This window comes from Coregonus lavaretus (assembly GCF_964263955.1).
Source record: "Coregonus lavaretus genome assembly, contig: HAP1_SCAFFOLD_4247, whole genome shotgun sequence".
NCBI lineage: Eukaryota > Metazoa > Chordata > Actinopteri > Salmoniformes > Salmonidae > Coregonus > Coregonus lavaretus.
The window spans coordinates 1-52412 of record NW_028157052.1 but is presented as its reverse complement, the minus strand read 5'-3'; the positions used below and the strand labels follow the sequence as shown (position 1 = coordinate 52412).

Below are 52412 nucleotides of genomic sequence, written 5' to 3'. Positions count from 1 at the left end.
GGTCGCTGGTTCTAATCCCCGAACCGACTAGGTGAAAAATCTGTCGATGTGCCCTTGAGCAAGGCACTTAACCCTATTTGCTCCTGTAAGTCGCTCTGGATAAGAGCGTCTGCTAAATGACCAATTATTTATTATATTCAATCCGTATCGCTGAAGCGTTACAGATTTTGTGATAGAAATGTGAAGGTCATTGCAGATTGAGCCAACATATGCAGCGTTTACCGTGAATGCCGTCTCCACCAATGCGGGAACCTTGCCTTTAAATTTCAATTGGGGCTTTAGCGCTGAATTTCCACGATACAGATTGAATAGAGCCCTTGTTTTGGGAACCGTTATTTAAATATGGAGACAAATTAGAGAGAAGAAAAAGGAACAAGGAAGGACAGCAGGAAGAAAGGACAGCAGGAAGAAGGGACAGCAGGAAGAAAGGACAGCAGGAGGAAGGGACAGCAGGAAGAAAGGACAGCAGGAAGAAGGGACAGCAGGAAGAAGGAACAGCAGGAAGAAAGGACAGCAGGAAGAAGGGACAGCAAGAAGAAGGGACAGCAGGAAGAAGGGACAGCAGGAAGAAAGGACAGCAGGAAGAAAGCAGGAAGAAGGGACAGCAGGAAGAAGGGACAGCAGGAAGAAGGGACAGCAGGAAGAAGGGACAACAGGAAAGAAAGGACTGCAGGGAAGAAAGGACAGCAGGAAGAAGGGACAGCAGGAAGAAGGGACAGCAGGAAGAAGGGACAGCAGGAAGAAAGGACAGAAGGAAGAAAGGACAGCAGGAAGAAAGGACAGCAGGAAGAAAGGACAGCAGGAAGAAGGGACAGCAGGAAGAAAAGGACAGCAGGAAGAAGGGACAGAGTGAAACTAAATCTGTGAAGAAAGGAAGAAAAAAGTGGAGAGGAGAGAGCAGTGGAAAGGAGAGAGCGGTGGAGAAGAGAGCAGTAGAGAGGAGAGAGGAGGAGAGAGGAGGAGAGAGGAGAGGAGAGGAGAGGAGAGAGGAGAGAGCAGTAGAGAGGAGAGAGCAGTAGAGAGGAGAGGAGAGGAGAGGAGAGGAGAGGAGAGGAGAGGAGAGGAGAGGAGAGGAGAGGAGAGGAGAGGAGAGGAGAGGAGAGGAGAGGAGAGGAGAGGAGAGGAGAGGAGAGGAGAGGAGAGGAGAGGAGAGGAGAGGAGAGGAGAGAGCAGTAGAGAGGAGAGAGCAGTAGAGAGGAGAGAGCAGTAGAGAGGAGGAGAGAGGAGAGAGGAGGAGAGGGGAGGAGAGAGCAGAGGAGAGGGGAGGAGAGGAGAGGAGAGGGCAGTGGAGAGGAGAGTGGAGAGGAGAGGAGAGAGCAGTGGAGAGGAGAGAGCAGTAGAGAGGAGAGAGCAGTGGAGAGGAGAGGAGAGGAGAGGAGAGGAGAGGAGAGAGCAGAGGAGAGGAGAGGGCAGAGGAGAGGAGAGGGCAGTGAAGAGGAGAGGGCAGTGGAGAGGAGAGGAGAGGAGAGGAGAGGAGAGGAGAGGAGAGGAGAGGAGAGGAGAGGAGAGGAGAGGAGAGGAGAGGAGAGGAGAGGAGAGGAGAGGAGAGGAGAGGAGAGGAGAGGAGAGGAGAGGAGAGAGGGAGAGAGAGGAAGGAGAGAGCAGTGGAGAGGAGAGGAGAGGAGAGGAGAGAGCAGTAGAGAGGAGAGAGGAGGAGAGAGCAGTGGAGAGGAGAGAGGAGGAGAGAGGAGGGAGAGGAGAGGAGAGGGCAGTGGAGAGGAGAGGGCAGTGGAGAGGAGAGGGCAGTGGAGAGGAGAGAGCAGTAGAGAGGAGAGGAGAGGAGAGGAGAGGAGAGGAGAGGAGAGGAGAGGAGAGGAGAGGAGAGGAGAGGAGAGGAGAGGAGAGGAGAGGAGAGGAGAGGAGAGGAGAGGAGAGAGCAGTAGAGAGGAGAGAGCAGTGGAGAGGAGAGAGGAGAGAGGAGAGAGGAGAGAGCAGTAGAGAGGAGAGAAGAGGAGAGAGGAGAGAGCAGTGGAGAGGAGAGAGCAGTAGAGAGGAGAGGAGAGGAGAGGAGAGGAGAGGAGAGGAGAGGAGAGGAGAGGAGAGGAGAGGAGAGGAGAGGAGAGGAGAGGAGAGGAGAGGAGAGGAGAGGAGAGGAGAGGAGAGAGCAGTGGAGAGGAGAGAGCAGTGGAGAGGAGAGAGCAGTAGAGAGGAGAGAGGAGGAGAGAGCAGTGGAGAGGAGAGGAGAGGAGAGGAGAGAGGAGAGGAGAGAGGAGAGGAGAGGAGAGGAGAGGAGAGGAGAGGAGAGGAGAGGAGAGGAGAGGAGAGGAGAGGAGAGGAGAGGAGAGGAGAGGAGAGGAGAGGAGAGGAGAGGAGAGGGAGAGGAGAGCAGTGGAGAGGAGAGAGCAGTAGAGAGGAGAGGGAGGAGAGAGCAGTGGAGAGGAGAGGAGAGGAGAGGAGAGGAGAGGAGAGGAGAGGAGAGGAGAGGAGAGGAGAGGAGAGGAGAGGAGAGGAGAGGAGAGGAGAGGAGAGGAGAGGAGAGGAGAGGAGAGGAGAGGAGAGGAGAGAGCAGTGGAGAGGAGAGAGTAAGTCACATAGTGATAGGATGAGTCCAGAAACAACCCCTAGCCACTTGTGGAGATCTGAGAGGATTGGAGAGGCTTAAGCCATATGGTGAGAACTCCACCTTGCCCTCTGATAGGCTAGATGAAGCTGTCACCATATTGCCTACACCTATCCTATCCAATCAGATCTCCACAAGTGGCTAGTGGGTAGGGGCTAGCGCTAGGGGTTGAGTGTGGACAAGCCCAAAGTCTCCTAGTGAACCATAATGGAGTTCAGAGAATGGATGGGATGGGGGAGTGTGAGTGCTGGATGAGACAGGATGGACTGCAGGGCAGGGCGGAAATGCAGGAGGACGACACTCCAGAGGTGTCATGGCCGCCCAGGCCGCTCACGCTCATGCCAGACATGCTGTTTAGGGCGCTCCAAGGCTTGTAATAACCTTCAGTTGGAAAACAGAGAGCGTTTTTAGTACAGTACAGCGCATGGCATTTTGAGTACAGTCACTGCAGAGCGTTTTGAGTACAGTACACTGCAGTGTGTTTTGGGTACAGTACACTGCAATGTGTTTTAAGCACACTGCATAGTGTTTTGAGTACAGTACACTGCTGAGTGTTGAGTACACTGCAGTGTTTTGAGTACACTACAGAGTGGTTTGAGTACAGTACACTGCTGAGTGTTGAGTGCACTGTAGTGTTTTGAGTACACTGCAGAGTGTTTTGAGTACAGTACACTGCAGAGTGTTTTGAGTACACTGCAGAGTGTTTTGAGTACAGTACACTGCAGAGTGTTTTGAGTACACTGCAGAGTGTTTTGAGTACAGTACACTGCAGAGTGTTTTGAGTACAGAACAAGACAATACCATGCAGCAGCTGGATGATGGACCCATGTCAGCATTGTCTGTCTCTGTATGTCGTTGTATTTCTTACAGCCTGTTGCTTTCTTGTTTTTGTTTTCTCCAAACACAAATGTCAACAGACTTCAGTGAGGTTAACAACACTGGTATTCTCCATGCATTGAGTGCATCAGATGTAGCAGTAGCTAGTTCAACAGCATGCATGCACAGGGTGGTACTGGAATGGTTTAGAGGAGCAGACATGTTGACATTCAACTAGGCCACCTGAGTGGGGAACACATTGTTGGTAGCTACAGTATATTGGAGAATATGTTGGCAGTGAACTACAGTATATTGGAGAATATGTTGGCAGTGAACTACAGTATATTGGAGAATATGTTGGCAGTGAACTACAGAATATTGGAGAATATGTTGGCAGTGAACCACAGAATATTGGAGAATATGTTGGCAGTGAACTACAGTATATTGGAGAATATGTTGGCAGTGAACTACAGAATATTGGAGAATATGTTGGCCGTGAACTACAGAATATTGGAGAATATGTTGGCAGTGAACTACAGTATATTGGAGAATATGTTGGCAGTGAACTACAGAATATTGGAGAATATGTTGGCAGTGAACTACAGTATATTGGAGAATATGTTGGCAGTGAACTACAGTATATTGGAGAATATGTTGGCCGTGAACTACAGAATATTGGAGAATATGTTGGCAGTGAACTACAGTATATTGGAGAATATGTTGGCAGTGAACTACAGTATATTGGAGAATATGTTGGCAGTGAACTACAGTATATTGGAGAATATGTTGGCAGTGAACTACAGTATATTGGAGAATATGTTGGCAGCGAACTACAGAATATTGGAGAATATGTTGGCAGTGAACTACAGTATATTGGAGAATATGTTGGCAGTGAACTACAGTATATTGGAGAATATGTTGGCAGTGAACTACAGTATATTGGAGAATATGTTGGCCGTGAAATACAGTATATTGGAGAATATGTTGGCAGTGAACTACAGTATATTGGAGAATATCTTGGCAGTGAACTACAGTATATTGGAGAATATCTTGGCAGTGAACTACAGTATATTGGAGAATATGTTGGCAGTGAACTACAGTATATTGGAGAATATGTTGGCAGTGAACTACAGTATATTGGAGAATATGTTGGCAGTGAACTACAGTATATTGGAGAATATGTTGGCCGTGAACTACAGTATATTGGAGAATATGTTGGCAGTGAACTACAGAATATTGGAGAATATGTTGGCAGTGAACTACAGAATATTGGAGAATATGTTGGCAGTGAACTACAGAATATTGGAGAATATGTTGGCCGTGAACTACAGAATATTGGAGAATATGTTGGCAGTGAACTACAGTATATTGGAGAATATGTTGGCAGTGAACTACAGAATATTGGAGAATATGTTGGCAGTGAACTACAGAATATTGGAGAATATGTTGGCAGTGAACTACAGTATATTGGAGAATATGTTGGCAGTGAACTACAGAATAATGAAGAATATGTTGGCCGTGAACTACAGAATATTGGAGAATATGTTGGCAGTGAACTACAGTATATTGGAGAATATGTTGGCAGTGAACTACAGTATATTGGAGAATATGTTGGCAGTGAACTACAGTATATTGGAGAATATGCTGGCCGTGAACTACAGTATATTGGAGAATATGTTGGCAGTGAACTACAGTATATTGGAGAATATGTTGGCAGTGAACTACAGAATATTGGAGAATATGTTGGCAGTGAACTACAGTATATTGGAGAATGTTGGCAGTGAACTACAGTATATTGGAGAATATGTTGGCAGTGAACTACAGTATATTGGAGAATATGTTGGCAGTGAACTACAGTATATTGGAGAATATGTTGGCAGTGAACTACAGTATATTGGAGAATATGTTGGCAGTGAACTACAGAATATTGGAGAATATCTTGGGAGTGAACTACAGGATATTGGAGAATATGTTGGCAGTGAACTACAGTATATTGGAGAATATGTTGGCCGTGAACTACAGTATATTGGAGAATATGTTGGCAGTGAACTACAGTATATTGGAGAATATCTTGGCAGTGAACTACAGTATATTGGAGAATATCTTGGCAGTGAACTACAGTATATTGGAGAATATGTTGGCAGTGAACTACAGTATATTGGAGAATATGTTGGCAGTGAACTACAGTATATTGGAGAATATGTTGGCAGTGAACTACAGTATATTGGAGAATATGTTGGCCGTGAACTACAGTATATTGGAGAATATGTTGGCAGTGAACTACAGAATATTGGAGAATATGTTGGCAGTGAACTACAGAATATTGGAGAATATGTTGGCCGTGAACTACAGAATATTGGAGAATATGTTGGCAGTGAACTACAGAATATTGGAGAATATGTTGGCAGTGAACTACAGTATATTGGAGAATATGTTGGCAGTGAACTACAGTATATTGGAGAATATGTTGGCAGTGAACTACAGTATATTGGAGAATATGTTGGCAGTGAACTACAGAATATTGGAGAATATTTTGGCAGTGAACTACAGTATATTGGAGAATATGTTGGCAGTGAACTACAGAATATTGGAGAATATGTTGGCCGTGAACTACAGAATATTGGAGAATATGTTGGCAGTGAACTACAGTATATTGGAGAATATGTTGGCAGTGAACTACAGAATATTGGAGAATATGTTGGCAGTGAACTACAGTATATTGGAGAATATGTTGGCAGTGAACTACAGTATATTGGAGAATATGTTGGCAGTGAACTACAGTATATTGGAGAATATGTTGGCAGTGAACTACAGTATATTGGAGAATATGTTGGCAGTGAACTACAGTATATTGGAGAATATGTTGGCAGTGAACTACAGTATATTGGAGAATATGTTGGCAGTGAACTACAGAATATTGGAGAATATCTTGGGAGTGAACTACAGGATATTGGAGAATATGTTGGCAGTGAACTACAGTATATTGGAGAATATCTTGGCAGTGAACTACAGTATATTGGAGAATATGTTGGCAGTGAACTACAGTATATTGGAGAATATGTTGGCAGTGAACTACAGTATATTGGAGAATATGTTGGCAGTGAACTACAGTATATTGGAGAATATGTTGGCCGTGAACTACAGTATATTGGAGAATATGTTGGCAGTGAACTACAGAATATTGGAGAATATGTTGGCAGTGAACTACAGAATATTGGAGAATATGTTGGCCGTGAACTACAGAATATTGGAGAATATGTTGGCAGTGAACTACAGTATATTGGAGAATATGTTGGCAGTGAACTACAGAATATTGGAGAATATGTTGGAAGTGAACTACAGTATATTGGAGAATATGTTGGCAGTGAACTACAGAATATTGGAGAATATGTTGGCAGTGAACTACAGTATATTGGAGAATATGTTGGCAGTGAACTACAGTATATTGGAGAATATGTTGGCAGTGAACTACAGAATATTGGAGAATATGTTGGCAGTGAACTACAGTATATTGGAGAATATGTTGGCCGTGAACTACAGTATATTGGAGAATATGTTGGCAGTGAAGTACAGTATATTGGAGAATATGTTGGCAGTGAACTACAGTATATTGGAGAATATGTTGGCCGTGAACTACAGAATATTGGAGAATATGTTGGCAGTGAACTACAGTATATTGGAGAATATGTTGGCAGTGAACTACAGTATATTGGAGAATATGTTGGCAGTGAACTACAATATATTGGAGAATATGTTGGCCGTGAACTACAGAATATTGGAGAATATGTTGGCCGTGAACTACAGAATATTGGAGAATATGTTGGCAGTGAACTACAGTATATTGGAGAATATGTTGGCAGTGAACTACAGAATATTGGAGAATATGTTGGCAGTGAACTACAAAATATTGGAGAATATGTTGGCAGTGAACTACAGTATATTGGAGAATATGTTGGCAGTGAACTACAGAATATTGGAGAATATGTTGGCCGTGAACTACAGAATATTGGAGAATATGTTGGCAGTGAACTACAGTATATTGGAGAATATGTTGGCAGTGAACTACAGAATATTGGAGAATATGTTGGCAGTGAACTACAGTATATTGGAGAATATGTTGGCCGTGAACTACAGTATATTGGAGAATATGTTGGCAGTGAACTACAGTATATTGGAGAATATGTTGGCAGTGAACGACAGAATATTGGAGAATATGTTGGCAGTGAACTACAGTATATTGGAGAATATGTTGGCAGTGAACTACAGTATATTGGAGAATATGTTGGCAGTGAACTACAGTATATTGGAGAATATGTTGGCAGTGAACTACAGTATATTGGAGAATATGTTGGCAGTGAACTACAGTATATTGGAGAATATGTTGGCAGTGAACTACAGTATATTGGAGAATATGTTGGCAGTGAACTACAGAATATTGGAGAATATGTTGGCAGTGAACTACAGAATATTGGAGAATATGTTGGCAGTGAACTACAGAATATTGGAGAATATGTTGGCAGTGAACTACAGAATATTGGAGAATATGTTGGCAGTGAACTACAGAATATTGGAGAATATGTTGGCAGTGAACTACAGTATATTGGAGAATATGTTGGCAGTGAACTACAGTATATTGGAGAATATGTTGGCCGTGAACTACAGTATATTGGAGAATATGTTGGCAGTGAACTACAGTATATTGGAGAATATGTTGGCAGTGAACTACAGAATATTGGAGAATATGTTGGCAGTGAACTACAGAATATTGGAGAATATGTTGGCAGTGAACTACAGTATATTGGAGAATATGTTGGCCGTGAACTACAGTATATTGGAGAATATGTTGGCAGTGAACTGCAGTATATTGGAGAATATGTTGGCCGTCTGCTACACTTTATTACGATTCTCCCTGTAGGCTTTGGGATTATGTCCCGTGTTCCATTTAACTAAGAGCCAAGGGCTGAATCCCCCAACTCTAGAAACTGAATGCCAACTTGAGGTTTTGCATAAATTAGGCATCGATGGCAATTGATTTGTTAGGTCACTGTTGGATCCAGCGCCAATAGAACAATGGCTTTGTGCTTGTAGATACCAGTTAAAATACAGACTGGAATAGAGTTGGTGTAGTCATGAATGATAAAAAAAAAAAGACAGACATTTAGAAGTATAATCATTGTTTATAGTGTTTGTTGTTTTCCAAATTTAGGGTTGGGCTTTTCATTTCACTCTGTCATGAGGCACCTTCACATAGCCCGTCATAAGCCATAGCCCCTCATAAGCCATAGGACTTCATAAGCCATAGGACTTCATAAGCCATAGGACTTCATAAGACATAGGACTTCATAAGCCATAGGACTTCATAAGACATAGGACTTCATATAAGCCATAGGACTTCATAAGCCATATGACTTCATAAGCCATAGGACTTCATAAGCCATAGGACTTCATAAGACATAGTACTTCATATAAGCCATAGGACTTCATAAGCCATATGACTTCATAAGCCATAGGACTTCATAAGCCATAGGACTTCATAAGACATAGGACTTCATAAGCCATAGGACTTCATAAGACATAGGACTTCATATAAGCCATAGGACTTCATAAGCCATATGACTTCATAAGCCATAGGACTTCATAAGACATAGGACTTCAAAAGCCATAGGACTTCATAAGCCTTTGTAAGCTATACTCTATTAGTGTTGTGCTCCATCACCACACTAATTACACCCATCAGCAAGAACGGGCATGCATCATAATGCTCATGACCAGCAGATTCCTAATCATCAGCAGGGTTCATCATGATTAGCATCAGTAGAACAAACATACATGATACAGCCAGTAAAACACAAACAAAACATACATCAACACTTTTTTCACAAGCACATTGTATTTCATATAAAAACATCTCAAATTGGTTGTCTTCCTTGTATAAAATATGGGAGGTATATTATGTATGGTGTGTATATATATTTGTATATACACCTACTCATTCAAGGGTTTTTCTTTATTTTTACAATTTTTTTTACATTGTAGAATAATAGTGAAGACATCAAAACTATGAAATAACACATATGGAATCATGTAGTAACCAAAAAAGTGTTAAACAAATCAAAATATATTTTATATTTGAGATTATTCAAATTGCCACCCTTTGCCTTGATGACAGCTTTGCACACTCTTGGCATTCTCTCAACCAGCTTCACTTGGAATGCTTTTCCAACAGTCTTGAAGGAGTTCCCACATATGCTGAGCACTTGTTGGCTGCTTTTCCTTCACTCTGCCGACCGACTGATCCCAAACCATCTCAATTGGGTTGAGGTCGGGGGATTGTGGAAGCCAGGTCATCTGATGCAGCACTCCATCACTCTCCTTCTTGGTAAAATAGCCTTTACACAACCTGGAGGTGTGTTGGGACATTGTCCTGTTGAAAAACAAATGATTATCCCACTAAGCCCAAACCAGATGGGATGGCATATCGCTGCAGAATGTTGTGGTAGCGATGCTGGTTAAGTGTGCCTTGAATTATAAATAAATCACTGACAGTGTCACCAGCAAAGAACCCCCACACCATCACACCTCCTCCTCCATGCTTCACGGTGGTAACCATACATGCGAAAATCATCCGTTCACCTACTCTGCATCTCACAAAAATCTCAAATTTGGACTCATCAGACCAAAGGACAGATTTCCACCGGTCTAATGTCCATTGCTCGTGTTTCTTGGCCCAAGCAAGTCTCTTCTTATTATTGGTGTCCTTTAGTAGTGGTTTCTTTGCAGTAATTTGACCATGAAGGCCTGATTCACGCAGTCCCCTCTGAATAGTTGATGTTGAGATGTGTCTGTTACTTGAACTCTGTGAAGCATTTATTTGGGCTGCAATTTCTGAGGCTGGTAACTCTAATGAACTTATCCTCTGCAGCAAAGGTAACTCTGGGTCTTCCTTCCCTGTGGCGGTCCTCATGAGAGCCAGTTTCATTATAGTGATTGATGGTTTTTGCGACTGCACTTGAAGAAACGTTCAAAGTTCTTGAAATGTTCTGGATTGACTGATCTTCATGTCTTAAAGTAATGATGGACTGTCGTTTCTCTATGTTTATTTGAGCTGTTCTTGCCATAATATGGACTTGGTCTTTTACCAAATAGGGCTATCTTCTGTATAAAACCCCTACCTTGTCACATCACAACTGATTGGCTCAAACTCGTTAAGAAGGAAAGAAATTCCACAAATGAACTTTTAACAAGGCACACCTGTTAATTAAAATGCATTCCAGGTGACTTCCTCATGAAGCTGGTTGAGAGAATGCCAAGAGTGTGCAAAGCTGTCATCAAGGTAAAGGGTGGCTACTTTGAAGAATCTCAAATATAAAATATATTTTGATCTGTTTAACACTTTTTTTGGTTACTACATGATTTCATATGTGTTATTTCATAGTTTTGATGTCTTCACTATTATTCTACAATGTAGATTTTTTTATTTATTTTTTAAGAAAAACCCTGGAATGAGCAGGTGTGTCCAAATTTCTGACTGTTACTGTATATATATATATATATTATAGATGGGGTTGTTCTTACAGAACAGATTAGGATTATATCCAATACTGTTTCAGTCAGTGTGAACTATAGGATTATATACAATACTGTAGTTTTAGACAAGACTGACTTTATGACCAAAATGATCCTATTTACACTTTGTAGTACATTTTGACACTAGAATAAATGTTTCTGACTCATATCGATGCCACATAGGCCGTTTTAAACCAGAGAAGTTGGTTCTAAGGGGTAGTTGACCTTTAAAAGGGAAAGGATCATTGGATTATGTCTGATTACTTCTTACAGTATTTCTCTCTGCATCCCAAATGGCACCCTATCCCATACGTAGTGCGTTACTTTAGGGCCCTGATCAACAGTAGTGCGCTGTAAAGGGAACAGGGTACCATTTGGGATGCAAGACTTGTCCCTTTACACCGTTTCAATCTGATGATGTCATGGGCTCTCCAGTAATGGCCACTAATGTCCTGACCTTCATTTTTTTTGCAGAAGTATTTTTTAGAACTCAGACTTTCGTAGATTAGTCTTTAAAAAAAAAACTGTTAAGCTCCAAAATTTATTTTCCCAAAAAATGTTATGCTTCATTTTTTTACTTGATTTACTACATTGTTTTTCAATGGGAAAAGTTTCCGAACTGGCTGGATCTGGAGGGCGTCTTTAATGACACATCATGTTCTAAGGAGTTCAGAGCTACAGTAGTTACAAATATCATCTACAAAGACGTTTCAAAACCTTGTTGCTCAAAAGAAAGACAAAACCTTTGTAAAGTGACCGCTGTCTATTGTTAGGAGGAGAGGTCAAACCAGAATGCAGATCTATAACATGTGACAGTTGGGGGGTGGGTGGGGTGGGGGGGGGGGGGGGGGGGGGGGTAGAGCAAAGGCTGGGATAACAACCTTGTGTAGGTTTCCTGGTGCGTGTGTGTGTGTGTGAGTGATGTCACCAGCATAGCCGCGAGAAGCAGGGGTGCTGAGGGTGCTGTAGTGAACCCTGATAAATCAGAATTGTACCAAATATTAAGAAAAAAATGTATGCATTTAAAGCTCAATTTTAAAGCTCAATTGGTAGAGCACGGCGCTTGTAACGCCAGGGTAGTGGGTTCGATCCCCGGGACCACCCATACGAAAAAATGTATGCGCACATGACTGTAAGTCGCTTTGGATAAAAGTGTCTGCTAAATGGCATATTATATTATATATTTTATTATAAAGTAGTGCACTGGGCCTTTACTAGTTATTTCTGTGCCCACCCCTTATAAAAAATGTGCAGCACCCCCACCCCCAAACACCTTCCCGCGGCTGTGTGTGTGTGTGTGTGTGTGTGTGTATGCGTGTGTGTGTGTGTATGTGTGTGCGTGTGTGTGTGCGTCAAATGCATGTGCACATGCACGTGTTGGACCACAGGTTGACATTGTGTACTGTATGTATGATTATGAGAAATCAAGTCGTAGGGAAAGCAACACGTTTGACAGCGGCCTGTGTTTGGCTGTTACAGTACGTAACTCTCCTCCTTCCTCCCCCTGTGTGGTTGGGCTGTGTTTGGCTGTTACTGTAGGTGTACGTACCCCTCCTGTCTCTACCCCCTGTGTGGTTGGGCCGTTCTGCAGCTGTGGTGACGAGACAACAAGGCCGTTCTCTCTCACTGGGGCTGAAGATCTCCTCTGGCGAGATGGCCTGGTCTATATGAGGACAGTCCTCGTTGGCTAGAGCTGCGTTGGCCGCCTCCCCATTCAGCTTGGAATCTTCAGACAGACACACAGGAGATTCCATAGAATTAGAATTAGAACAGGAGATTCCATAGAATTAGAATTAGAAAAGGAGATTCCATAGAAATATAATTAGAACAGGAGATTCCATAGAAATAGAATCAGAACAGGATATTCCATAGAAAAATAATTAGAACAGGAGATTCCATGGAAATATAATTAGAACAGGAGATTCCATAGAAATAGAATCAGAACAGGAGATTCCATAGAAATAGAATCAGAACAGGAGATTCCATAGAAAAAGAATTAGAACAGGAGATTCCATGGAAATATAATTAGAACAGGAGATTCCATAGAAATATAATTAGAACAGGAGATTCCATAGAAATAGAATTAGAACAGGATATTCCATAGAAATAGAATCAGAACAGGAGATTCCATAGAAAAAGAATTAGAACAGGAGATTCCATAGAAAAAGAATTAGAACAGGAGATTCCATGGAAATATAATTAGAACAGGAGATTCCATAGAAATATAATTAGAACAGGAGATTCCATTGAAATAGAATTAGAACAGGAGATTCCATAGAAATATAATTAGAACAGGAGATTCCATAGAAATAGAATCAGAACAGGAGATTCCATAGAAAAAGAATTAGAACAGGAGATTCCATGGAAATATAATTAGAACAGGAGATTCCATAGAAATAGAATCAGAACAGGAGATTCCATAGAAAAAGAATTAGAACAGGAGATTCCATGGAAATATAATTAGAACAGGAGATTCCATAGAAATAGAATCAGAACAGGAGATTCCATAGAAATAGAATCAGAACAGGATATTCCATAGAAAAAGAATTAGAACAGGAGATTCCATGGAAATATAATTAGAACAGGAGATTCCATAGAAATATAATTAGAACAGGAGATTCCATAGAAATAGAATTAGAACAGGAGATTCCATAGAAATAGAATCAGAACAGGAGATTCCATAGAAAAAGAATTAGAACAGGAGATTCCATGGAAATAGAATTAGAACAGGAGATTCCATAGAAATAGAATCAGAACAGGAGATTCCATAGAAATAGAATCAGAACAGGAGATTCCATGGAAATATAATTAGAACAGGAGATTCCATAGAAATAGAATCAGAACAGGAGATTCCATAGAAATAGAATTAGAACAGGAGATTCCATATAAATAGAATCAGAACAGGAGATTCCTTAGCAATATAATTAGAACAGGAGATTCCATGGAAATAGAATCAGAACAGGAGATTCCGTAGAAGTAGAATTAGCACAGGAGATTCCGTAGAAGTAGAATTAGAACAGGAGATTCCATAGAAATAGAATCAGAACAGGAGATTCCATAGAAATAGAATTAGAACAGGAGATTCCATAGAAGTAGAATCAGAACAGGAGATTCCGTAGAAGTAGAATTAGAACAGGAGATTCCGTAGAAGTAGAATCAGAACAGGATATTCCATAGAAATAGAATCAGAACAGGAGATTCCATAGAAAAAGAATTAGAACAGGAGATTCCATGGAAATAGAATTAGAACAGGAGATTCCATAGAAATAGAATCAGAACAGGAGATTCCATAGAAATAGAATTAGAACAGGAGATTCCATAGAAGTAGAATCAGAACAGGAGATTCCGTAGAAGTAGAATCAGAACAGGAGATTCCATAGAAAAAGAATCAGAACAGGAGATTCCATAGAAATAGAATTAGAACAGGAGATTCCATAGAAAAAGAATCAGAACAGGAGATTCCATAGAAATAGAATTAGAACAGGAGATTCCGTAGAAGTAAAATTAGAACAGGAGATTCCATAGAAATAGAATCAGAACAGGAGATTCCATAGAAATAGAATTAGAACAGGAGATTCCATAGAAATAGAATCAGAACAGGAGATTCCGTAGAAGTAGAATTAGAACAGGAGATTCCATAGAAATAGAATCAGAACAGGAGATTCCATGGAAATAGAATCAGAACAGGAGATTCCATAGAAATTGAATTAGAACAGGGGATTCCATAGAAATAGAATTAGAACAGGAGATTCCATAGAAATAGAATTAGAACAGGAGATTCCATAGAAATAGAATCAGAACAGGGGATTCCATAGAAATAGAATTAGAACAGGAGATTCCATAGAAATATAATTAGAACAGGAGATTCCATAGAAATAGAATCAGAACAGGAGATTCCATAGAAATAGAATTAGAAGACTTACAAGAGCATTAGAACATATATCTAGGAGATACAGACAACAGGGTCAAACACTCTGATCAAATAAAGAATTTGAAATGCTGCTTGTCCAATTGCCCAACGAGAGACCAGAGCAGAGTACTGCAACAATTAGATATATGGACATCCAATTCAATTCAATACAACATCATTCATTCCCTCAGAGGCTAACCTCTCTTTAATCAGTGCTGAGGTCTGGCTAAAGTTAATCATATGTGGTTTAGTAACAAACAACAACATTACCAGCTTAAAGGTGCTACACATAGGATTTTTATTTTTTATTATTGCAATTTCAGAAAATGTCCATAATATATCTACATTAATAGTGGAATGATAGTGTTTCAGAGTGTTACTTACCCGCCAGTGTTGTGATTGGCTGTGATTTTCGCCTATTGATTTCTCCCACCGGAGAGGCACCTGTTGTCAAAATGGGAAAGCTGTTTTGACTTTGTGGCTGTGTTATCTAGTGGAAATCGGGTCAAGTGACCAATGTAGAAATCGTAATTTCCTGCTTAAAAAAAATTCTACAATGTTAGCTCAAATTAAGTTTATGTGAGAAAACAACAACTGAATAGTGTAGAATCATTGTACCATCTAAATCGCTGGGAAATATCTTTTGAATAACAAAAAATATTGTTTTGCCAGCTGTTTGAAGCTGTTGGACGAAAACCGAAAGTAAAAAGGGGGGGATTTGTTTTGAATGGAGCTTAGACATGGGGGAAAAACTCTTGGTGTAGCTCCTTTCATTATCCCACTTTGAAAATCTTAGAAGATGGTGTACAAAAGCTTTATGTCATATCCTTGCACGCTTTCTGCTACATTCTGTACTGCACATATCCTTGCACGCTTCGAATCAAATATTACCGACTGTCTAAATCAATTACAATAGCACTGCTTTGGACAGTCAACCGTAGGATTTGAAGCATGCTACAGTGGGATACGTTACAGTGTGTGCAGTAGTGGTGGTGGAGATGGTGTCTGGACTCGGATGGTTGGTGGGTGTGGTGGCGGGTGCATTTTAGTATGGTACGTGGGATGACGTCGACGTGAGAAAAGTATGTTAGCCTTAAAAACATCAAACCCACTCGACTTGACGAGTAGCAGCTTAGCACCTCAGTAAGCACCTGTTAAGTTGCCTGCATTCAAATGATCAGCGCAAGTTAATGTGTGCCATGCGATTGCTAAGTGTCCAGTACTTAACTTGACGCTATATAACTTTAAATGCCTACGATAACACTGAACTCTAAGTCGCTCTTACTCTTTTGTAGTAAAATTGTAATAGTTACCACAGTAACAACATTTCTGTTATTGATGCCAAATTACTCCCAACGACAACAATCACTTAACTTCATACCTGTCCTTGGTTTATAGAATCCCCTTGCATATCTTTACATGACCTTTGGCGGCAGGTAGCTTAGTGGGTAAGAGCGTTGTGCCAGTAACCGAAAGGTCGCTGGTTCTAATCCCCGAGCCGACTAGGTGAAAAATCTGTCGATGTGCCCTTAAGCAAGGCACTTAACCCTAATTGCTCCTGTAAGTCGCTCTGGATAAGAGCGTCTGCTAAATGACTAAAATGTAAATGTAAAAAATGTAAGCCCCCTTACACATCCTATGCATCCTCATTACATCATTATTACTATAGAGGTGTGGGTGACACGGATGCAGACGCCAGACCGGCTGTGAGAGTGCTAGGAAGGCGGCAGCGAGTCATGGGCTACGTCCCGAGGGCTACATCCCAAGCTGCTAGGCATACAGCTTATTGATCCTTAAATGAGAGATTCAGTTGTTTAATCGGAAAGTGGCTGAGTCACCTGATTGAGCCACTGGGAGTAGAGGGAGGGCGTCTACAGACAAACAGTGAGACAGCAGTGAGACAGCAGTGAGACAAACAGTGAGACAGCAGTGAGACAGCAGTGAGACAAACAGTGAGACAGCAGTGAGACAAACAGTGAGACAGTAGTGAGACAGCAGTGAGACAGCAGTGAGACAGCAGTGAGACAAACAGTGAGACAGCAGTGAGACAGCAGTGAGACAAACAGTGAGACAAACAGTGAGACAAACAGTGAGACAGCAGTGAGACAGCAGCGAGACAAACAGTGAGACAGCAGTGAGACAAACAGTGAAACAAACAGAGACAAACAGTGAGACAGCTGAACAGCAGGATGTTGCAGGAGAGTTGACCACATAAATGAGAGGAGAGGAGAGGAGAGGAGAGGAGAGGAGAGGAGAGGAGAGGAGAGGAGAGGAGAGGAGAGGAGAGGAGAGGAGAGGAGAGGAGTGGAGTGGAGAGGAGAGAGCAGTGGAGAGAGCAGTGGAGAGGAGACAGCAGTAGAGAGGAGAGGAGAGGAGAGGAGAGGAGAGGAGAGGAGAGGAGAGGAGAGGAGAGGAGAGGAGAGGAGAGGAGAGGAGAGGAGAGGAGAGGAGAGGAGAGGAGAGAGTCCTTACCTGGAAACTTTACTTCGAAGACGTCGTCGTGTGTCAGAGACATGTTTTGAGCCAGAGCCAAAACGGGGTGGACTAAGTTCGGGCTTTCAGGAAGGAGCAGTGCTTTATGGGGCGTTGGAGAAGAGTTGATGCTGGACTTACAGTAGTTGGGTGATCCTGGTTGGGGTGCTCGGGGGATATGCTTGTTCTTCTTCTTTGGTAGCTTCTGCTTCGCCATAGCCAGAGAGTAATACATTCCAAAGTTGTTGACGATCACGGGGACGGGCATGGCGATGGTCAGTACACCCGACAGGGCGCACAGTGCGCCGACAAGCATGCCCGACCACGTCTGGGGGTACATGTCGCCGTAGCCAAGGGTCGTCATGGTAACAACGGCCCACCAGAATCCGATGGGGATGTTCTTGAAGTGCGTGTGCTCGCTGGCGCGCGGGTCGGTCGGGTCTGCCCCCATCCGTTCGGCGTAGTAGATCATCGTGGCGAAGATGAGAACTCCCAGGGCGAGGAAGATGATGAGGAGGAGGAACTCATTGGTGCTAGCTCGTAACGTGTGACCCAGAACCCTCAGGCCCACGAAGTGACGGGTCAGCTTGAAGATACGCAGGATCCTGACAAACCTCACCACTCTGAGAAAACCCAAAACATCCTTAGCCGCTTTAGACGACAGCCCGCTCAGCCCGACCTCCAGGTAAAACGGTAAGATAGCCACGAAGTCGATAACGTTGAGAGCTTTCTTCATGAACTCCATCTTGTCCGGACAGAATATGACTCGCATCATGAACTCAAAGGTAAACCAGCCCACGCAGACGCCCTCGATGTAGGTGAGGTAGACCACCGTCTCCGTCTCCTGGTAGACATGCTCCACCGTCACATTATCCACCAGCTCCAGCTCGGTGCGGTTCACGATGGGGTTGAAGAACTCGTGGGTCTCCAGGCAGAAGGTGGAGATGGACACCAGGATGAAGAACAGAGAGGCCAGGGCTATCCACTGTGGAGGAGGGGAGCAGAGAAAAACAGATATAAGGAGTTCGGGAGGGGAGAGGGGAGGAGAGAGGAGAGAGGGGAGGAGAGAGAGGGGAGGAGAGAGGAGAGGAGAGAGGGGGGGAGAGGAGAGGGGAAAGGGGAGGGGAGGAGAGAGAGGGGAGGAGAGAGGAGAGGAGAGAGATGGGAGGAGAGAGGAGAGAGGGCAGGGGAGGAGAGAGGGGAGGAGAGAGAGGGGGGGAGGGGAGGGGAGGAGAGAGAGGGGAGGAGAGGAGAGAGGGGAGAGGAGGGGAAGAGAGAGGGGAGAGGGGAGAGAGGAGAGAGGGGAGGAGAGAGGGGAGGAGAGAGGGGAGAGGGGAGGAGAGAGGAGCTGGGGAGAGGGGAGGAGAGAGGAGAGAGAGGGGGAGGAGAGGGGAGGGGAGAGGAGAGAGGGGAGAGGAGAGAGGGGAGAGGGGAGAGGAGAGAGGAGAGAGAGGAGGGGAGAGGAGAGAGGGGAGGAGAGAGGGGAGAGGGGAGGAAAGAGGAGAGAGAGAGGGGAGAGGGGAGGAGAGAGGAGAGAGAGGAGGAGAGAGGGGAGGGAAGGGGAGGAGAGAGGGGAGAGGAGAGGAGAGAGTAGAGAGAGGAGGAGAGAGGGGGAGAGAGAGGAGAGGAGAGAGTAGAGAGAGTAGGAGAGAGGGGAGAGGAGGAGAGAGGAAAGGAGAGAGGGGAGGGGAGGAGAGAGGGGAGGAGAGGGGGGAGAGGGGAGGAGAGAGGAGAGAGAGGAGGAGAGAGGGGAGAGGGGAGGGAAGGGGAGGAGAGAGGGGAGAGGAGGACAGAGGGGAGAGGAAAGGAGAGAGGGGAGGGGAGGGGAGAGGGGAGGAGAGAGGGGAGAGAGGAGGAGAGAGGGGAGAGGGGAGGAGAGAGGGGAGAGGGGAGGAGAGAGGAGAGAGGGGAGGAGAGAGGAGAGAGGGGAGGAGAGAGGAGAGAGAGGAGGAGAGAGGGGAGAGGGGAAGGGAGGAGAGAGGGGAGAGGAGAGGAGAGAGAGTAGGACAGAGGGGAGAGGAGGACAGAGGGGAGAGGGAAGGAGAGAGGGGAGGGGAGGAGAGAGCTACTGACTCAACTCAACACTATACATGTCAGCTACCACAGCAAGTGAAATGACTGCAACACTTAACAAAGAGCGGCAGCCAGTTTCAGAGTGGGTAGCAAGAAATGTTAGTCCTAAATATTTCTAAAACTAAAAGCATTGTGTTTGGGACAAATCATTCACTGAACCCTAAACTTCAAATAAATCTTGTAATGAATCATGTGGAAATTGAGCAAGTTGAGGAGACTAAACTGCTTGGAGTAACCCTGGATTGTAAACTGTCATGGTCAAAACATATTGATGCAACTGTAGCTAAGATGGGGAGAGGTCTGTCCATAATAAATCTCTGCTCTGCTTTCTTAACACCACTATCAACAAGGCAGGTCCTACAGGCCCTAGTTTTGTCGCACCTGGACTACTATCCAGTCGTGTGGTAAGGTGCCACAAATTACAATTGGCCCAGAACAGAACAACACAGCTGGCCCTTAAATGTACGCTGAGAGTGTGTGTGTGTGTGTGTGTGTGTGTGGTGTGTGGTGTGTGGTGTGTGGTGTGTGTGTGTGTGTGTGTGTGTGTGTGTGTGTGTTGCTAAGTGAGAAAAGTCTGGGTATGATTGAAGTGGAGGGGATTCTTTATACTCCAGTGAGTTAATGCAACACACACACACAGCATCAGCTAAAATGAAGCCCCTGGTCTCCTGCCCCCTGAAGAACTGAAGCCCTCTTCCCCTGGTCTCCTACCCCCTGAAGAACTGAAGCCCTCTTCCCCTGGTCTCCTACCCCCTGAAGAACTGAAACCCTCTTCCCCTGGTCTCCTACCCCCTGAAGAACTGAAACCCTCTTCCCCTGGTCTCCTACCCCCTGAAGAACTGAAGCCCTCTTCCCCTGGTCTCCTACCCCCTGAAGAACTGAAGCCCTCTTCCCCTGGTCTCCTACCCCCTGAAGAACTGAAGCCCTCTTCCCCTGGTCTCCTACCCCCTGAAGAACTGAAGCCCTCTTCCCCTCGTCTCCTACCCCCTGAAGAACTGAAGCCCTCTTCCCCTGGTCTCCTACCCCCTGAAGAACTGAAGCCCTCTTCCCCTGGTCTCCTACCCCTGAAGAAATGAAGCCCTCTTCCCCTGGTCTCCTACCCCTGAAGAAATGAAGCCCTCTTCCCCTGGTCTCCTACCCCTGAAGAACTGAAGCCCTCTTCCCCTCGTCTCCTACCCCCTGAAGAACTGAAGCCCTCTTCCCCTGGTCTCCTACCCCCTGAAGAACTGAAGCCCTCTTCCCCTGGTCTCCTACCCCCTGAAGAACTGAAGCCCTCTTCCCCTGGTCTCCTACCCCCTGAAGAACTGAAGCCCTCTTCCCCTGGTCTCCTACCCCCTGAAGAACTGAAACCCTCTTCCCCTGGTCTCCTACCCCCTGAAGAACTGAAGCCCTCTTCCCCTGGTCTCCTACCCCCTGAAGAACTGAAGCCCTCTTCCCCTGGTCTCCTACCCCCTGAAGAACTGAAGCCCTCTTCCCCTGGTCTCCTACCCCCTGAAGAACTGAAGCCCTCCTCCCCTGGTCTCCTACCCCCTGAAGAACTGAAACCCTCTTCCCCTGGTCTCCTACCCCCTGAAGAACTGAAGCCCTCTTCCCCTGGTCTCCTACCCCCTGAAGAACTGAAGCCCTCTTCCCCTGGTCTCCTGCCCCCTGAAGAACTGAAGCCCTCTTCCCCTGGTCTCCTACCCCCTGAAGAACTGAAGCCCTCTTCCCCTGGTCTCCTACCCCCTGAAGAACTGAAGCCCTCTTCCCCTGGTCTCCTACCCCCTGAAGAACTGAAGCCCTCTTCCCCTGGTCTCCTACCCCTGAAGAACTGAAGCCCTCTTCATTACTGTGTGTAGACTAGATTACATTTTCAGTTCTGATTAATGTGTAACTCCATGTCTCTGCTGTTTGTGTTTACAGCGAAGACCCCTCCTGTTCCCTGATTAAGAGGTGATGACCACTCCACTACCACTGTCAACTCTCTCCTGACATGAACTGAAGCCATGTCCCATGTGCCCTCATCCACTGGAGCATTGAATGTTTTCTCTCCAAGCACTGTGAGTAGCCCAGTCAATGTTATTTCATTACTGTGTTCCCAGTCAAATCCTGTCCTGCCCTCAGTGGAAGAGTTGAGCCTTTCTCCAACACCCTCCATCCACGAGCCTGTCCTGTCCTGAAGTCAAGCCTTTGAAGACATCAACCCCTGTCCTGTCCTGTCCTGTCCTGAAGTCAAGCCTCTGAAGACATCAACCCCTGTCCTGTCCTGATGTCAAGCCTCTGAAGACATCAACCCCTGTCCTGTCTTGTCCTGAAGTCAAGCCTTTGAAGACATCAACCCCTGTCCTGTCCTGATGTCAAGCCTCTGAAGACATCAACCCCTGTCCTGTCCTGTCCTGAAGTCAAGCCTTTGAAGACATCAACCCCTGTCCTGTCCTGAAGTCAAGCCTCCGAAGACATCAACCTCTGTCCTGTCCTGTCCTGAAGTCAAGCCTCTGAAGACATCAACCCCTGTCCTGTCCTGTCCTGAAGTCAAGCCTCTGAAGACATCAACCCCTGTCCTGTCCTGAAGTCAAGCCTCTGAAGACATCAACCCCTGTCCTGTCCTGTCCTGAAGTCAAGCCTCTGAAGACATCAACCCCTGTCCTGTCCTGTCCTGATGTCAAGCCTCTGAAGTCATCAACAGAGAGATCCTTGATGAAAACCTGCTCCAGAGCGCTCCGGATCTCAGACTGGGGCGAAGTTTCACCTTCCAACAGGACAACGATCCTAAGCACACAGCCAAGACAACGCAGGAGTGGCTTCGGGACAAGTCTCTGAAAGTCCTTAAGTGGCCCGGACTTGAACCCAATCTAACATCTCTGGAGAGACCTGAAAAGACGCTCCCCATCCAACCTGACAGAGGTTGAGAGGATCTGCAGAGAAGAATGGGAGAAAGACTCGAGGCTGTAATCGCTGCCAAAGGTGCTTCAACAAAGTACTGAGCAAAGGGTCTGAATACTTATGTAAATGTGATATTTCCATTTTTGCTTTGTCATTATGGGGTACTGTGTGTAGATTGATGAGTGAAAAAAAAAACAATTTAATCAATTTTAGAATAAGGCAGTAACGTAACAAAATGAGGAAAAAGACAAGGGGTCTGAATACTTTCCGACTGCACTATTAAAGTAGTGAAAACTGTGGTATCTGGTCCCATGTTACTGCAAGCCATGACTTCATCCAGCTGGTGACTCTACAAACTGGTGGAGGTATTTGCTTTTTGCTTTGATAGTTTCAGCTTATGTTGTGCCCAATATAAATGAATGATAAATTATGTATTATTCTAAATAAGAATATAATATGTTTCTGAATACTTCTAAATTAATGTGGATGCTATCATGATTACAGATATTCATGAATTAATCGCGAATAATGATGAGTGAGAAAGTTACAAGACGCACAAATATCATACCCCCAAGACATGCTAACCTTTCACCGTTACAATAACAGGGGAGGTTAGCATTTTGGGGGTGGTATGATATTTATGCCTCTGTAATTTTCTCACTCATCAATATTCACGATTAATTCATGATTATCCGTTATCATGGTAGCATCCACAATGAAGATTAATTAATTAATTATCCTTTATCATGAAGAAGTATAATTCCAAAAATGCTATATATACATTTTCAAAAATGTTGGTAAATTAGCTTTTATTGTTTAAAATAAATTATGAAAGAGATTGGTGTGTTTTTTCACTATCTAATCATGGCATTGGGGTTGTTCAATGACAGACATGTATTTGTGTATTAAAATCTATCACTTGATGGTTTCATTTCAGAGAGACAAAAATCATGTTTTTTTGGGGGGCAAAATGTTATATACAGTATCAGCTTCACTGTACAAATGAGACATTTGTGACATCAATATATTTTTGTATTACATTTTTTAAAATAATTCAATACAGTAATATGAGATCTGTATGTAAAACATTTACATTTGACATTTTAGTCATTTAACAGATGCTCTTGTCTAGAGTGACATACAGTTATTCATCTTAAGATAGCTAGGTGGGACAACCACATATCACAGTCAAATATATACTGGATAAGAATCATCCATTCCAGCTAAACAGTAACTACAGAAAAGTATTCATACCCCTTGACTTATTCCCACGTTTTGTTGTTTTACAGTCCATAGGGTGGCAGTCTAGTCATATCCCTAAAATGGATGTCAATAGGCAATGAAAATAATGCAAAATACCAATAGTGTAGACTACTGTGTACTCTCTCTATGCCTTCAGAAAGTATTCATACCCCTTGACTTATTCCACATTTTGTTGTGTTACAACCTCAATTCAAAATGGAATAAATTGAGTTTTTTCTCACCCATCTACACACAATACCCCATAATGACAAAGTGAAAACATTTTTTTTTTTTTGTGCAAATGTATTGAAAATGAAACACTGAAATATCTAATTTGCATAAGTATTCACATCCCTGAGTCAATACATGTTAGAATCACCTTTGGCAACGATTACAGCTGTGAGTCTTTCCTGGGTAAGTCTCTAAGAGCTGTGCACACCTGGGTTGTACAATATTTGCACATAATTATTTTTAATATAAGTAACCTAATTTATGTCCCTTTAACTGCTCTGAATGCCTCTGCTGATCCTACAGCTATTGTATGCAGTAATCATGTGCCTAAGAACCAGATTTATACTGTTAGCGCTGAGCCGGTGTGCCCGAGGAGGAAGTCCACTGTGTGCAGCTCACCCTGCACTAACATAAAGAACATGAGCACATCTACTGCTGCTAAGCTTCCCAGTAAAGCAATAAAAACAAGTAAGCATCCCAGAAGAAAAGTGATCAAAATAGCCCACGTTAACATATCTAGCTTAAGAAACAAGGTTCATGAAATCAATAATTTGCTAGTAACAGATTACATTCATATTCGGACTATCTCTGAAACTCACTTAGATAATACCTTTGATGATACAGGGGTAGTAATACAAGGTTATAACATTTACAGAAAATATGGAAATGCTAATGGTGGAGGTGTTGCTGTTTATATACAGAACCACATTCCTCTGAAGATCAGAGAGGATCTCATGTTAAATACTGTTGAAGTAATATGGCTACAGGTTCATCTGCCTCACCTAAAGCCCATTCTGGTGGGAAGCTGCTATAGACCACCAAGTGCTAACAGTCAGTATCTGGATAACATGTGTGAAATGCTTGATAATGTATGTGATATCAATAGAGAGGTATACTTTCTGGGTGATATAAATATTGACTAGCTTTCATCAGGCTGCCAACTCAAGAGAAAGCTTCAAACTGTAACCAGTGCCTGCAACCTAGTTCAGGTTATCAGTCAACCTACCAGGGTAGTTACAAAGAATACAGAAATTAAATCATCAACATGTATTGATAATATCTTTACTAATGCTGCAGAGATTTTTTTGAAAGCAGTATCCAAATCCATTGGATGTAGTGATCACAATATAGTAGCCATATCTAGGAAAACCAAAGTTCCAAAGGCTGGGCCTAATATTGTGTATAAGAGGTCATACAATAAGTTGTGCAGTGATTCCTATGTTGTTGTTGTAAAGAATATTTGTTGGTCCGTGGTGTGTAATGAGGAGCAAACAGACACTGCACTTGACACATTTATGAAATTGCTAATTCCAGTTACTAATAAGAATGCACCCATTAAGAAAATGACTGTAAAAATGATTAAATCCCTGTGGATTGATGAGGAATTGAAGAATTGCATGGTTGAGAGGGATGAGGCAAAATTAATGGCAAATAAGTCTGGCTGCACAACCGATTGGCAAACGTACTGCAAATTGAGAAATCATGTGACTAAACTGAATAAAAAGAAGAAGAAACTACACTATGAAACAAGGATAAATGACATAAAGAATGATAGTAAAAAGCTTTGGAGCAGCTTAAATGACATTTAGGGAAAAAGGCAAACTCAGCTCCATCATTCATTGAATCAGATGGCTCATTCATCACAAAACCAACTGATATTGCCAACTACTTTAATGATTTTTTTCATTGGCAAGATTAGCAAACTTAGGCATGACATGCCAGCAACAATTGCTGACACTACACATCCAAGTATATCTGACCAAATGATGAAAGACACGCATTGTAATTTTGAATTCCGTAAAGTGAGTGTGGAAGAGGTGAAACAATTATTGTTGTCGATCAACAATGAAAAGCCACCGGGGTCTGACAACTTGGATGGAAGATTACTGAGGATAATAGCGGACGATATTGCCACTCCTATTTGCCATATCTTCAATTTAAACCTACTAGAAAGTGTGTGCCCTCAAGCCTGGAGGGAAGCAAAAGTCATTCCGCTACCTAAGAATAGTAAAGCCCCCTTTACTGGCTCAAATAGCCGACCAATTAGCCTGTTACCAACCCTTAGTAAACTATTGGAAAAAATTGTGTTTGACCAAATACAATGCTATTTTACAGTAAACAAATTGACAACAAACTTTCAGCATGTTTATAGAGAAGGACATTCAACAAGCACAGCACTTACACAAATGACTGATGATTGGCTGAGAGAAATTGATGATGAAAAGATTGTGGGGGCTGTTATGTTAGACTTCAGTGCGGCTTTTGAAATTATCGATCATAGTCTGTGCTGGAAAAACGTATGTGTTATGGCTTTACTCCACCTGCTATATTGTGGATAAAGAGTTACCTGTCTAACAGAACACAGAGGGTGTTCTTTAATGGAAGCCTCTCCATCATAATCCAGGTAGAATCAGGAATTCCCCAGGGCAGCTGTCTAGGCCCATTACTTTTTTCAATCTTTACTAATGACATGCCACTGGCTTTGAGTAAAGCCAGAGTGTCTATGTATGCGGATGACTCAACATTATACATGTCAGCTACTACAGCGACTGAAATGACTGCAACACTTAGCAGAGTGGGTGGCAAAGAATAAGTTAGTTCTAAATATTTCTAAAACTAAAAGCATTGTATTTGGGACAAATCATTCACTAAACCCTAAACCTCAACTAAATCTTGTAATAAATAATGTGGAAATTGAGCAAGTTGAGGTGACTAAACTGCTTGGAGTAACCCTGGATTGTAAACTGTCATGGTCAAAACATACACTACCGTTCAAAAGTTTGGGGTCACTTAGAAATGTCCTTGGTTTCGAAAGAAAAGCAATTTTTTGTCCATTAAAATAACATCAAATTGATCAAAAATACATTGTAGACATTGTTAATGTTGTAAATGGCTATTTTAGCTGGAAACGGCTGATTTTTAATGGAATATCTACATAGGCGTACAGAGGCCCATTTTCTGCAACCATCAGTCCTGTGTTCCAATGGCACGTTGTGTTTGCTAATCCAAGTTTATCATTTTAAAAGGCTAATTGATCATTAGAAAACCCTTTTGCAATTATGTTAGCACAGCTGAAAACTGTTGTGCTGATTAAAGAAGCAATAAAACTGGCCTTCTTGAGACTAGTTGAGTATCTGGAGCATCAGCAATTGTGGGTTCGATTACAGAATCAAAATGGCCAGAAACAAATAACTTTCTTCTGAAACTCGTCAGTCTATACTTGTTCTGAGAAATGAAGGCTATTCCATGCGAGAAATTGCCAAGAAACTGAAGATCTCGTACAACGCTGTGTACTACTCCCTTCACAGAACAGCGCAAACTGTCTCTAACCAGAATAGAAAGAGGAGTGGGAGGCCCCGGTGCACAACTAAGCAAGAGGACAAATACATTAGAGTGTCTAGTTTGAGAAACAGACGCCTCACAGGTCCTCAACTGGCAGCTTCATTAAATAGTACCCGCAAAACACCAGTCTCAACATCAACAGTGAAGAGGCGACTGGGATGCTGACCTTCTAGGCAGAGTTGCAAAGAAAAAGCCATATCTCAGACTGGCCAATAAAAATTAAAGATTAAGATGGGCAAAAGAACACAGACACTGGACAGAGGAAGATTGGAAAAAAGTGTTATGGACAGACGAATCGAAGTTTGAGGTGTCCAGATCACAAAGAAGAACATTTGTGAGACGCAGGCCATATGAAAAGATGCTGGAGGAGTGCTTGATGCCATCTGTCAAGCATGGTGGAGTTAATGTGATGGTCTGGGGGTGCTTTGGTGGTGGTAAAGTGGGAGATTTGTACAGGGTAAAAGGGATCTGCAAGGCTGTAATTGCTGCAAATGGAGGATTATTTGATGAAAGCAAAGTTTGAAGGACGCTATTATTATTTATATTAAAAATCATTATTTCTAACCTTGTCAATCACTACATTTCCTATGCATTTTCCTATATTTCCTATTCAAACTCATTTCATGTATGTTTTTATGGAAAACAAGGACATTTCTAAGTGACCCCTAACTTTTGAACGGTAGTGTATTGATCAAATCAAATCAAATTGTATTGGTCACATGCGCCGAATACAACATGTGCAGACATTACAGTGAAATGCTTACTTACAGCCCTTAACCAACAGTGCATTTATTTTTAACAAAAAAAGTAAAAATAAAACAACAACAAAAAAAGTGTTGAGAAAAAAGAGCAGAAGTAAAATAAAATAACAGTAGGGAGGCTATATATACAGGGGGGGTACCGGTGCAGAGTCAATGTGCGGGGGCACCGGCTAGTTGAGGTAGTTGAAGTAATATGTACATGTGGGTAGAGTATCTACAGTACAAAAATCCATGTGTACGTGTGTGTGTATAGTGTGTTGATACAACAGTAGCTAAGATGGGAGAAGTATGTCCATAATAAAGTGCTGCTCTACCTTCTTAACACCACTATCAACAAGGCAGGTCCTACAGGCCCTAGTTTTGTCGCACCTGGACTACTGTTCAGTTGTGTGGTCAGGTGCCACAAAAAAGGACTTAGGAAAATTGTAATTGGCTCAGAACAGGGCAGCACGGCTGGCCCTTGGATGTACACAGATAGCTAATATTAATAATATGCATGTCGATCTCTCCTGGCTCAAAGTGGAGGAGAGATTGACTTCATCACTACTTTTGTTGATGAGAGGTGTTGACATGTTGAAAGCACCGAGCTGTCTGTTAGAACGACTGGCACACAGCTCGGTCACCCATGCATACCCCACAAGACATGCCACCAGAGATCTCTTCACAGACATCAAGTCCAGAACACACTATGGGAGGCGCACAGTACTACATCGAGCCATGACTACATGGAACTCTATTCCACATCAAGTAACTGATGCAAGTAGTAAAATGTGATTTAAAAAACAGATACAAGTACACCTTGTGGAACAGCTGGGACTGTGAAGCAACACAAACATAGGCACAGAAACATGCATACACACACACGATAACATACACACTATACACACACGTACACATGGATTTTGTATTCTAGATATGTGGTAGTGGTGGAGTAGGGGCCTGAGGGCACACAGTGTGTTGTGAAACATGTGAATGTATTGTAATGTTTTTAAAATTGTATGAACTGCCTTAATGTTGCTGTATATATCAGCCCCCTACAGCCACAATCCTTCATTTCAACCCTCTTCATATTGGAATTGAAATCGGAATTTCAGTTTAATACCTGAATTGACTGAAGTGAAATGGAATCGACCCCAACCCTGCTGTTATGCAGCTCACAAGGCATGCCTGTATATCTTTACCAGGTCATATCTTCACCAGGTCATATCATTACCAGGTCATATCATTACCAGGTCATATCATGACCAGGTCATATCATTACCAGGTCATATCATTACCAGGTCATATCATTACCAGGTCCTCTGTAGCTCAGCTGGTAGAGCACGGCGCTTGTAACGCCAAGGTAGTGGGTTCGATCCCCGGGACCACCCATACACAAAAATGTATGCACGCATGACTGTAAGTCGCTTTGGATAAAAGCGTCTGCTAAATGGCATATTATTTATTATTATTATCATTACCGGGTCATATCATTACCGGGTCACATCATTACCGGGTCATATCATTACCAGGTCATATCATTACCAGGTCATATCTTCACCAGGTCATATCATTACCAGGTCATATCTTCACCAGGTCATATCATTACCAGGTCATATCTTCACCAGGTCATATCATTACCAGGTCATATCATTACCGGGTCATACAGTTAACGGCCTGTCCTCTGATGGTGATCACTAAGGAAGGTCTGTCCTCTGATGGGGATCACTAAGGAAGGTCTGTCCTCTGATGGGGATCACTAAGGAAGGTCTGTCCTCTGATGGGGATCACTAAGGAAGGTCTGTCCTCTGATGGTGATCACTAAGGAAGGTCTGTCCTCTGATGGTGATCACTAAGGAAGGTCTGTCCTCTGATGGTGATCACTAAGGAAGGTCTGTCCTCTGATGGTGATCACTAAGGAAGGTCTGTCCTCTGATGGTGATCACTAAGGAAGGTCTGTCCTCTGCTGGTGATCACTAAGGAAGGTCTGTCCTCTGATGGTGATCACTAAGGAAGGTCTGTCCTCTGCTGGTGATCACTAAGGAAGGTCTGTCCTCTGCTGGGGATCACTAAGGAAGGTCTGTCCTCTGATGGTGATCACTAAGGAAGGTCTGTCCTCTGCTGGTGATCACTAAGGAAGGTCTGTCCTCTGATGGTGATCACTAAGGAAGGTCTGTCCTCTGCTGGTGATCACTAAGGAAGGTCTGTCCTCTGCTGGTGATCACTAAGGAAGGTCTGTCCTCTGATGGTGATCACTAAGGAAGGTCTGTCCTCTGCTGGTGATCACTAAGGAAGGTCTGTCCTCTGCTGGTGATCACTAAGGAAGGTCTGTCCTCTGATGGTGATCACTAAGGAAGGTCTGTCCTCTGATGGTGATCACTAAGGAAGGTCTGTCCTCTGATGGTGATCACTAAGGAAGGTCTGTCCTCTGATGGTGATCACTAAGGAAGGTCTGTCCTCTGATGGTGATCACTAAGGAAGGTCTGTCCTGGATCACTAAGGAAGGTCTGTCTTAGGCACCAAATGGAAGCAAACAGACTGAAACGGGGAGGGAACTACCTGGGACTTGTCCAATAGGAAACTCTCATTTTTGTTTTCCGTTGCAAAACATTTAAAAACCGTAATGCCCTAATGAACACTGCCCGGTCTAGCTAATCCCTGTTGATGTTCCTAGCGACAGCCATAAGGTAGCTCCTTACATTAGCTGTCTTTGCCAGACCATACAGGGACAATTCTGGCCTCTATGGTGACGATTAGGGTTGTTTTGCCCATAGAAATAGAATGACTAGATGATGAATAGATTATATTTCTATGGTCTTGCCCTGGTTGGCTAATCCTAGTTGATGTTCTCGATGAGTGAGAACAGAGACAGTGATAGGGGGTTGTTCCACTGTCATGTGATGTGTCCACTGTGAATACTACAGTCTGTAATTAACACTAGGTATAATTAACCACATGCTGTGCTTCACAAAGCTCCGTCAAACTTTGCCCTACTTCATTACAACGTGTAACTGAATCACATCTGAATCTGAATCAAACCTGAATCAAACAGAAATCTGAATCTGAACCACACAGAATTCCGAATCTGAATCTACCTAAAATACTGCTTAGAATTAACAGACACTGTGATCTAGGCCTAGTCAATTACATTATGTGCTCCATAAAGCTCAGTCAAACTTCACTACTGAGGTTCTGTCTTGCTCACACTGAAATGTATGGCTTCTTGGCTTTCGCAGTGAAATATATCGCTTTCACTGAAATATGTGGCTCTCACACTGAAATGTATGGCAGCTCTGAATGGTTTCCGGCGTTTGGGATTTTAGACAACGGTCCGAGTTAAAGAGTTCTATGAAACTCACTTTATAATAAAACAAAAAACTTGAGGACGAGATACTTCGCATTTGATAGGTAGGCTACTTTCACTCTGTTTAATAATCATCACTCACCAATCAACTTGTCTTCCCTGTCTACCACACAACAAGAGCCTAGTCAGGCATAAACAATCAATCAACAACTCCAATCTGAACGGCTGAACTCAATTAATTAATCTACTGTATTTCTGACCTTAACGGTGTTGTGTATTCCGGACCTATAATAACTCTTACTGTTATAGTGGGTGATAACGTCAGAGCGTTAACTCCATGTTGATTGGCCGTGTGCCCACCTTATCCTGTAATGACATCAACCACCATGTTACACAAGCGGCAGGACAGACAGCAGTTTCACCTGGCTGGTCTAAACATTCTACTTGGACCGTGCATTAATGCATTGTTATATTTGTCATGAGCATGTATGACCCCTTATAATATCTTATAATCATCCTGACTATACCAGCCATTTTCACTCAATTAAAATGTTGATACACAGAGGTAACGTACAAGCCTTATTAAAAGTATCATATGATCTCATACATATTTACAACAAGTTATAATGCATTACACCAGCAGGATTTACTTACAACAATTTATAATGCTTTAAATAAAATGTTACCAAAATGTCTTAGGGTGCAAACTCGTTTCATTATCACCACCATGGAGGGGCATTGGACCAGGCCAGATGGAAGCCTGCCCGTAATAACAGGTCCAAGAACATCATCTCTCCAGCTGTGGAGCAGCGGCCTGGGTTCTGTGTCAGTCTGGAGGTCTGCCATCAGACTGCTGCCGGTGCTAAAGATCTGGTTTACTCAACATGCTGACCTGACCTATCTAACCCACACAAACTGCCAATATCCACCCAGCCAGGTATTTTAACCAACACTAAGTGCCAATATCCACCCAGCCAGGTATTTTAACCAACACTAACTGCCAACCTACCAGGTACTCTCAAACTGCCAGCATCCTAGGTATTCTCAAACTGTCCACATCCCAGGTATTCTCAAACTGTCCACATCCCAGGTATTCTCAAACTGTCCACATCCCAGGTATTCTCAAACTGTCCACATTCCAGGTATTCTCAAACTGTCCACATCCCAGGTATTCTCAAACTGCCAACATCCCAGGTATTCTCAAACTGTCCACATTCCAGGTATTCTCAAACTGTCCACATCCCAGGTATTCTCAAACTGCCAACATCCCAGGTATTCTCAAACTGCCAACATCCCAGGTATTCTCAAACTGCCAACAGTATTCTCATGTCCATGAGTAGCCTGGTTGATGCTGTCTTGCCAACTCCTTTGGCCATTGTCACACTCAGCAAGACAGCACAGACAGATCTGGCACCAGGTTATTCCAGGAGGATTCATATACATCGTTTTTTGTTTGTTATTAAAGTTGTATTTATTTTTTCATTTTTTTCCACAAACAAACAAACAAATAAAAAATAAAACATTGTACAGCATAAAAACATTGAGCATGACATCCAGACATATCCTCCAACAAAGCACACATACACAGTCAAATAGCATCTCACAAGCTACAATACAGAACTAAATGAGTTCACTCACTAACTGTAAGTCGCTCTGGATAAGAGCGTCTGCTAAACGACTAAAATTTAAATGTAAGTAATCACCTCCCTGTCTTAGAAACATGACAAATAAAACGCTTCCAGCTTCTAGAATTGTCGTTTCTACCAGTGATCCTAGCAAGCATTTGTTCATAAGATGCAACCTCCAACATTGATTCTATCCACTGTTTCAGAGTAGGAGTGGCGTGACCCTTCCAGATTCTAAGGGCTACTCTAGCTGGCTGCTGTAACCATACCAACAGTGATCAGTGCAAATTCCTCATTAGTTGACTGTAAGTCGCTTTGGATAAAAGCGTCTGCTAAATGGCATATTATTATTATTATTATTATTATTATTATTATAGTTACGTTAGGTAATTCTGTTCTATCGTCCAAGAGACATATTCTCTGTGAAACTGGAATTGTTAACCCCAACCGTTCCTCCGGGTATTTCAAAACATCCTTCCAGAACCGTAGCACTAATGTACATTCCCATATTGCATGTAAAAATGTCCCAGTGTTTATTTTGTTGGCATTTCCAACACGGAGAATTGTTGGTCAGCCCCATTTTATCAAATCAAATCAAATCAAATTGTATTGGTCACATACACATATTTACATTTACATTACATTTTACATTTTAGTCATTTAGCAGATGTTATTGCGGGTGCAGTGAAATGCTTGTGTTTCTAGCTCCAACAGTGCAGTAGTAACTAACATTTCACAACAATACACACACATCTAAAAGTAGAAGAATGGAATTAAGAAATATATAAATATTAGGATGAGCAATGTTGGAGTGGTATTGACTAAAATACAGTAGAATAGAATACAGTATATAACAAATGCAAAATATGTAAACATTATTACAGTGGCTAGCGTTCCATTATTAAAGTGGCCAGTGATTCCAAGTCTATGTATATAGGGCAGCAGCCTCTAAGGTGCAGGGTTACGTAACCGGGTGGAAGCCACCTAGTGATGGCTATTTAACAGTCTGATGGCCTTGAGATAGAAGCTGTTTTTCAGTCTCTCGGTCCCAGCTTTGATGCACCTGTACTGACCTCGCCTTCTGGATGATAGCGGGGTGAACAGGCCGTGGCTCGGGTGGTTGTTGTCCTTGATGAACTTTTTGGCCTTCCTGTGACATCGGGTGCTGTAGGTGTCCTGGAGGGCAGGTAGTTTGCTCCCAGTGATGCGTTGGGCAGACCGCACCACCCTCTGGAGAGCCCTGCGGTTGTGGGCGGTGCAGTTGCCGTACCAGGCGGTGATACAGCCTGACAGGATGCTCTCAATTGTGCATCTGTAAAAGTTTGTGAGGGTTTTAGGTGCCAAGCCAAATTTCTTCAGCCTCCTGAGGTTGAAGAGGCGCTGTTGCGCTTTCTTCACCACACTGTCTATGTGGGTGGACCATTTCAGATCGTCAGTGATGTGTACGCAGAGGAACTTGAAGCTTTCCACCTTCTCCACTGCGGTCCCGTCGATGTGGATAAGGGCGTGCTCCCCCTGCTGTTTCCTGAAATCCACGATCAGCTCCTTTGTTTTGTTGACGTTGAGTGAGAGGTTATTTTCCTGGCACCACCCTCCCAGAGCCCTCACCTCCTCCCTGTAGGTGGTCTCGTCATTGTTGGTAATCAAGCCTACTACTGTTGTGTCGTCTGCAAACTTGATGATTGAGTTGGAGGCGTGCTTGGCCACGCAGTCATGGGTGAACAGGGAGTACAGGAGGGGGCTGAGCACGTACCCTTGTGGGGCCCCAGTGTTGAGGATCAGCGAAGTGGAGGTGTTGTTTCCTACCTTCACCACCTGGGGGCGGCCCGTCAGGAAGTCCAGGACCCAATTGCACAGGGCGGGGTTCAGACTCAGTGCACCGAGCTTAATGATGAGCTTGAAGGGTACTATGGTGTTGAATGCTGAGCTATAGTCAATGAACAGCATTCTTACATAGGTATTCCTCTTGTCCAGATGGGATAGGGCACTGTGTAGTGCGATGGCGATTGCATCGTCTGTGGATCTATTGGGGCGGTAAGCAAATTGAAGTGGGTCTAGGGTGTCAGGTAAGGTAGAGGTGATATGATCCTTAACTAGCCTCTCAAAGCACTTCATGATGACAGAAGTGAGTGATATGGGGCGATAGTCAAAAAAATAAAAATAAAATACATATTGTAAAGTGGTTATCCCACTGGCTATAAGGTGAATGCACCAATTTGTAAGTCGCTCTGGATAAGAGCGTCTGCTAAATGACGTAAATGTCTCCTGAGTGGCGCAGTGGTATAAGGCACTGCATCGCAGTGCTAGCTCTGCCACTAGACATACTGGTTCGAATCCAGGCTCTGTCGCAGCCGGCCGCGACCGGGAGACTCATGGGCGGCGCACAATTGGCCCAGCGTCGTCCAGGGTAGGGGAGGGAATGGCTGGCAGGGATGTAGCTCAGTTGATAGAGCATGGCGTTTGCAACGCCAGGGTTGTGGGTTTGATTTCCACGGGGGGCCAGTATAAAAAAAAAAAAATGTTTTCACTAACTGTAAGTCGCTCTGGATAAGAGCGTCTGCTAAATGACGTAAATGTAACAGAAGGACTTGCGTTTCTGTATGTTATCACACCGTGAGTAGATAATCATGAAACATACACCCCCGCCTTTCTTCTTTATCTGTCTGCGCGATGTACTGAGAACCCAGCTGGCTGTATGGAAGACAGTATACAAAGACAGTATATCCCAAGAGAGCCATGTTTCCGTGAAACAGAGTTTGTTACAATCCCTGATGTCTCTCTGGAAGGAGATCCTCGCCCTGAGCCCGTCTACTTTATTATCCAGAGACTGAACATTAGCGATTAATATACTCGGAAGCAGTGGATGGTGTACACGCCTCCTGAGTCGGACTAGAAGTCCACCCCGAATACCTTATGAGGCCTTGTTGGGGTTCAATAAAACGTTTTTATATTGAGTAAGTTTCTCCCTGGCTTCCCTGAGCTGGACAAGATCTTCAACCAGGTATCATCCTCAATTTCACACTTAAGGTCAATTTGCCATGTTGTTCTGAGGTTTTTACATTCTTTACTCTGCAGATGACTAAATATTCAGTAAAAAAAAAATGTCCCTTGTCTCCCACATCATATTTTTGTACCAAATCTGAGTGTGACATTAAAACATGTTCATTGTACAGATCACCTTATAGTATGAATTCCTTTCATTAGCCATTGTTTCCAGTACACAGACTTATTTCCTATCCGTAGCTTAGGATTGTGCCACAATGATGAGTATCCTTGTTTTAGATGTGAAATTCCACATAGCTTGTGTACTGTTCACTACACCTCTTTTGAGTGTAGTAAAATTGGGTTGGGAGTTTCAACAGACCTCTCCCCTGTAAGACTATGTGGCAGAGTATCAACAGACCTCTCCCCTGTAAGACTATGTGACAGAGTATCAACAGACCTCTCCCCTGTAAGACTATGGGACAGAGTATCAACAGACCTCTCCCCTGTAAGACTATGTGACAGAGTATCAACAGACCTCTCCCCTGTAAGACTATGTGGCAGAGTATCAACAGACCTCTCCCCTGTAAGACTATGTGACAGAGTATCAACAGACCTCTCCCCTGTAAGACTATGTGGCAGAGTATCAACAGACCTCTCCCCTGTAAGACTATGTGACAGAGTCTCAACAGACCTCTCCTATGTAAGACTATGTGGCAGAGTATCAACAGACCTCTCCCCTGTAAGACTATGTGACAGAGTATCAACAGACCTCTCCCCTGTAAGACTATGTGACAGAGTATCAACAGACCTCTCCCCTGTAAGACTATGTGGCAGAGTATCAACAGACCTCTCCCCTGTAAGACTATGTGACAGAGTATCAACAGACCTCTCCCCTGTAAGACTATGAGTATCAACAGACCTCTCCCCTGTAAGGACTATGTGGCAGAGTATCAACAGACCTATCCCCTGTAAGACTATGTGACAGAGTATCAACAGACCTCTCCCCTGTAAGACTATGTGACAGAGTATCAACAGACCTCTCCCCTGTAAGACTATGTGACAGAGTATCAACAGACCTCTCCCCTGTAAGACTATGTGACAGAGTATCAACAGACCTCTCCCCTGTAAGACTATGTGACAGAGTATCAACAGACCTCTCCCCTGTAAGACTATGTGACAGAGTATCAACAGACCTCTCCCCTGTAAGACTATGTGACAGAGTATCAACAGACCTCTCCCCTGTAAGACTATGTGGCAGAGTATCAACAGACCTCTCCCCTGTAAGACTATGTGGCAGAGTATCAACAGACCTCTCCCCTGTAAGACTATGTGGCAGAGTATCAACAGACCTCTCCCCTGTTAGACTATGTGGCAGAGTATCAACAGACCTCTCCCCTGTAAGACTATGTGACAGAGTATCAACAGGGGTGAAAGGATAACTTAGTTCCCGTTCTATTGTTATTCAATCCAAGCCAGCATCCGTTTTGCCCCAATGATTCGCCAATTTAGCCATTTCAAATGATAAATTGTACAATTTAACATCTGCTAAACCCAAGCCTCCTACATCCCTTGGTGAGCACATCTTTCTTCATATTGATCCGGGGTTTGTTCCTATCCCACAAAAAGTATTCAGTTAATTTGTCATATTGTTTAAAATACCGGTCTGAAATATTCATACAGTGGGGAAAAAAAGTATTTAGTCAGCCACCAATTGTGCAAGTTCTCCCACTTAAAAAGATGAGAGAGGCCTGTAATTTTCATCATAGGTACACGTCAACTATGACAGACCAAATGAGATTTTTTTTTCTCCAGAAAATCACATTGTAGGATTTTTAATGAATTTATTTGCAAATGATGGTGGAAAATAAGTATTTGGTCAATAACAAAAGTTTCTCAATACTTTGTTATATACCCTTTGTTGGCAATGACACAGGTCAAACGTTTTCTGTAAGTCTTCACAAGGTTTTCACACACTGTTGCTGGTATTTTGGCCCATTCCTCCATGCAGATCTCCTCTAGAGCAGTGATGTTTTGGGGCTGTCGCTGGGCAACACGGACTTTCAACTCCCTCCAAAGATTTTCTATGGGGTTGAGATCTGGAGACTGGCTAGGCCACTCCAGGACCTTGAAATGCTTCTTACGTTGCCCGGGCAGTGTGTTTGGGATCATTGTCATGTTGAAAGACCCAGCCACGTTTCATCTTCAATGCCCTTGCTGATGGAAGGAGGTTTTCACTCAAAATCTCACGATACATGGCCCCATTCATTCTTTCCTTTACACGGATCAGTCGTCCTGGTCCCTTTGCAGAAAAACAGCCCCAAAGCATGATGTTTCCACCCCCATGCTTCACAGTAGGTATGGTGTTCTTTGGATACAACTCAGCATTCTTTGTCCTCCAAACACGACGAGTTGAGTTTTTACCCCAAAATTATATTTTGGTTTCATCTGACCATATGACATTCTCCCAATCCTCTTCTGGATCATCCAAATGCACTCTAGCAAACTTCAGACGGGCCTGGACATGTACTGGCTTAAGCAGGGGGACACGTCTGGTACTGCAGGATTTGAGTCCCTGGCGGCGTAGTGTGTTACTGATGGTAGGCTTTGTTACTTTGGTCCCAGCTCTCAGCAGGTCATCCACTAGGTCCCCCCATGTGGTTCTGAGATTTTTGCTCACCGTTCTTGTGATCATTTTGACCCCACGGGGTGAGATCTTGCGTGGAGCCCCAGATCGAGGGAGATTATCAGTGGTCTTGTATGTCTTCCATTTCCTAATAATTGCTCCCACAGTTGATTTCTTCAAACCAAGCTGCTTACCTATTGCAGATCAGTCTTCCCAGCCTGGTGCAGGTCTACAATTTTGTTTCTGGTGTCCTTTGACAGCTCTTTGGTCTTGGCCATAGTGGAGTTTGGAGTGTGACTGTTTGAGGTTGTGGACAGGTGTCTTTTATACTGATAACAAGTTCAAACAGGTGCCATTAATACAGGTAACGAGTGGAGGACAGAGGAGCCTCTTAAAGAAGAAGTTACAGGTCTGTGAGAGCCAGAAATCTTGCTTGTTTGTAGGTGACCAAATACTTATTTTCCACCATAATTTGCAAATAAATTCATTAAAAATCCTACAATGTGATTTTCTGGATTTTATTTCCTCAATTTGTCTGTCATAGTTGACGTGTACCTATGATGAAAATTACAGGCGTCTCTCATCTTTTTAAGTGGGAGAACTTGCACAATTGGTGGCTGACTAAATTCTTTTTCCCCCCACTGTAGGTAACATTGCAGAGATATATTTAAATTGTGGGACCACAACCATTTTAATCACGTTGATCTTTTCCCATTAAGAAAGTTTCATATTTTCCAATTTTTTCTAAATTGGTCTTAATCTTGACTAGTAGTGGCTCAAAATGTAGTCCCCATCACCTCCTACAAATTTGAGCGCAACTAAATACCCAAATATTTCATCCCAGTAGGAACCATTTTTAATTAAATGGGGTAATGGTTCCAGAGTAACATTGGGCATCGCTTCCGACTTAATCCAATTAATTTTGTAGCCTGACATCCTAGAATATGATTTAATACAAGTAAGTACTGGTGGCTATCAGAGACCAGCGGTAGAATACCGTCTGCATACGTAAGCAGCTTGTGTTCTTTTCCTCCTCCATGTACACCCCTAATTTCTGGATATGTCTCTCCCGAGTGGCGCAGTGGTCTAAGGCACTGCATCGCAGTGCTAGCTGTGCCACTAGAGATCCTGTTTCGAATCCAGGCTCTGTCGTAGCCGGCCGCGACCGGGAGACCCATGGGGCGGCGCTACAATTGGCCCAAGGTAGGGGAGGGAATGGCCGGCAGGGATGTAGCTCAGTTGGTAGAGCATGGCGTTTGCAACACAAGGGTTGTGGGTTTGATTCCCACGGGGGGGCCAGTATGAAAAAAATTAAATAATAATAATAATGTATGCACTCATTAACTGTAAGTCACTCTGGATAAGAGCGTCTGCTAAATGACAAAAAAATATATATAATATATAAATATGTTCTTATCATTGTCGCAAGAGGCTCTAAAACTATGGTAAACAGGAGAGGAGAGAGTGAGCAACCCTGCCTTGTGCCTCTAGAAAGACTAAATAAAGGAGACATAGTTCCATTTGTAAGTACTGTTGCTTTAGGATTGGAATAGAGGACCCCTATCCATTTACATTTAAGTCAGGTCCAAAACCAACATTTTTCTAGGGTTCTTAAGAGAAAAGCCCACTCCACCCTATCAAATGCCTTCTCAGCATCTAAAAGGAGACGGCAGCGGTAGGAACTATATTTGAGCGGTTTAACCACAAGAGATGGAAGAGCCTCCTCATATTATCAGTTGAGGTCCTGTTCTTAATAAATCCTACTTGGTCACTACGTATAATATTAGGTAGTGCCTTCTCTAAGCGTATCGCAAGGGGTCTTAGTAAGAATCTTACAATCCACATTAAGGAGTCTGATAGCTCTAACATTTCCCAGGTTCTGTAGTATCTCTATCCTTACTAGGGATCAGCGATATCAAAGCCTCATTAAAGGTGTTCGGAAGGGAGCCATTTTTAAAAAAATGCCTCCTGGTAAACCACTGTCAATACAGGTACAAGAATGTCAATATACTTTTTATAATATTCTACAGGAAGGCCATCCAGACCAGGTGATTTCCCTGCTTTCATAGATAAAATGGCGTCTCTAACCTCCTCTTCTGCTATAGTACAGTCCAGGTCCTCCACCTGGCTATCTGATCATCTAGGTAATTCTATACCAGACAAAAAAGTTTCAATATCTATGGGGCTCGCTGAACAGGAGGATGTATATAAATCTTCATAAAGACGTTGAAACACACTGTTTATCTCTTTGGATGAGGTCACCATCTTATTGCCCTTCTTAATTGCTGGGATTAAATTAGAAGTGTTCTGCATTTTTAGTTTGTCTTGCTAGTAGCCTGCCGGTCTTCTCACCTCCCTCATCATAACTGGTTCTAAGTCTAAACAGCTATGCATTTCGTGCAAACGAAACGTCAATTTGGAGGCAGTTTGAAACGCGCTATCTGTGAAATGTCTTTCCAAATTCCTTTCCAAGACACACTATTTTCCCTCTAATATATGCTTTAGAAGTTTCCCACACCGTGGAAACCTTTTCAGTTGAGCCTATGTTGATCTAAAAAAAAAAAGGATCTAAGATCATCTGCTAGTGATTGGCTAAATACCTCATATTGTCATAGCATGGTGTTGAGTCTAAATCTACCCTTCCTCACATTTTCGGAGTTTATGTCAACATGTAACTCTACTATAGCATGATCAATGGGACCAATCTTGCAATCAATCACATTATTAACCATGAAATTAGATATCAAGAAGAAATCTATTCTGCAGTGGGAGAAAAATAAGTATATTCTCTATCATTAAGATGGACTAATCTCCATATGTCTGTAAGGCCCACATCTTCTGCTGTATTGCAAGTTTATCCTTTTTTTTGTGGCGTTACCTGTAAATGTACTTCTATCAATCATATAGTCCATCACTTGGTTGAAGTCTCCAGCAAGGATGATCTGCCCCTCCATATTTCCCAGTATAACGTTGACCTCATTTAAACAGTCAGTGTCCTCCTTGCTGGGAGCATTTATGTTGCGTAACACTACCTGAATCCCATTTATAAGAGCCTCAATGCAGATGAGCCTGACAAACTCATCAGTGTTGCTTCAACATTACAAAATTAAGTATTTTGCTTATCAGAATAATCACCACATTTTGTTTGGAATTACATGAGCTATGATAAACTTCTGCAACCTAGCCTCCTCTAAATTTCAGTGCCTCCGTTAAATGTGATTCCTGTATGAACACAATATCCGCCTGTTTTGATTTTAAATATGTCCAAATCTTTTTCCTCTTCACTTGGTTACCACAACCATTTATATTCCAAGAGATCATGTTTGCATAACCATTAGCCATATTTGCGCTGAATGGTCCCGGGGATCGAACCCACTACCCTGGCGTCACAAGCGCCGTGCTCTACCAGCTGAGCTACAGAGGACATAAATACCAACATCCCAGGTAAGCTATTCTCATGTTCCCGGAGGTTCCTGGTACAAAGACATTTAGTACCTTTTCACACTATTGTGCCAACCTTAACCATAGGCCAACTGTGCTGTCTTTGATCTTTTATTTTCACATTGTGCTTTCCAGCACTGTTCCATGAACCATGGTGGATGCTTAAATAGGCCAGTGCAGTACAGCTCAGCTTGGCATGGGTTGGCTCAGCTTAGTAAGAAAGGGTTATAATACTCGTGGTGGGATGCACTTGGCTTTCTCTGTTTTTGCTGACATAATCTGTGTCCCAAATGTCACCCTATTCAGTGCCCTACTTTTGACCAGAGCCCTATGGAATCTAGGGGTGAAAGTAGGCTAGTAGTTAATTTGGCCTGGTTACAAATGCCAAGGATCCATTGGTCAATCATTGTTCCTTCCACCTGACTGTTACAGTAACATTCTCCTGCTGTAGAGATCCCTGAGGAGTCCCTGGGGAGTAGATTAGCCTACCATGTCAAGGTCACTCTCACACAGACCCTCTCCACATCACATGGCTGGAGGCCCTCTGTCAATCTCCATCTCTGTAAATCTCTCATTCATCATTAACCACATATCCATCATTGGGCTTAATATCAATTGGAAAGGAAAATAGACATTATGGAGCAGAAATATCTCTCTTACTCACCCTTGCATATTTAGAAGAGTAGGGGTCTTCAAACAGAGCCCACATGCGTTTCTGCCAACGACCCCACAGCCCCCCTGCCTTTGCGTCGGTAGAGTCCCCCTGCGCCAGCCTCCTCGTCATCTCATCCGCCTCATCACCGACCCCATCCCCCGGGTCGGCCACGACCTCCGGGTCCTGATCATCATTACTGGTCAGGTCGAGCAGGGCACCCCCGCCGAAACTATCAAGCGCTTCTTCCGCCTCCCTGTGCTGGCTATAGGTCATCCAGCAGCAAGGCTCCACGTCCGTCTCATCGATGCCCCAGAAGGCCAGTTCCTCCTCGTAAAGAGGTCCGCAGACATCCGCAGGGCAGTGCAGTTTACCAGTTCGGTAATAGTTAAGGATATGGGCGAAAACAGCCGGGTGGCGGTCGAAAAAGAACTCCTCATGTTTGTCGTCCCAATCGAAGTGGCTAGGCGCGTCGGGTTCGGCCAAACAGGATAAGCGGGTGCCGGGCAGGGTGCGCAGGGTACCGCGGTATGTCTGGTGCTTGGTCCCTCCCACGTTTATCACAATGCGATCCTTTTCGTCGCTCAAGCCCATCGCGTCCCTTAGGCATGTCTCCAATAAGTTCCCGGCATCACAACGGCAACTCTATGAGCACCGGTACGCCACCGCGGGAGGGGGAAAAAAAACGCGTGCAAGTGCAACACATACACAGGGAAGGAAGAGGGAAGAGATGAGGCTAGGCTGTAGGACAATGCACAAAATACATCTGCTGCTGGTTGCAGGCTGTAGATCCTAAATAACAAGTGTAGGCCGACAGGACTTTAGCACATATTCCCTCTGATGATACCGGATGCCCCAATGTTTCCACAACCTGTCATGGAAATCAATCACAAGAGGGAAAACATTTAAATTCAAAATGATAGCCAATGTAGCCAATGGCATGCCATTAACAATGTATTGGGAGTTTAAAATCCGAAACCATGGATGGTGGTTTAAATCCGAAACAATGGATGGTGGTTTAAATCCGAAACAATGGATGGTGGTTTAAATCCGAATCAATTGATGGTGGTTTAAATCCGAAAGGTGAAGAAGATAGAAATGGGTGTTGTTCCTTCTTTCTAATCCGAATCCAACACAAAGACTCTCTTCCTGTTGTGGTGGTTTTGGTAGAACCAGTTAATGACATTCATGGTAAGCAAGGTGAATGCGGTGTTTGACTGCTTTCCGTGGTGCTGAAAGGACAGCACCAGTTCCTCTCTCTCTCTCGCTCTCTCTCGCTCTCTCTCTCTCGGAGACACCCTGCTTGCTATTCAGACTGCTATCCTTCCTCGCATGTATCTACTGTCGCTTACCTTCTCCCCAAAACGACACGTTCAAATCAAGTTTCCCGTTGAACGAAACAGTGAGAGCAACCGGTAGCTGCAGCCTACTATAACTGGATCAGGCGCCGCGTATTTTTCCCATTCGCGCAGGTGTCCGTGACTGTGTTTTATCTCCAGCGGGTAATTGTTGTTTTCACGTATGCATTTGGCGGATCAAATGCCTGTGATTATCTCGTGTTCGAGCCTGCAGGGAAGCGAGCAGTCAACTGTGACACCATATGAAGTCTGAATACGGAAGGAGGGGAGACAGGAAGGCACGCGCAGATCCTCTATTCTCTGTGTTCTCTGACTGAGCAGTGCTCGCGGAGGTGATTCTCTTCAGAATCCTCAGAAATGACTCGAAAAAGAGACGCGGATGTTCTGGAAACACCGTGGAAGAAGAAGACGTCGATTCCCACGGGGGGGGGGGGCAGTATGAAAATGTATGCACTCACTAACTGTAAGTCGCTCTGGATAAGAGCGTCTGCTAAATGACTAAAATGTAAAATGTAAGAAGCGTGGAGCATGTTGAAACTGTCTTCGGAGTTCATGCATTCACTTATTTGTTTGCCTCCATGCAGCCCCTCTTTATACAAAGTGATTTCGTATGAACAAAGAGAGAGAAGGCCAGTGATGCCACAACAGCCTCTGAATTCAGTTCCCTCTCTCTTCACCATATGGTAGGAGTAAGGAGGCTATAATAAAATCATGATGGTGTTGTTATGGGCATTGCCAACAGAGTGCGGTGTTGCCCATGTAGTTCCCTGCACGTGCCTCTGTCGTCTTGTGCCTCTGTCGTCTTGTCCCTCTGTCGTCTTGTCCCTCTGTCGTCTTGTGCCTCTGTCGTCTTGTCCCTCTGTCGTCTTGTGCCTCTATCGTCTTGTCCCTCTGTCGGCTTGTGCCTCTGTCGTCTTGTCCCTCTGTCGTCTTGTGCCTCTGTCGTCTTGTGCCTCTGTCGTCTTGTCCCTCTGTCGTCTTGTCCCTCTGTCGTCTTGTGCCTCTGTCGTCTTGTGCCTCTGTCGTCTTGTCCCTCTGTCGTCTTGTCCCTCTGTCGTCTTGTCCCTCTGTCGTCTTGTGCCTCTGTCGTCTTGTCCCTCTGTCGTCTTGTGCCTCTGTCGTCTTGTCCCTCTGTCGTCTTGTGCCTCTGTCGTCTTGTCCCTCTGTCGTCTTGTGCCTCTGTCGTCTTGTGCCTCTGTCGTCTTGTCCCTCTGTCGTCTTGTCCCTCTGTCGTCTTGTCCCTCTGTCGTCTTGTGCCTCCGCAATGATCCATTATGATGACGTTAGACTATGATTATGTCCCAAATGGAATTCCCTATTTAGTGCGTTACTTTTGACCAGGACCCCTAGACTAGATATGCGGAGAAAGACCCTATGCTCTTTTTAATCTAATTATTTAGACATTTGAACGCAGCAGTGTAATAGTGGAGGTTATCTTAATGTTTAGCTGGAAAATAAATGCGTATGTTTGTTTGTTGAATATTTGTTTGTAGTGTAATAACAACAACAACAACAACAACAAACTTGAGCAAAAAAACAGAATATTGCTCCTCCTAACTCCTATAGCCTATGAAGATGCATACTTTTTATAAACTTTTATTTATTCAAGCTATCCCAATTGAGACCAGGGTCTCATTCCCAATGGTGCCCCGTGAGTACGAACATTTTCTCACAAACAGGAAGAAATATTAACATTACAAATAAAAGACGAAGAAGAATACAAACAGCCACAAGCCATGCTCTCTTTTATCTGTCCTCTGTACCCCCCTCGTCACTCGGTGGGCAGTTTCCAGTCTCGGTTTACACCGTCATTAGTAAAAGGGGGAGTTTCTACCGATTCTGGGTGAACATATCTCGAGATTTCTGTCACAGAATTCGAGTTCTTAGAACGAGAAGAAGCTTCTTCTTAGAATCTTGGGCACACTGGTATCACGCAGACTTGAATCATTTCTTCATCTAAATTAACGGACCTGAAGAGTCGAGCATCATGACTGTCGTTGGCTGCACGAAGTGTGTCAAATTCATGCTCTTTTTCTTTAATTTCGTTTTCTGGGTGAGTTGAGCCTTCTTTAAAATTTCGTTTATCTTGATGCTACTTTAAAGTGATTATCATCACATTTCTTCGGTCTGTAGTTTTATGATACATAAAAGTGCATCTTGAATGTTTTTTTGCTTATAACATAACTTTGAGTCATTCCGAATTTTTATGACAACTTTAATTCTATTTCGTCTCTGTAACCAGCTAGTATCACTGAGGTACTGAAATGAGCTACGATTCAACACTGTTATGATACAGGTTCCTATCCTATGATAATCTCACACACGTTTTTATGTTGTCCAAATGGTCCAACTGATGACCGTGTGAAAACTGTAGTGGTTCAGTAAGCCAGTCCTGGAAGAGGTACAATCAATGATTTATATATACACTGGAGTACCGACAGGGGGCGCTGTGTTGAAGCCACCGTATTTTGGAAGCTATATAAATTAATGTATTAATGTCTACATTCGTTTTTGCCACATTTATTCTATTACAGACACCTAAATGCATACTTTTAAATTATATTATGTGAGCTAAACATATAAATTAAAAATGAACAAATATATAAAAACATTTTCCTTAAAGTATATATTTTTTTAGAGATTACTAATGTTACTGTCCCCATTACAAAAAACAAAACAACTTGAATACATGTATGTTTGTCCTTGAAACATTTAATTGAAATACTGTAGAATTCCATTAATTCCTATGGAGGACTGCTCCTACTGGGGAGTGCCAATATGGCTGACCGGTGGCTTCAAAGCCTCTCAATGTCCAATACATAGCATCAGCAATACAGGGTTTATATACATTATTGGGTAATATAAACTTTTCAGTTCTGGTATTAATTAGCCCACCCCTGTGTGTGTGTGTGTGTGTGTGTGTGTGTGTGTGAGAGAGAGAAAGGGGGGCATCAATAGATGAAAAATAACTACACAGCCAAACTCCCTGGGCCAGGGCAGGTTACCCCTGATCAACAGGATCAACAGGGTCAACAGGATCAACAGGATCAACAGGATCAACAGGGTCAACAGGATCAACAGGATCAACAGGGTCAACAGGATGGATCAACAGGGGGAACATCCTTGCATGACTTTGAGACTGTGTGACCGACTCAATCTCAGTCTCCTAAATCTTCACACGATTAGGGGGCTGGACACAATGGCAGAATACTAGTTTGATTCTCACCAGTACTCTTCATTCAGTGTGTGTTTGTGTGTGTGTGTGTGTGTGTGTGTGTGTGTGTGTGTGTGTGTGTGTGTGTGTGTGTGTGTGTGTGTGTGTGGTGTGTGTGTGTGTGTGTGTGTGTATGTGTCCGTGTTGTGGTAGGAAGCATGCGAGTGTGACTCCCTCCAGCTGTTACCAGATGTGCCAGGCAGGGCAACACAGAGAGCCAGGGAGCAGACCTGGGTTGAAATACTATTTGAAACCTTTCAAATACTTTCAAATACTACCTGCAGCTAGCCGTTAGAGTGTCGGGCCAGTAACCAAAAGGTTGCTAACTCGAATCCCAGAGCAGACAAGGTGAAAAATCTGTTCGATGTGCCTTTGTGCAAGGAACTTAACCCTACTTGCTCCAGGGTTGACAATGGCTGACCCTGGCTGTGCCCCCACTCTCCGAGGTTGTCTCAGGGGGAGTTGGGATATGCAAAAAACACTTTGCACTTTTGGCACTATTCTATTAGTTCCATTGCACCAGACAAGCTCAGTCCAGCACAATGTTAGTATTTGAAATGTTTTGGAATACCATTTCAACCATGGACTGATGGGGGAGAAGGGGCACCAGAACGTGGAGGAGAAGGAGACCGTTTCTCTTTGACATTTCCTTTGTTCCCACACGCTTCCTTGTCAAACTAACTGCACTAGCTAGATTCTGTGACTGGTGGTTTGGTAGTTTTTAGACTATGTTCAAATGTAGAATTACTTGGCAGTGTTTAGACTATATTCAAATTTAGAATTACTTGGTAGCATGTAGGCTAGATTCAAATGTAGCATTAATTGGTAGCATGTAGGCTAGGTTCAAATGTAGCATTAATTGGTAGCATGTAGGCTAGGTTCAAATGTAGCATTAATTGGTAGCATGTAGGCTAGGTTCAAATGTAGCATTAATTGGTAGCATGTAGGCTAGGTTCAAATGTAGCATTAATTGGTAGCATGTAGGCTAGGTTCAAATGTAGCATTAATTGGTAGCATGTAGGCTAGGTTCAAATGTATCATTAATTGGTAGCATTTAGGCTAGGTTCAAATGTAGCATTAATTGGTAGCATGTAGGCTAGGTTCAAATGTAGCATTAATTGGTAGCATGTAGGCTAGGTTCAAATGTAGCATTAATTGGTAGCATGTAGGCTAGGTTCAAATGTAGCATTAATTGGTAGCATGTAGGCTAGGTTCAAATTAGGTTTATTTGGTAGTGTTTAGGCTAGAGTGCCATGTTGGTAGCCTGTGCGATTTCCAAAGCATTTTATATTTATTAGTACTAGTTATTTGCTCACTCTCAAATTCTATATTTATTTTTTACTAAGGAGATTCAGAGTTGAGGAAAGAGGTGGGTGGGTTGCTTGCTACTGTAGTGTAAAGGCCACAGCCAGTCTTACCCCTCTGTTAAACTTCTGTTCCGACCATCATGGACTATTCATTCCTTTAGAAGTTATACAGATGCGGACAGCATGCTTTTCTTACTTTTGCTAGCATCATTGTGTTCCTGTTTTCTTTCTTTTGATTTCACTTTTTTTTTAAAGTCCTCAGCTTTTAATGGTGACTATTCCTTTTTCCTCTGTCACCCTGTTTAAAAAAAAACATTATGTGAAATCAGCACAAAAGTAATGAAGCATATCCTGGATATTAGCTTCCCTGTGATTTATTGTAACCTCCTTTAGTGTTGTTTTTACTGAGGAGCTGCATGTGGTGTCAGGAGAAACACAGACAGTCTTTATTTTACTCTGGTCACCCTTTGTCCCATTGAGGATTCCGTTTCCTGCTTCCTGGTTCTAGAACAATGGAGTCCAGGACAGACATGAGCTAAATGTGCTGAAAGGTTTTCACAAACACTGACAAATTGGAGAGGGTGACAACTGTCACAGAATGCTTTACAGTTACCTGGCCTAGACCCCAAAGAGCAAGCAAAAGAACAGTGGCAAGGGAAAACTAACAGGAAGAATGTGTAAAACTCTCTCAGTCTCTCTCAGTCTCTCTCTCACTCTCTCTCTCTCTCTCTCTCTCTCTCTCTCTCTCACTCTCTCTCTCTCTCTCTCTCTCTCTCTCCCTCTCTCTCTCTCTCAATTCAATTTCAATTTCAATTTAAGGGCTTTATTGGCATGGGAAACGTGTGTTAACATTGCCAAAGCAAGTGAAGTAGATAGTAAACAAAAGTGAAATAAACAATAAATATTAACAGTAAACATTACACTCAGAAGTTTCAAAAGAATAAAGACATTTCAAATGTCATATTATGTATATATACAGTGTTGTAACAATGTGCAAATAGTTAAAGTACAAATGGGAAAATAAATAAACATAAATATGGGTTGTATTTACAATGGTGTTTGTTCTTCACTGGTTGCCCTTTTCTTGTGGCAACAGGTCACAAATCTTGCAGCTGTGATGGCACACTGTGGTTTTTCACCCAGTAGATAAGGGAGTTTATCAAAATTGGGTTTGTTTTCGAATTCTTTGTGGATCGCTGTAATCTGAGGGAAATATGTGTCTCTAATATGGTCATACATTTGGCAGGAGGTTAGGAAGTGCAGCTCAGTTTCCACCTCATTTTGTGGGCAGTGTGCACATAGCCTGTCTTCTCTTGAGAGCCAGGTCTGCCTACGGCGGCCTTTCTCAATAGCAAGGCTCACTGAGTCTGTACATAGTCAAAGCTTTCCTTAAGTTTGGGTCAGTCACAGTGGTCAAGTATTCTGCCACTGTGTACTCTCTGTTTAGGGCCAAATAGCATACTAGTTTGCTCTGTTTTTTTGTTTGTTCTTTCCAATGTGTCAAGTAATTCTCTTTTTGTTTTCTCATGATTTGGTTGGGTCTAGTTGTGTTGTTGTTGTTGTTGTCCTGGGGCTGTGTGGGGTCTGTTTGTGTTTGTGAACAGAGCCCCAGGACAAGCTTACTTAGGGGACTCTTCTCCAAGTTCATCTCTCTGTAGGTGATGGCTTTGTTATGGAAGGTTTGGGAATCGCTTCCTTTTAAGTGGTTATAGAATTTAACGGCTCTTTTCTGGATTTTGATAATTAGCGGGTATTGGCTTAATTCTGCTCTGCATGCATTATTTGGTGTTTTACGTTGTACACGGAGGATGTTTTTGCAGAATTCTGCATGCAGAGTCTCAATTTGGTGTTTGTCCCATTTTGTGAATTCTTGGTTGGTGAGCGGACCCCAGACCTCAGAACCATAAAGGGCAATGGGTTCTATAACTGATTCAAGTATTTTTAGCCAGATCCTAATTGGTATGTCAAATTTTATGTTCCTTTTGATGGCATAGAAGGCCCTTCTTGCCTTGTCTCTCAGATCGTTCACAGCTTTGTGGAAGTTACCTGTGGCGCTGATGTTTAGGCCGAGGTATGTATAGTTTTTTGTGTGCTCTAGGGCAACGGTGTCTAGATGGAATTTGTATTTGTGGTCCTGGCAACTGGACCTTTTTTGGAACACCATTATTTTTGTCTTACTGAGATTTACTGTCAGGGCCCAGGTCTGACAGAATCTGTGCAGAAGATCTAGGTGCTGCTGTAGGCCCTCCTTGGTTGGTGACAGAAGCACCAGATCGTCAGCAAACAGAAGACATTTGACTTCAGATTCTAGTAGGGTGAGGCCGGGTGCTGCAGACTGTTCTAGTGCCCTCGCCAATTCGTTGATATATATGTTGAAGAGGGTGGGGCTTAAACTGCATCCCTGTCTCAACCCACAGCCCTGTGGAAAGAAATGTGTGTGTTTTTTGCCAATTTTAACCGCACACTTGTTGTTTGTGTACATGGATTTTATAATGTCGTATGTTTTTCCCCCAACCCCACTTTCCATCAATTTGTATAGCAGACCCTCATGCCAAATTGAGTCAAAAGCTTTTTTGAAATCAACAAAGCATGAGAAGACTTTGCCTTTGTTTTGGTTTGTTTGTTTGTCAATTAGGGTGTGCAGGGTGAATATGTGGTCTGTCGTACGGTAATTTGGTAAAAAGCCAATTTGACATTTGCTCAGTACATTGTTTTCACTGAGGAAATGAACTAGTCTGCTGTTAATGATAATGCAGAGGATTTTCCCAAGGTTGCTGTTGACGCATATCCCACAGTAGTTATTGGGGTCAAATTTGTCTCCACTTTTGTGGATTGGGGTGATCAGTCCTTGGTTCCAGATGTTGGGGAAGATGCCAGAGCTAAGGATGATGTTAAAGAGTTTAAGTATAGCTAATTGAAATTTGTGGTCTGTATATTTTATCATTTCATTGAGGATACCATCAACACCACAGGACTTTTTGGGTTGGAGGGTTTGTATTTTATCCTGTAGTTCATTCAATGTAATTGGAGAATCCAGTGGGTTCTGGTAGTCTTTAATAGTTGATTCTAAGATTTGCATTTGATCATGTATATTTTTTTGCTGTTTGTTCTCTGTTATAGGGCCAAAAAGATTGGAGAAGTGGTTTACCCATACATCTCCGTTTTGGATAGATAGCTCTTCGTGTTGTTGTTTGTTTAGTGTTTTCCAATCTCTCTCTCTCTCTCTCTCAAAAAAAAAAAAAAAAGAATATAGACATTTCAAATGTTATATTATTGGCTATGTACAGTGTTGTAACAATGTGCAAATAGTTGAAGTATGAAAAGGAAAATAAATCAACAGATAAATATAGGTTGTATTTACATTGTTGTTTGTGCTCCAGTGGTTGACCTGTTCTCATGGCAACAAATCTTGCTGCTGTCACGGCACACTGCGGTATTATTATTATTATTATTTTTATTTTACCTTTATTTAACTAGTCAAGTCAGTTAAGAACAAATTCTTATTTACAATGACATCCTACCAAAAGGCAAAAGGCCTCCTGTGGGGACGGGGCTGAGATTAAAAATAACAATATGGGACAAAACACATCATGACAAGAGAGAGAGAGACACCAACACTACATAAAGAGAGACACCAACACTACATAAAGAGAGAGAGACACCACAACACTACATAAAGAGAGACACCACAACACTACATAAAGAGAGACACCACAACACTACATAAAGAGAGACACCACAACACTACATAAAGAGAGACACCACAACACTACATAAAGAGAGACACCAACACTACATAAAGAGAGACACCACAACACTACATAAAGAGAGACACCACAACACTACATAAAGAGAGACACCACAACACTACATAAAGAGAGATACACCACAACACTACATAAAGAGAGACACCACAACACTACATAAAGAGAGACACCACAACACTACATAAAGAGAGACACCACAACACTACATAAAGAGAGACGCCACAACACTACATAAAGAGAGACACCACAACACTACATAAAGAGAGACGCCACAACACTACATAAAGAGAGACGCCCACAACACTACATAAAGAGAGACGCC

The 52412-nt window shown here is 43.1% G+C and overlaps 1 protein-coding gene across 2 annotated transcripts; it reads right to left on the bottom strand.

The window, feature by feature from the left end:
- Positions 1-2774: 2774 nt before the first annotated feature.
- Positions 2775-43038, bottom strand: LOC311125852 (voltage-gated potassium channel KCNC1-like; the record flags this gene model as incomplete). Of its 2 annotated transcripts, XM_084199880.1 has the most annotated exons (5): positions 2775-2941; positions 12492-12668; positions 15237-15296; positions 17325-18309; positions 42457-43038. In XM_084199880.1, the coding sequence occupies 5 exons, from the start codon at positions 43036-43038 to the stop codon at positions 2775-2777; spliced, it is 1971 nt and encodes a 656-aa protein (XP_084056006.1). The 2 variants fall into 2 exon arrangements, with proteins under 2 accessions (XP_084056006.1, XP_084056007.1); XM_084199881.1 differs by lacking the exon at positions 15237-15296.
- Positions 43039-52412: the final 9374 nt, after the last annotated feature.